The 69159-nt window shown below is 38.7% G+C and overlaps 3 protein-coding genes across 7 annotated transcripts; 1 reads left to right on the plus strand and 2 right to left on the minus strand.

Annotated features, from left to right (window-relative positions):
- The first annotated feature begins 32859 nt into the window (after positions 1-32859).
- Positions 32860-37816, plus strand: LOC104102827 (pentatricopeptide repeat-containing protein At1g05670, mitochondrial). 5 transcript variants are annotated; one of them, XM_070187413.1, is made up of 4 exons: positions 32860-32953; positions 33883-36823; positions 36975-37047; positions 37399-37816. In XM_070187413.1, exon 2 carries the CDS (start codon positions 33973-33975, stop codon positions 36229-36231), a length of 2259 nt encoding a protein of 752 aa, XP_070043514.1. In that variant the 5' UTR covers positions 32860-32953; positions 33883-33972; the 3' UTR covers positions 36232-36823; positions 36975-37047; positions 37399-37816. The 5 variants fall into 5 exon arrangements, with proteins under 5 accessions (XP_070043514.1, XP_009608961.1, XP_009608967.1 ...); XM_009610666.4 differs by having other exon boundaries at positions 33883-36712; XM_009610672.4 differs by having other exon boundaries at positions 33883-36424.
- A 369-nt stretch (positions 37817-38185) lies between these two features.
- Positions 38186-41509, minus strand: LOC104102818 (HIPL1 protein-like). Its single transcript, XM_009610656.4, has 7 exons — positions 41330-41509; positions 41066-41223; positions 39948-40721; positions 39350-39566; positions 39059-39237; positions 38729-38952; positions 38186-38641 (listed from the first exon to the last, which is right to left on the minus strand). Exons 1-7 carry the CDS (start codon positions 41424-41426, stop codon positions 38248-38250), a joined length of 2043 nt encoding a protein of 680 aa, XP_009608951.1. The 5' UTR covers positions 41427-41509; the 3' UTR covers positions 38186-38247.
- Positions 41510-51423: 9914 nt separating this feature from the next.
- On the minus strand, positions 51424-51921 carry LOC138900166 (uncharacterized). Its single transcript, XM_070186881.1, has one exon. The coding sequence runs from the start codon at positions 51919-51921 to the stop codon at positions 51424-51426; it is 498 nt and encodes a 165-aa protein (XP_070042982.1).
- Between the last annotated feature and the right edge of the window lie 17238 nt (positions 51922-69159).

Consider the following 69159-nt stretch of genomic DNA (forward strand, 5'->3'; position numbering starts at 1 on the left):
AGGGAGTATAAAATTGGTGTAAAAAGGGAAAGTAAACTTATTTAACTTTATTCCCTTGAAAGCTTTTATGTTCAGCGCTTCAGCCTTGGGCATATGGAACCTTCCAAAGTTTCCACACTTGAATATAATGGACAAAATTTTCAAACAACAAAAACTCAGTATAATTCCACTAGTGGGATCTGGGAAGGGTAGTGTGTACGCAGACCTTATCCCTATCCTGGAGTAGAGAGGTTATTTTCGATAGACCTCCGACTCCTTCCCTCCAAGAACTCTCCACCTTGCTCTTGGGGTGACTCGAACTCACAACCTCTTGGTTGAAGGTGTTCACCAATAGAGCAACCCACTCTTGTCAAAAACTTTCAAACAGTTTTACTTATTTGAATATTAATAAATAAAAAATGACATTTTCAAGATCTTTAAATCTCATAATAATTTGGTCAATATTGCCTTGTTGTGAAGGTGCAATGGCTGGCTAGTGGAGCATGTGCAAGCATGTATATTTATTAGATTACAGTACTTTTTAATTTGTCTCATTTTATAATCTTTTTCTTCTTCTAAGATCCCGTTCATATCATAATTTGTGCTTCCTTCTCTCATTCGTTCTCTTTTTCTCTAAATTCCACTTGTAAAATTATATTTGATATATTATTGTTCTTATTTCCTTTTTTTTTTTTGTCATAGTATCTTGAAAACACAGTGTGCTAAGTGCTTACATAAGCTTAATTGTCATAGCAGAGTGTACTATATTACTTAATATTTTTAAGCATCAAATGAAGTAGTAAACAAGCACATGAATGGTTTAACTGTTTAAGGTTGTATTTCAAAAGTAGAAGAAAGGACGAGCTTTAGACAGGGTCGGTACAAGGTTTATGGAACAAGCATATGAATCACATGGTCGCGTTAATTCAATTAATCTTCTTCTCCATCTAACCTTCTATTTAGCTGAGTCCAAGGAGAATAAGAACCAATTAAAGTATGGATACAGTAAAGTTTAATGTTGTTATAAACAAGAAAATGGTTTGAATCAGTAAAAGGGCGGATCATTTAAATGGTATGAGTCAATAAATGGGCAGATCATTTGAAATGGTGTAATTAACGAGCAGACCATTTGACCCGCCTAAATATTATTTGGCTTGAGATGAGTTAGGTTAAGATGAACTAAACAATGAGTCATAGTCTAACCCTGCCAACTATAACCAAATTTTAATTTCTTTGTTTGTTCAGTTACCAAATAAAACTATGTTTTCTGTATTGTCAAACGAAAAAAGTTTTCTGATGGATCAATTTAGGCTACATATCAATGGACTTTTAGATGTACTGACTTGAGTTGTACTCAAATTGACTCGACATAAAAATATGCAGCCTAACCCGCTCAAGTTTAGACGGATTGAAGGATCATATTTTTATGGGCTAATTTGTCACCCGATAGTAAGATGGAACGAGAGGGTGCTTTGGGTGGACTAACTTTAAGAAGAAGAAAAACTTACACCTAAGTGATGAACGTGAAGTTTGGAAAACTAGACTAGAATTACAATCCGTACATAGTTATAATGTTTTGGAATGGTAAAAAGAGAAAGACTAATGCTTTTGTATGTTGGAATTGTAGACTTCTTGACAAGGAGATTTGAATCGAGATACGCAACATGCGATGTTGGAATTTTTTTATGTTGGATTAAATTTGTGAATTATAAGAAAGGCAATCATAAAACTACGTGATTATAAATTGCTGTGTACTAACAAACAGTGTCTCTTGTCACTTGCCAAGTCAAGATCAAGGATTCAAACCCCCTTCTCCCACAACAAAATTACATTAAATAAAATGATATCATGTCTTTAATACTGTAATAGTATCCAAATGAGTGAATAAATAAATAATAAATAGACTTTATGGACATTAACAGGGAGGGTGTCACCTTATATGGAGGGGTGTCAAATGACAACCCTTCGCAGGAAAAATACACAGTGTAGGTAGGTAAAAAAATAAATTATATGTATATACACTATGTATTGACTCCCCTTAATTTTCTGATATGTTTACTTTTATATATTTTGATACCCCTTAATGAAAATTCTGACTCCGCCACTGACGGTAACATGTTAGAGTCAATCAAATTAGGTTGTAAATAATGTTTGTACAAGTTGTAAGCAAAACATAAATTCATAAATAAGGAAGTTACTATTCTAAAATTAATTTTTTAAAAAAATAGAAAAAAAAAAACCAATGGGCCTTTTTAGTAAGGGCTTGAGGTGAAAATAGCACGTCCTAACCAATTTTCGGATCGGTAATTGAAAAATAGCCAGCATTTGCAAAGTTATTGAAAAATAGTCATTATTTTGCTGCAACACGGAAAGTTTTAGCATAATATACTGGAGATTGGTGCACCTATATATGAACTTCCAACATATTATACTGGAACTCCAATACACGGAAAATTCTAGCATAATATACTGGAGATTGGAGCACCTGTGTATAAACTTCCACCATATTATGCTGGACTAGTATATTATGCTGGAAGTCCAGTATATTATGCTGGAAGTCCAGTATATTATGCTTGAGGTACAGTATATTATACTGGAATATTTTTCGGATTTTGAACATTTTTTTCATTCAAATTTATCTTTACATGAAAAGTGACTTAATTTCGATTACTTTTAAAACTGTGGCTATTTTTCAATTATCACTTATAAATCTACTTATAAATCTGGTTATTTTTAAATTTTACCCGGGATTGAGTGCTATATATTTCAATCTTAAAGACCTATTTATTCGCTTGCTAAGCCCCCATACACGTGTTTCGAAGGCCTAAGTGCATAGATAGCCGATATTTGGACCGCTATTTAAGCCATATCCTAAGTTCATAAAATTTTGCTAGTCTAACCATTTCGAAACAATTTTAGACATATGGGACTAAAATATTTGCATCCTAAGTTACAAATTTAGGCACATATAACTAAAGTTCATGTATTTTTGCAAAAAGGTCAGGCATAGATGACTAGGGGTGGCAAGTGGACTGGTCCAGACCCGGGACCGATTCGGGACCGCGGACCAAACGGTCTAATGGGCCTAAACGGGTCGTAATCGGTTAGAACCGGGACCGTGGGGTGGGTCGGTTCTTCAAAAAAATCTCGCGAGACCGGAACCGTTTGAGACCGGACGGGTCCTTGGCAGGCCTAAACGGTCCCAACGGTCATAATTTAAAAAATAAACTGGACTGTTGGCCTTTAAAAAATAGTCGTTGGCTATTTACAAAATACTCATTTAACCCTTCCCTCCCCTTCCCAAACTTTTTATAATTACACTTTTTTCCTATTTTCAACTATAAATACCCCCTCATTCTTTCATTTTTCTCACAAAATCATCAATCTCTCTCTAATTTTCTTCTATAATTGCTACTATTGCTTACTTTATTGTTACAATTTGTGAAAAACTTGTGAAGTTGATGAATTGAAATCTTCAAGTCTTCAACGATAATTAATTTTCAACAAGTTGTTCGTCAATTCGATAAACTCGTTCCAACTCTTAATTTTTAATATTATAGTTTTGTTTATTTTATTTATTTTCTATTATTTGATTAATTAAGATGACTTCCTTAAAAAAACTTTTTGGTAGATTTAAGGAAAAATCCAAGAGTGGCGAATCTAGTGGCCAATATGTTCCTCCTCCACTGCCCCCGGCTCCCCGACACAAACCTCATACCCCCCTACACCTGCTATTCTTGATAGCGATAATAGTTTATTATAATTTACTGAGAGTCAATTTTGCCATAATGTCGGAGCTGGTGAACAATTAGATCATGAATTAATGAATGCTCTTTATTCTAATCCAACTATTGATGAAAATGATGAGGAGGAAATAGATTTTGATGAAACTAAACCAGATGATGATACACCCACTAGTCCTGCTCCTGAAGTTAACCCAACTAATGATAATCCAAATGATGCTCCGTCTGATACTCTTGTTATTGCCTCTACTTTTTTTAGAGAACGTACCAAACAAACATAAGCATATATTATTTGGCCATTTTTTACTCAACTAATTCCATAAAATAAGGCTAAGTGTAAATATTTTGGAGCTCGGGGAAGGGGGGAGGGGGGAGGGGGAGGGGGAACTTTGGCTAGATACATATTGATACACTCTCAAGATAAAGTCAAATATTTTCGTATGAAAGCTTTGGCCGAGGGTACAAGTGTACCTACTCCTAGTCAGGCTGACCCTAATATCGGGTTCTCAAGGTTCTACTACTAGCTTGAGTTTATTTGTCACAGGGAATTGAGGAAGTGAATCCCGACGTCTCCTTTAATATTTTGGAATGGTGGAAGGACAAAGAAAAATACTTTTCGGTTCTTTCAAGGATGGCTTGAGACATTTTAACTATTCAAGTTTCAGCAGTGGCATCAGAGAGCGATTTTAGTCAAGCAAGACTTCAACTCGGTGACCTCAAGCAAGACTTCAACTCAGCAGTGGCATCAGAGTAATTTGTATTTGCACCTTCTTTTGTTAAACTTTAGGACCTCATGTCATTAACTTTATATGTGCAGTGTAAACGTTAAGGACATGGTGTCCTTAACTTCATGTGTGCAGTGTAAATGTTAAGAACATAGTGTCCTTAACTTTATGATTGTTGTGTAAATATTAAGGACATGGTATCCTTAACTTCATGAATGCTGTAAATATTAAGGACAAAGTGTCTTGAATTTATACCTTCTGTTGTTAAACTTTAGGATATCATGTCCTTAGTTTCATATGTGTAATGTAAATATTAAGGACATGTCGTCCTTAACTTCATGTGTGATGTGTAAATGTTAAGGACACCATGTCCTTAATATTTTCACAACACTCATGAAGAAAGGGTAAAAATATATTTTCGTATTAATTTTAATAGAGTAAAGACTATTTTTGCTCAGCATTAAAAATACTGGATAAAAACTAAATACCATATTAAAAAGTGGCTATCCCTCGCCATTTCTACTATGGCTGAAGCTTATTCATTTTTTATGAAGTTAGGCACATACGGCTAAAGTCCAACCGTATATGCATGAACTTGGCAAAATCTGGCAGCTTCAGTTTGTTTGCCTTCTTCCTTTAAGCTGCAGCTGAAATTTTGATCAAATTCACTCAAACTTTTACCAATCGATCCCATATTTAAGATATGATCTTCTTTAGATGTACCAAATTTATTGAAGCGATACTCCGTACAAACAAATAATAATTTCACGAAACCAAAATTTCAAGCTCTTTCAATTGAGATTCAATTGGTTCTCCACGTATTCAATTAACCAAATCAAAACAAGTTAGGTGAAGACCCCCAAAACAGCATCAACCAATAGATTTCAAGATTTTCTGGTTCAAAAATTGCAAGCTAACATGTTCTAAAAATTTCAAACTCGCTTTTATTAAGAAAATATTTTCATTTAATATTGGCTACCAGTTAAAAAAAATTGGAGACACTGGATATAGCTTAAATAGCGGGCAAAACTGGTTACAAGGTGAAATTTTTACAGTTTCTAGCCTTTTGGATATGGCCCTCTACATTTAAAAATGGAAGCCCAGAATTTTGCTTGCCCAAAAAGTTCGTGAAAATGGCACGGGCTAGCCAGTTTTCGGACTGATAACTGAAAAATAGTCGGTATTTGCAAAGTTATTGAAAAATAGTCATTGTTTTGCTGCAATACGGAAAGTTACAACATAATATACTGGAGATTGATGCACATGTGTTGAACTTCCAGCATATTATGCTGGAACTCCAACACACGGAAAGTTCTAGCATAATAAACTGGAGATTGGAGCACCTGTGTATGAACTTCCAGCATATTATGCTGGACCAATATATTATGTTGGAACTCCAGTATATTATGCTGGAAGTTCACATGTAAATAATTCGAACTCAAGTATATTATGCTGGAATATTTTTCGGATTTTGAACAGTGTTTAAATGAAAAGTGGCTAGATTTCGATTACTTTTGAACCTGTGACTATTTTTCAATTACCACTTGTAAATCTCGCTATTTTTAAATGGGATTTTTACCTTCCTATACACTATTTGAAACCTTATTACCCTCCATACTCAAGTTTCAATTTAATTACATGGTCATTTACCAATTATGTACAAATAAGTTTTAAATGAGTATCCCTTTATATTAGGAATTGAATAAGGAATATCAGTTATTTCCTTATGCACACTCTCTCTCCGTCTCTCTCTCTCTCTCTCTCTCTCTCTCTCTCTCTCTCTCTCTCTCTCTCTGTCTCACTACTCTCCTTCTCTGTTTTTCCCCCCAATATTTCTTCATTTGATGTTCTCTGTTTTTTATGCTTTCTTATTTTAAATAGTTTTAGTGGAATTTATCAATGGATTTCAATCGTTTTAACTTAACAATTTCCTTTCATGTTTCACAATTGGTGTTCAAATTAAAACCGTCAATCAATAAATTTTGAAGGTGTTTGACTCTCCATCATTGACGGCTATTAAAAAGCTTTGAAGCTTTAAAATCGAATTTGGGTTTTCAAAAATTATTATTTGTTTGGATTGAGTGTTGTTGCAAATTGTCACGACCCAAAATCCAACTAGCCGTGATGGCACCTAACCCAACTCGTTAGGTAAGCCAACTACCAACTATCCCATTCCAATAATAATTATTAAAGAAATTTAAGTAAATAAAGGTGTTAATCTTATACAATCCCCAAGAACTAGTAGTGCAAATCATGAGCTTCTAAGAATAGAGTATACAAAGCGGAAATGAAATAAATACATAGTCTGTTTGAATAATACATAAACAGAGTTTTTATAAATCTAAGGCTACCCAGAACAAGAGGCAGCTACAACAGGAACGCAGGTACATCTTCAAATCCGGAAACCATCGAATACAGTGATATGATGCGTCGACAATAAATAAGAGAGACTGAGGTATTATATGAAATGAATAAACATGACTGAGTGAAAAATTACAATTTGAACATATTATTCAACCGCAAAAATAACCCCAATGGGTACCAACAATAACAACATATGCCTAAGCATGATTTTTAATACGAGTCTCAGCTCAATTTCTTTAACTCATAAAACCGCATGGAAAATGCCAAGATCATTTAACTATAAAATTCTACAGAAATAATTATGTCACAATTCCTACGGTGCACGCCCACATGCCCGTCACCTAGCATGTGCGTCACCTCCAAACAATTCACATAATACGTATATTCAGGGTTCATACCCTCAGCTCCAAGATTAGAAGAGTTACTTACCTCGAACAAGCCAAATCCAATGTCGAGCAAGCTAAGCAATGCTCCAGAAATTCCATTATGCGCGTATCAACTTCCAAACGACTCGAATCTAGTCACAATTAATTTGATTCAGCTCACAAAAATTATAGGAATTAATTCCATATCAAAATACTAATATTTTCCAAAATTTTGAAATTACGCCCCAAAAATCACTCGTGGGGACCACATCTCGGAATCCAATAAAACTCACAAAATCCGAATTTTCATTCAACCACGAGTCCAACCATACCAAAATTACTTAAATCCGACCACAACTCGGCCTTCAAATCTTCAATTAAAGTCTTTGAAGATTTCTACCATTTTCAACCCAATATTTACCCATTTGAACTCAACAATTTTTCTATAAACCTTATTGATATGTATAAATAATACTATTACACCCAAAAATCATACTCTTAATCACCCATCTTTACCCAAACTCGAAATTGAAGACTAGGGGTTAGAACCTTACCTCTTGGGTGAAGATCTTGTGATATTTCCTTATTGGATTTCAAAGCTTGAACAAGATCTTGATGAACAAATCACTTGAGCTTCTTCCTCTCTCTAGAACACTCTCCCTTCTCTCTAAAAATATCAGATTTTTGCTCCAAAATGAGTCCCCAAGCCTATTTATCAAAATGGGGTTGGGTTATGAAAATAGAAAAATTAAGCCTCCGAAAGCAGGTCTGCGGTCGCATAATGGACCGCAGAATGGGTATGCGGGTCGCAAAATGCACCGCAAAATCGATGCCCAGAAATGGGCTTCACTAGATAGGTTTGCGACCATTTTGCAGTCGCATAACTACTTCTGCGATCGCATAATGGTTCTGCGATCGCAGAATTGGTTGCAAAATCGCATTTTTCCAACCTTTGGTAATTTGGTCATAACTTCTTGTAGGAATGTCCAAATGACGAACGGTTTGAAGCGTTAGAAACTAGACTCAATGATATTTCATTTGATAGGTAATACACCATATAACACTTCGTATCATGATAGGTATGCTCATTTGAAGTTGGGTCTTGTGCGAACTCACTTGAACTTTAGTCTATTATGAAATTTCCAACTTCTACATTCGATGCCGAAACCTATCGAATCAAGTCAGATTGACCTCAAATTTTGCACACAAGTAATAAATGATATAATGAAGCTATTCCAATTTCCATAATCAAATTCCGGCCTCGATATCAAAAAGTCAACCTCCCCGGTCAAACTTTCGAAAAATTCAACTTTCGACATTTCAAGCCTAATTCCACTACGGACCTCCAAATAATTTTTCGGACACGTTCCTTAGTCCAAAATTACCATACGGAGCTATTGGAATCATCAAAACTCTATTTTGGGGTCGTTTATATATAAGTCAATACTCTGTCACTATTTTAACTTAAGTTTTTAATTATGAGACTAAGTGTCTCATTTCACTCTGAAATCCTTCCGGACCCGAACCAACTAACTCGATAAGTCATAAATCAACTGTAAGGCATAAATTGAGCAGTAAATGGGAGAACGGGGTTGTGATACTCAAAGCGAGCGGTCTGGTCGTTACATTCTCTCCCACTTAAATATACGTTCGTCCTCGAACGTGCCAAGAGTTGTTCTTAACCTTCAATTCTCTATTCCACCTTACCGCGCATGTACCCGGGGGTGATATCACGTCACCTTATTATATATAGGCATGACCACACAATATAACTGAAAATTATTAATTCAACCTTAGCCCAAAATCCATGGAGCCAAATTTCTAACATCCAGAATTCTTTTCAAGACCTGAATCTCACATCTACACACTGTATAGGCCTGAACAAGTTGTATCCAGCCATAACCATAATCCCAGATATAATCACATAACATACTACACAACTCGCATACTCGTAGCACCATTTCTGATCACAGTAACTACTCAAAACCAACCAAGTACTAGTATAAAACCCTGCATTCAACGGAACCTCATTCAGAAACCTTCGTACACTACCAATGATGAAAGAAACAATCAAAAACTCATAACTACTCATCAGATAAACTAGCCATGGAGATCTCTCGCCCCAACCAGAACCATAATTATCTCCTAAGTCGACTTTCAATATTATCCTCCTGAATATACCATAATTAAGCCTCATAGTACCCATTCTAGGTCCAATGACCTTATATTATTAAACACCACTATACCACAGACATGACACATCAATATAACTCAAGCCACGACTGCGCAATCTGTGTACCCAAATATGGGAGATGTCTCAAGGAAGAGAACTGTATTGCAAGTTCAACAAGCACCACTACAATCGCAATGTTACAACCAACTCCTCTAATTTCGTGAAGAGGATAACCGTAGGTGCAAGTGCGCAATTGTAGAGGAAGGAAATTAATAGATCAGATAAATTATTATAGAAATAGAATTCCCACACACAGCACGAACAGCTCACGTGCCAATAATATGAATCGCCCGGCATGGTCACAGGCCTCCAGTCCCAGCATATCATACATGGGCAATTAAACAAGTACACTTGTATATATGATAATAAAATAAGATTCTCATGCTCCTAGACTAGTAAAAATAACACACCATAGTGTAAGCATGTGTAAAGTCTGCTATCACACTTCAAATCGGCGATTTAACGCAGAAATAGTAACTACCCCATTTATTCGGGGGAATTAGCCTTTTTGTAACCTCAAATGTAGCCCAGATAGTTTTCAAAAAAGGTACGAACATAAGAAACTTTATAAATTTACGCTTAACAGTCAACTCTAGGCATATCATAGTCTAAGCATTCTTTCAAGTAGGAATACTTGTCCCGATACCCACACATGGGCTCAACCTCACATATATGTGCACTCATGGCGTGTAGCTATCACAAATAATTAACGCAACTAGTGCCTCCACTGGTATTTAAATAAAATAGTCACCTCAAATAGGTCGCAACCCCGAAACAATATACTTCTGAGAACTCTCAGTCTCCAAATTCACCGAACACATAAATCACCGTAACTGATCCCAACTCCAGCACTAAAATGACTAACACATCTTCCATTCACGATAATCCCATGGGGAATATTTTCATAATTCTTCCGTACCACATAGAAATAATTTGAATATCATTAGTCTATCAACCAGGTGAGTACTGCAATACCGATGAACATTCGTAAGTCAAAACACAATGCGCCTTCTGAAATGCGAACCCTTCTCAAGAATTACCAAGCAGTTATAACACCCATCGAAATATCTGAAACTGACCACGCTGTCCAACATTCATTACCTTCTCTTCAAGACTGAACTGTCACCCTTTACATGTAAATCCTAATCCCTCACAACACACCACATCTATTATGCCATCATGTAAAAAATACAAGAATCCTATTATCAACTTTTAGTTTGAAACCACATCTATTACATACTCTATTAGTTTGAAACCGTTCTCTTGCTTCTTTCCAGGAGAAAATCATAATACACAACACGTTCTCCACACCGGTAGAAAAGTATTCGATTCAAACCATGGTAGAAATCATCATGAACATTTTGAAATCCATCTGCACATAACCAAGCTATTAGAAATAAATTTCTCAAACTCGACCAAATCATGTAGGCACCAAAACTCAAGAATATTGCCACTTATACGTTTTTGAATCCATTAGCACCTTCTCGAGTGTCACACCTCCTTTTTACCCCCGAAAAAGATAATGTGTGTTATGGATGGTGTCATATGGGTTGGGTTAAAGAGTTTTTCCAATTAAAGTGACAAACTTGAGTAGGGATTATTTTACTTACAAAGTCGCCACTTGGAATTGATTTTTTGGGTGTTCCAAGTCACCTTTTGTTTGAATCCCTAGTCAAAGGAAGATTTGACTCTTTTATTATTGGTCTGCGAAAATATAGTCCGGGTAAGGAATTCTGTTGACCGGGGAGAAGGTGTTAGGCATTCCTCGAGTCCCGTGGTTCTAGCACGGTCGCTTTTATTGACTAAAATTGGCTTGAATTAATTTTGAACAAACTGTGATTTATTGGTTTTTATATTTTATCTATGTCCGCTTTTATTATTAAAATATAAAATTATCTTTGACATGATGTGATTTATGAACATGGAATTTTTAGAAGACATGATGTGATTTAGTTAAAGCTATTGGACCAACAGACCATTTGTGCTTTTAAATATATAATTCTAATGTACTGCACATATGAGGAATTGAGAAATCTAATAGGAAAAGTGACTTTAAGAGCAAAAGAATTTGACCATTACCAAGACTTTTTCAATATATCTTTCTTTAAGGAAACAAGATGTGAAATACTCAAACTTCTGCTCACATTCCAATTAATATGCAACTTGAAATTTAAATTGAGAAGAACTAACTACAAACAAACTTTCAAAAAAAAATTCAGCAGTAAACAAACCAAAACGCAACAGCTTTCTGCCATGATACTACCACAAAATCTTCATTAAAATACCTTTAAAACAGCCATGAAATCCCTGCAAATCTAACATAAAAAAAAACAGCCCTTTAAACATCCCCTCTCAAGCCATGAATCGCCTCTAAAACTCTATCAAAAATCATCCATTAAAAGCAACCAAAACAACCTCTAGAACACCACCATTTCCGCTCAAAAAATCAGCAACCAATTCCACTACAACAAGAGCTTAATAGTGATCACAACGAATTTATTTTTGCACTCAGATTTGTGCATTAGTTCGATACATAAGAGTAATTCATAGCCAAGTCAGATCTACAAACAATCAATTAGAACATTTTCAAACACATGAATAAATAACCACTGTAAATTTATAATAGTATAGCATACCAAACAGTGATTACATAACTTGAAAGTCGGATTCATACCTTGACAGCAGTGCTAAGGTCTTAATAATAGCAAAATAAAAGGCTGAGAATCATCTACAACTACGGATTGAAGAAGCCGCAACAAACAATAGTAAATCAAAGCTAAATCCACTTTGAAAACCCAGAAATGCAAGAGAAACTATAGCTACAAAACAACTACAACTCTTGAATTGTTTTGGGTATAAGATCCACCCCGAATTTTACTGTTTTTCCTTCTCCTTTTCAGAGCTCTTTTATTTATTTTTTTGTTTTCTTCGATCTCAGAATATTCCTCTTTTAAACTTTTCTTCTCCGCTTTGTATGTGTGTGAGCCTCAGATTTGTGAACGAGTATCCATGAGATTGGGGTCAAAAGAGTGTATATGAATGAGAGAAAAAGAAAGAGGGGTCCCCTGCAGATGTCTCTCTTGCTGGAATTAATAGAGGGAAGAAGATGGTATATCTTGTCATCTTTTCCCCCCCTCACGTGGAGAAAGAAAATGGGGATATGTGGGGGGTTGTGTGGGGGGGACAAGCATGGGGGACAAAGCATGCGGGACAATGGAGAGTAGAGTAGGGAGCAAAGTGTGAGGGGGACAAGCATGGGAGACAAATGATAGTGGAGTGGGGACACGCCTAGGAAGATGGGAGCGGGAAATATTCAAGCACGGTAAAAAATTAGGTGCTCACAGCATGCCCCTCTTTGCTTGGAAACATTAAAAGTTTTCAGGCAAAGATAAAGTGAGCCGTGCGACTAAATTTTGACCATATCGTTACTCAAAAGAGGAAGAAAAATAAAAGAAAAGGGTGCAACCGAGTCCTGGTTTTGGACAGCCTACATATACTCGGGTTATAAGAGAATCAGGACGCGTGTAGTCCAAGGAAAGTGATGGAATGATGAGTTGGAGAGTCGAGTGAGGTTCCATCGAGGCTCTGGTCTGTGGTCTTGCTATTACATCAATATTGAAAGAAACTAAACGAGCCTATCAACTATGAGTTACAAGATTCCTATCTATAAGTCTTTTGAAGCTTGATCTTGAATCTTGACTGGTTGTTCATGCAAACTCTGATCTGAACCTTGATGCTTTCTAGTTGTAAGTGCTAGTTCATTCTTCTACGATTTCTTCTGAGCAAAACGGGAAATGTGAAGCTTGTAACTTCAGTTATGTCTTGAATAGTCCGTATCCTTTCCATCCGCTTCTGCATTTGGATTCACTTTCTTTTCTTTTTCTTTTCTTTATTTTGGATTGAGACTTTTTCTTTTGTTCATCTCGAACACTGTGCCTCGATGTAAAACCTGCTCAGACATCACAACAAACAAACGAACAAAATTTTCTGCCCCAGTTTTCACTAAGAAAATTTCGTGAGTTATTGTAACAAAATTCTAAACTACTTCTTTATTGAAAGCAAATAAAAAAAGTAATGGTGTACCCTAAAAAGGTCATGATGATTTTTATTTTTTTTTATTGTCCCAAAAGAATGTCTTAACTAAGGATTTGTGTACCTTATGTTAGAAAACTGTGGTAAGAGAATGGGATACCCTATATTGGCAATGATACCAAGGAGTGGTGTATCCTGCATTTAAAATCAAATCAACTAGGGAGTGGTGTACCCTATGTTGGAGAACACAACAAGGGATTAGTGTACCATATACTGGTAAGGAGATCAAGGATTGGTGTACCCTATACTGGTAAGGAAATGTAATCAGGGGATGGTGCCATGTATTACTGAAAAAGAAATATAACCAGGGGTTGGCGCCCTGTATTACTGAAAAGGAAAATGTAACCAGGGGTTGGCGCCCTGTATTACTGAAAAAGAAATATAACCAGGGGTTGGCGCCCTGTATTACTGAAAAGGAAAGGTAATCAGGGGTTGGTGCCTTGTATTACTGGAAAAAAAATGTTGAATCCCCTTAGCGAAAGAGTTCTACCTGGGTTAAACTATGAAAAACAAGACTGGACAAAGAGTACTTCTACCCGGATTAAACCAAATTAAGCAAACCTGGGCGAAGAGTACTTCTACCTGGAAATATGAGCTGGATCCCCCAGGCGAAAAAGTTCTACCTGGGTTAAGCTACGTAAAATATCCAGAGCGAAGAGTACTTCTACCCGAAACTATGAACTGGATCCCCCTAGGCGAAAAGGTTCTACCTGGGTTAAGCTACAAAAAGCAACCTGAGCGAAGAGTAACTTCTACCCGGAACTATAAGCTGGATCCCCCTAGGCGAAAATGTTCTACCTGGGTTAAGCTACGAAAGACAGCCTGGGCAAAAAGTACTTCTACCCGGAACTATGAGCTGGATCCCCCTAGGCGAAGAAGTTCTACCTGGGTTAAGCTACGAAAGACGGCCTGGGCGAAAAGTACTTCTACCCGGAACTATGAGCTGGATCCCCCTAGGCGAAAAAGTTCTATCTGGGTTAAGCTACGAAAGACAGCCTGGGCGAAGAGTGCTTCTACCCGAAACTATGAGCTGAATCCCCCTAGGCAAAAAGGTTCTACCTGGGTTAAGCTACGAAAATGAGAGGTATGGACAATAGTTATGCATGCTAAAAATAAAGGAAAGTTGAGATTGCGCGAAAACTTACCTTTGGTGACATTCGCCCTTTGAAAATCTCCATTCTGCACTGCTTTGATCCTGCTTCAAACAAAGAAAAATTTGTGAGTTTTTTAAAGTGGTGGTCGGTTTGTGGCCTTGATGCCCTTAGTAGTTTGAATTCACCCCTCCGCTGTCGAAGAACTAATTTTGTCAGTGTGATACCGAGGTTCCCGAATACTCTGTATCGCTTTCTAGAGACATTGTCTTTCTAACGTTGCCCCTGGCTGTTTCATACCTGGATGTCCATGGTACCGCTAATCCTTATCCCTAAGGCAAGGCAATTTTCCTTTAAAATCAAACTTAGTTGTCTTTCATCTAGAACCAAGGTTTGTCTGTAGTGCTTATCAACTTTTCCCATGAAGCAAGTCTTGCTTAAGCGACCTTTTCAGTTTCTTTGAGACACTTTGTCCGCCTTATCAAAAGAGATCACATATGGATTCCTGCCTTCGTCAATGTCGTATATGCTCCAAATTATGCTTGGTATTACGGGGAAACTGTAGCCATTTTTGCAGCCATTTTTGCTTTGCTTTTAATGCAAGATTAGACCGAAAGAGAATCTAAGAAAAATTATGGAAAAGAATAGAAGAGCAATTGGAAATGAAAAAGGAATTGTGTCTAAATAAAAGGTGTCCCTTTCGGGGAGAGAAATAAGGAGACTTATCTAGAGAAATGTGCCGACTTCGATGAATCATGACATGCATTTTGGACTGGACGCCTGATCTGTCTGAGCTGTCTAATTCTCAAAATTACGTCGCAAATGTTCAATCTTGAAATTGTCTTAGTTGTGCTCATGCTGGAGCATGGAAGACCCTCATCCAGCTTAGTAGCGCCCTTTACGGGTTTTCGCTAATTGACCTCTCTCATTTCTCTAATCACCTTCGCCTTACAGTGCCCATACGGGTTTTCACCGATAAAACTCTCTCATTTCTTTTTTCTTTTTTTTTTCTTTTCTAAGATACGACACGCGGAAGGTTGGCTGATGCCCCTGGCATGGGGACTTCAAGTATTCTCAAAGATCGATCAGAAGTTCTTAACATCAAAAGGCGAAAGGAAACTTGAACTGAATTACAACCTTTGGAACTGTTTCTACAGGAAAAACAGTAAGATAAAAACAAACTTCTTCCCCAGTTTTGGAATATTGGGAATATGGATTTTTGTTGCAATGGGACCGAACCCAGGGTAAGGCTGCCTACGTATCCTTTCGGAATCAGGTCGGACGTAGTTCAATGAACTCAGAAAATTTGTTCAATGACTCAGCATATTTTTTTTTTTTTGCAAGTACACATATTCCAAAAAGTGGAAAACAAGGAAGAAGAAAAATACAGCTTAAAAGGGGTAACAAAAGGGTGACACTTGCTTGGAATAGCGAGCAATGGTAGCCTTCGTCATCTCGATCTAAGAAAATCATGCGCGAAAGTTCCACAATGGGTATATATCAGACATAATATCTTTTGACTGCATCTGCATTAATAGTCATGTCTGGTACCCGTCCTTCTTCATCTACCAAGTGCAAGGCCCCTTTTGGTAACACTTTCTTGATGATGTAGGGTACTTTCCAGTTTGGGGCGAACTTTCCTTTAGCTTCTACTTGGTGTGGAAGAATGTGTTTCAGAACGAGTTGGCCTACCTCGAAGTACCTTGGACGCACTTTCTTGTTGTAAGCGCGTGCCATTCTTTGCTGGTATAACTGGCCAAAGCACACTACTGCTAGCCGTTTCTCATCAATCAACATTAGTTGTTCTAATCGGGTCTTTACCCATTCTGCATCTTCAATCTCCGACTCCACAATGATCCGAAGAGAGGGAATTTCGACTTCAGCCGGTATTACAGCTTCTGTCCCATATACCAACAGATAAGGAGTTGCACCAACAGATGTGCGAGCAGTCGTGCGGTATCCCAGAAGAGCAAAAGGCAACTTTTCATGCCATTGTCTCGACCCTTAGATCATTTTCCTAAGAATCTTTTTGATGTTCTTGTTCGCCGCTTCAATGGCTCCATTGGCTTTTGGCCGGTAAGGGGTAGAATGGCGATGCATAATTTTAAATTGCTCGCATACCTCCTTCATCAAATGACTATTGAGATTGGCTACATTGTCAGTGATAATGGTATTTGGGATACCAAAGCGGCAGATGATGATGGAATGAACAAAGTCTACCACTGCTTTCTTGGTGACTTCTTTGAAAGTGACGGCTTCCACCCACTTGGTGAAGTAATCAATTGCAACCAAAATGAATCTATGCCCATTTGAAGCCTTTGGCTCAATTGGCCCAATAACATCCATTCCCCAAGCAACGAAAGGCCAAGGAGAGGACATGGGATGCAACTCTGAAGGTGGCGAGTGAATCAGGTCACCATGAATCTGGCATTGGCGACACTTGCGAACAAAACTGAAGCAATCTCGCTCCATTGTAAGCCAATAATACCCTGCCTGCAGAATCTTCTTCGCCAAAACATATCCATTCATGTGAGGCCTGCATACCCTCGAATGCACTTCACTCATGATCCGCTCAGCTTCTGTTGCATCTACGCATCTCAACAAGTTCAAATCTGGGGTCCTTTTGTACAAAATTTCCCCATTCAGGAAGAAACCGCTGGCGAGCCTCCTTATAGTTCTTTTTTGATCTCCCTTGGCGTGCTCTGGGTATTCTCTCATTTTCAGGAATCGTTTTATGTCATGATACCATGGTTCACCATCTGGTTCTGTCTCAATTGTATTGCAGTAACCGTGTTGATTCCGAACTTGGATTTCTAGTGGATCAATATGGGTGTTTCCCGGATAAGGGAGCATCGAGGCTAAAGTAGCCAAAGCATCGGCTAGCTCGTTATGAAACCTGGGAATGTACCTGAACTCGATGGATTTGAATCTTTTGCTCAAATCTTGTACACATTGTCTGTATGGAATAAGCTTGATGTCTCGAGTCTCCCATTCACCTTGGGCTTGCCGGATAAGCAAGTCAGAATCTCCCATAACCAATAGTTCATGCACATCCAGATCGAGGGCCATTTTCAAACCCATGATACATGCTTCGTATTCTGCCATATTATTGGTACAGAAGAATCGAAGCCGGGCTGTTGCAAGGTAATACTGTCCAATAGGTAAGATTAGTATTGCCCCGATCCCAACTCCTTTGATATTGACAGCTCCATCAAAATACATTTTCCATAGAGGGTTGTCGTCTGGAACTACTTCCTCTATTGAGTTGACCTCTTCGTCTGGGAAGTATGTGGTAAGTGGCTTGTACTCATCATCAACTGGATTCTCTGCCAAATGATCGGCCAAAGCCTGTGCTTTCATCGCAGTGCGAGTGACATAGATGATGTCGAACTCTGTGAGCAGGATTTGCCATTTTGCGAGCCTGCCGGTGGGCATTGGCTTTTGGAAAATATACTTCAGAGGATCCATTCTGGATATGAGGTAAGTAGTATAGGCCAAAAGATAATGTCTCAACTTCTGAGCGACCCAAGTCAAAGCACAACATGTCCTTTCTAAAAGGGTGTACTTAACCTCATAATTTGTGAACTTCTTGCTCAAATAATATATTGCTTGTTCCTTTTTGCATGTCGCATCATGTTGCCCCAGAACGCATCCAAAAGAATTATCCATCACCGATAGATATAAAAACAAAGGCCTACCAGGTTCAGGTGGGACCAGTACATGGGGTTTTGATAGATAATCTTTGATCCTGTCAAAAGCATTTTGGCAATCGTCTGTCCACTTGATTGCAGCATCCTTTTTCAGCAACTTAAAGATGGGCTCGCACGTGGTTGTGAGCTGAGCAATGAACCTACTGATGTAGTTCAACCTTCCGAGCAAACTCATGACCTCCTTTTTGTTCTTCGGTGGTGGCAGATCTCAAATGGACTTTATCTTAGATGGATCCAATTCGATGCCTCTCCGACTGACTATAAAACCGAGGAGTTTCCCAGATGGAACCCCAAACACACATTTGGCTGGATTGAGCTTAAGGTCATACCTTCGAAGCCATTCGAAGAACTTTTTCAAATCATTCACGTGGTCAGCCTGTGTCTTTGATTTTATGATGACATCATCGACATATACTTCAATCTCTTTGTGCATCATGTCGTGAAAAATGGTGGTCATGGCCCTCATGTAAGTTGCCCCTGCATTCTTTAAACCAAATGGCATGACCCTGTAACAATAGGTACCCCACGGAGTGGTGAAAGCGGTCTTTTCTACATCACCCTCATCCATTAGAATCTGGTGGTACCCAGCATAGCAATCCATGAACGACTGTATCTCATGCTTTGCGCAATTATCTACAAGAATATGGATGTTCGGCAAAGGAATATTATCCTTCGGACTTGCTTTGTTTAGGTCTTTGTAGTCAACACAGACTCTAGTTTTTCCATCTTTCTTAGGCACGGGCATAACATTTGCCACCCAGGTGGTGTATCGTACGGTTCTGACAACATTGGCGCTCAATTGCTTCATTATTTCCTCTTTGATTTTATCACTCATGTCCGTTTTAAATTTTCGCTGATTCTGTTGAACTGGTGGAAAATCAGGATACGTGGGAAGCTTATGAACCACTAAATCGACGCTTAAACCAGGCATGTCATCATAAGACCAGGCAAACACATCTCTATACTCAAATAAAAGTTGAATCAAGGCATCTCTGGTTTTTTGTTCAGTGTGAATGCTTATCTTTGTTTCTCTGACTTCTTCATGACCTCCGATATTAATTGGCTCAGTTTCATTGAGGTTGGGCCTAGGCTTGTTTTCAAATTGTTCCAACTCTCTTTTTATTTCATCAAAAACCTTATCTTCATCGTATTCGACCTCTTGATGCATTATTTCAAAATTAGACAGCTTTCTGAGATCTGGGCGTGAATTCCGCATGCATGTCATGTTATTAAAGCCGGCATTAACAAAACTGAAATGGAAATAAAATGGCAGGAATTAGGAAAAGGAAAAGATAAAGTATGAAACTGAACTGCATTTCATTGAATTTGAAAGGATAGAAGGGTGAACGTCAAAATAAAACAATCATACTAAGATATTTGGATTACAACCCTGAAAGTAACCCAAAGTACAAAAGAAAGAAACTGCAAAAGTCAACTACCAAGACTCCTTCCTTGTGGGGAGAGGAGTTGCTTCCCAGTTATTGAGCATGGTTTCTAGGCTAATTAGTTGCATATCGGCACGACTAGTGCCTTCACCAGCCTGGATCATATTCACTTCAGAAAACATCTGGCTGAGGCCATGGCAAATTTCATCAATGTTTGCATGCGCCGAGGCATTTTGACCATGTTTGAATCGTGGCTTGACAAAAGTGCAGAAAATGTAAGGGATAGGTTGCTGCAAGACCCACCCATACTTTTTGCGGTGCTTGGCTTTGTCTTCATCTGCTTGTGTTGGCCTGAAACCTAAACCAAAAGTACCTCTGTTACTGAACGGAGAAATGGGTTCTGAAATTCCTTGCAATGATGCCCCCAAACCTTTTCCTGGCTCATAACCTTGTCTCATCATAAGTGCAGCCACCACTACAGATGTGGCGGAGAGACGCGGATGTAGAATGGGTTTTCCTTCCTCAACATGGTCCACAGCAACCACTTCGAAAGCCTGATAGACAATAGACTCACATCCTTCCTTGGCCTCAATACATGGGATTAACGGGTCTTTATAAATGGATGACTCGTCTTCTCCGTGAACAATAATTTCTTGCATGTTGTGCTCGAATTTGAGCATCTGATGCAAGGTGGATGGCACAGCTCGGGCCGTATGGATCCATGGCCTTCCAAGAATAAAATTATAAGAAGTTTCCATGTCCACTACTTGGAAGACAATTTCAAAATTAACAGGCCCAATCGTCATGGTGAGGTTGATCTCCCCAATGGTATCTCTCGCCGAGCCATCAAAAGCCCGGATGCGAACATTGCTGGGTCGGATCCTATCTGTATTGATCTTCATACTTTGCAAGGTAGAGAGGGGGCATACATCTACACTCGAGCCTCCATCAACCATGACTCACTTCACATAATGCCCCTCACATTTGACAATCAAGTGCAAAGCCCTATTGTGACCTGATCCCTCCTCAGGAAGTTTATCATCAGTAAAGGAAATTTTGTTCACCTCAAAAAATCTATTGGTCATCTTCTCTAAATGATTCATGGTGGTATTCTCTGAGATATGTGCCTCGTTCAGGAATTTGATTAGTACACGGGCATGCTCTCCTGAGTATATAAGCAGAGATAACGGAGAGATTTGGGCAGGAGTCTTTCTCAGCTGGTCAATGATTGAGTAATCCTGAACTTTCATCTTTTTCAAAAACTCCTCCGCCTCTTCTTCAGTGACCGGTTTCTTTATTGGCATTTGGCCTTCTCTGATTTGCTTAGCCTTCCTCAACTCTTCTGGAGAGTAACACCTCCCTGATCGAGTCAAACCTCCAGTTTCCCCCACTTCTTCTATGATTTCCTTACCTTTGTAGGTTACTACAGTTTTGTTGTAGTTCCAAGGGATGGTTTTCGTATTTGTTATACGGGGTTGTGTGGCAGGCTTGATTATGATCGGCTCTATTATACCCGTCGTACCGCCCTGATTCTCCTTTGTGATGGGGTGACCTCCAAGGACGTATAACTTTGGGCTTGGAGCATTGGAGCGAAACTCCAACCTCTAGATTTTTAGAACAAATAAAGTTGCCCTCTCTGAGCTCTGGGCACCTTTCACAACCAACGGTGCATCTAGGCTTGGACTTACTTCCAGTTTGGTTCCCTCTTGAATTGTTACCACTGTCATTTCTGCTCGACCAACCGACTTGTATACATGATCTCGTCCAATCATTCCCACAAAATGAACATCATTGTGTACTGGCAATGGGTTATTGGTCACATTAGGAGGGTCCTCGCCATTCGTGACTACAATTAATTTTTCAACAATGAGTCTTTCTATGGCTCTTTTCAGGGTCCAGCAGTCATCAGTGCTATGCCCCGGAGCACCTTAATGGTATTCACATCTAGTATTTGCTTGAAATCTGTGCGAATCAAGATGCATATGGTGGGGAGCGATGGGTCCAATCACGCCCATCTGCTTCAACTTCTGGAACAGACTAGAGTATGATTCAGCCAATGGAGTAAATTTTTCCACCGGCCTCTGCTCTCGACCATAATCCTGCCTAGGACGAGCATTGTAGGGAGCCCGAAAATTTTGCTGCTGAGGTCGGGGGAATCTTGGAGCTGGTGCCCGTACCTGTTGATTGGGAGGACTAGCATATGATTGAGCATTAAACATTGTATATTGTGGCGGTCCCACGGAGTACTGAGGAATTGGCGGGGGATAGTAATGTTGAGGGTAGCTGGATTGCCCCTGCTGAACTTGCACATAAGGGTGCGATGCCCCTCTTTGAACTTCCCTGGATCCCGAAGTCATCATGGACCCTTCATCTCTCTTCTTTCTATTTTCCAAACTTCCCGACCCATTTTGGATAGCCTGGGTGGTGGCTTTGAGAGCAGCTTGACTTACAATTCTGCCAGTCTTGAGGCCATTTTCGACCATTTCTCCTATTTTGATCGCTTCAGCAAAAGGCCTACCCATCGCGGACATCATGTTCTGAAAGTAATCAGGCTCTTGGGCCTCCAGAAAAACAGTGATGAACTCGTGGTTATCCATGGGTGGCTTAACTCTAGCTGCTTGCTCCCTCCACTTGATCGCATACTCCCTAAAGCTTTCAGTCGGCTTTTTCTTCATATTGGACAGAGAATTGCGATCCGGCGCAATATCTATGTTGTATTGAAATTGTTTGACGAAGGCTTGGGCCATGTCGTCCCAGACATGCCAGTGAGAGATATCTTGGTCAATGAACCATTCGGAGGCTACCCCCACCAGACTTTCTCTAAAATAAGCCATCAACAATTCTTCTTTTCCACTTGCACCCCTCAGCTGGTTGCAGTACCTTTTCAAATGGGCGATAGGGTCGCCGTGTCCATCATATTTCTCGAATTTTGGGGTCTTGAACCCTGGTGGCAAATGGATGTGAGGGAACATGCATAAATCACTGAACGAAACACTTTTGTGACCCCCTAGTCCCTATATGTTCTTTATGTTCTGTTCAAGACTTTTCATTTTCCTGGCCATCTCATCTGGCTCAACCGTCTTGGCAAGCTTTTCATTTTCCACTGGTGACTCGTACTGAGGAGTCTGATTATATGGAGCCGAGACCACGAAAGCCATATTTAGAGAGTAGTATTGGCCATCATAAGCATGAGATGTTGGCTAATTGATTGGCCTCATCACAGGAGGTGGAGGCGGGATTATGTATGCCGGTGCGCCAGACACGACTAGAGGAGTGTTCCTGACCGGTGCGGCTGGAGGTCACACATTAGAGGTACCAGGAGCAACGTAGAGGCTGTAGTTTGGCACATACCCTGGTGGTAGGATGTGGTCGCTCGTTGCATGGAGCGGTGGTTGAGTAGCCAGAGGTATAGTGGAAGTTCCCTCTGAGGGACCACGGGGTGGAGGCTGACCAGACACCCAAGCTTGATATACATCAGACAATTGCTGTCTCAATTTTCTTATTTCCTCTGACTCTTGTTCAACTGATTGACCCTGGGGGTCATCACTGATCAGCTCGATCTCATCATCGTTGGCCATTACTACTGCTCCCTTAGATCTAGTGAAGTAATGGTGTGTTGCCAGTTTCACCACAAACCAACCACCTTAAGCTTACTTGTAAGAGACAGCAAACGTGTTAGGGTTAAGCATTTTATAGATATGAAATCAACATAATGTGCCATGCTCCTATCATTGTCATTATTTCTAACATGCTTTTGGAGGCTTCATGTTTCATTCCGGATTATGAGGTTGCTTCTTATTGACGCTCTTATTTTCTTCTCATTTTTTTTTACTCACGCCTCATTTTGATCCCTCATCTTAGAATTATTGAAAAATATTTTGATCGAACCTTTTGTGGGTTGCCTACGTATCATGTCGCCGCATGAATCAGATCATTACGTAGTTCAGGGGGACATAATAAAAATTTTGATAATTTTTTTTTTTTTTCAAAATGACTCTAAAGACATAAATATGACTGAAAATGCGGGGGAAAAAATAATACGACAAATGCAAAATGAAACTAAAAACTAATTGACTGCACTAAAACTTTAATCTTCAATGGCATTCTTTCTTAAACTGATATCATCAATAGTCTGCATCCCTTGGCCTCCACTCTCCCCCAACATCTCATACAAATTCTGAAACACTCCCGACAATTGTGGAACGAGGGCACGTGCCTGTTGACCAACTTTCTCATTGTTTAGATGATGATGATCGTCATGAATATATGCTGCTTTCTCCGCCAATTGAAGTACTTGCTCTCTAGCATGCCCCATATTCACGTGACAATTCTACAACTATATCTGGGTAGTGTTGAGGGCGTTACACATCTCAGTCTCGCGTCCCTCGTATTCTTCAATACAACGGTTTAGCACAGCTCTCTCAATCATCCACTGACGCCGCTCTACCTCAAAATCTGCATGTTGATGACCTCCCTTATGCCTTTTTATTTCTTCCAATTGTGAAAGAAACTGACCCTTTGAGCGTATCCAATGGGCCCTTTCTCTATCAAACTGCTCTCTCTGCTGATCAAACTCCAATTGTTGCTGGTGTGCATCCTCTCAATGATACTCAAGTCTTCTTGCAGCTCGTGCATTTCAATATTGTTATTTGCCTCAACTCTTCTAACTAAACCAATAGTGCTTGCCAATTCTTCTTCTAAGCAGGCCGCCTTATTTTTAGCATGCTTTAGATCTTTATCCATGCCCCGTAAGGCTGATTGATAATCTTTCTCAATATTTAAACGAATCTGAGTGACTCCGGCTTGCAGTTGGGCTTGTTGTTTAGCTATGGTCATCCGGGAACGCTCCAATTCCTCTTTTAACTTTTCTATAGCTTTTTGATCATTTCTCCTCCTGTTGGATCCTTCAGGCATATCTCCAAGCAACGAAGGGTCATGAAACCAGGTAATATATTCAGGGATCACCTTTCCATGATCTCGGTCTTCTACCATATCATTCAACTCCGATACTTTACTTGCATACCAAATTTTAATAATTTCTTCTTCGTCATGAGGTTGATCTTTACCAAAATCATAACAGAACTTGCTCATATCTCGTGTTGGTGGCACCTCCTGTAGTCGTGCAAATTGGCGCATTACCCAAAGTGGAGCATAAAACTGAACACCATCCAATCCTATGAGTACCAAATAAGAGTGGTATGCAGACTCACAAATGACCTCTTTGGAGGAGAACCAATCGTAGTTCCAAGTGATTCGTTTGGCAGACAGAGTAAGAAGTAGTTCTTTCCAGGCGCCAATCCCCTCTGGTAAGTCACATTCGTCAATTCTTTTCTGGTGATCATAAGTATGATTGGGCCATAGCTCACTAAAATTAGTGATCATAGGATGACGATAGAAATGCTCCAAAAACCATATCTGTAACAAAATGTTGCAACCATCAAAGTTTCGCGCGCCCATTTTACATCTAGTTAAAGCACGGAAAATGCAAGAAAGAATCATAGGGACCAAAGTATAATCACCCCCTTCTGAGGTCAGAGCCTCAACTACACCTGCCAAGCGGATGTCAATGCGTCCCTCTCTTTCCGGGAAAACTACACGCCCCAAAAAAGTGACCATAAATGCAAACCTTCTATGTACCTTCCATGTTTTCTTATCTTCCTTTGATTTCAATTTTCCCACATTCCTTTCAAAATTGCATTCTAGGCCATACAACTGAAACAAAAAGCCCAACTTAACCCATTTACCTCCTAGACCTTCATATTGTCCGTAATTTACATTCAAAAGCTTCAGAAACCTACCCTCGTTCATATTTTTTGGTACTATTGGCCTTTGGCGGCGAAGATTGCGGCCCCACCCCTGAAAATGGGCGATTTCCTCCAAGGTCGGAGTCATTTCACAGTCGGTAAAACGGAACACATTATTTTTAGGATCCTAGTGCGGAATCAAAGCTTCAATCACATCCCTCCTGGGCTTTATCGTAATCATGTGAACCAAATGTCCCAAGTACTTCTTTATCTGGTTTCGCTCATATTCCTTAAAGTCTCTCCACCAATCCCACAACAACTGTGGAATCTGATCGACAATCAAAAAATCTGGTATCCCTTCTGATCTGGGCCTCTTTTCAGACTTACCTCTTTCCCCACTCATGGTATACCTGTCTAACCAGACACGGGGTTAGGTTTTGATCAAACATATTATTGACATAATAAAAATTTCGATTTCTTGGGTTTTGACTCTATAAAAGAATATAAATAAAAAAAGGCTTCGGAAAAGAAGAAAAAAATATTTTTGGATTTAGTTTTTTTTTTTTTAATTTTCTAAGAAAATCATTCTAAAGAGGGAATTAAGGAAGGGCAAAATATATTTGGATTTTTTTTTATTTTTTATTTTTTGAAAATCGGGGCCGAAACCGATGAGGTTTGCCTACGTATCTCACATCCGATGAGAATCAGACCCGCGTAGTTCGGTGAAAATTGACTATGTTCTTCTTCTTTTTTTATATAAAAATTAATCTTTAAAAACCATATGTACTAAACCAAATTATTTTTTCTCTCTTCGTTCAACCGATATATGCTAAAGTCGGTCGACATGCAAGCCTCCCAAATAATGCAACAAGTAGCACATAACATGACATAATGGTCTTAACAAGGTACCTGTCCTAAAACAGAACTCGGCCCATGAGTCGAGCGCTGCTAAGTCAAATGCACATGATGCAAATAAAGCGTAGCCTACTAGGGATATTCATTGCTTGTGGCTTGTTCTTCTAAGTTTGTAAATCCTAAAGGAGATGGTATCTAGACCTGGCTTACCCGGGCGGACAACCCGAGCCGAGGAGCGTCAAGCATTACCAGTAGTAGAACAGCACTGGCTAGCTAACGACTCTCCCGCCTAAACATGTGTGACTAAATCCTTCACCAGAAGCTGGTAGGCTAACTGGCTTTATCTCAAGACAGAAATTTTGTGATGCTGGTAGGCAAACACAACATAATTAATTATTAGAAAACTCAGTGGGATGCGAGAGAGGATACAATTTATATGTACAGTTCAACAATATCAAGACAGTAAAAAGTGGACAAGTAGCACATTAGTCCCAAATAAATCACAATATATACAAAAATTAATAAAGCCAAATAAAGTCAATGTACAAGCTCGAATTCTTGAAGTCCCCAGCAGAGTCGCCAGAGCTGTCACACTTTCTTTTTACCCCCCAAAAAGATAATGTGTGTTATGGATGGTGTCATATGGGTTGGGTTAAAGAGTTTTTTCAATTAAAGTGACAAACTTGAGTAAGGATTATTTTACTTACAGAGTCGCCACTTGAAATTAATTTTTTGGGTGTTCCAAGTCACCTTTTGTTTGAATCCCTAGTCAAAGGAAGATTTGACTCTTTTATTATTGGTCTGCGAAAACATAATCCGGGTAAGGAATTCTGTTGACCGGGGAAAAAGTGTTAGGCATTCCCCGAGTCCCGTGGTTCTAGCACGGTCGCTTTTATTGACTAAAATTGGCTTGAATTAATTTTGGACAAACTGTGATTTATTGATTTCCATGTTTTATCTATGTCCGCTTTTATTATTAAAATATAAAATTATCTTTGACATGATGTGATTTATGAACATGGAATTTTTAGAAGACATGATGTGATTTAGTTAAAGCTATTGGACCAACAGACCATTTGTGCTTTTAAATATATAATTCTAATGTACTGCACATATGAGGAATTGAGAAATCTAATAGGAAAAGTGACTTTAAGAGCAAAAGAATTTGACCATTACCAAGACTTTTTCAATCCATCTTTCTTTAAGGAAACAAGATGTGAAATACTCAAACTTCTGCTCACGTTCCAATTAATGTGCAACTTGAAATTTAAATTGAGAAGAACTAACTACAAACAAACTTTCAAAAAAAAATTCAGCAGTAAACAAACCAAAATGCAACAGCTTTCTGCCATGATACTACCACAAAATCTCCATTAAAATACCTCTAAAACAGCCATGAAATCCCTGCAAATCTAACATAAAAAAAAAACCAGCCCTTTAAACATCCCCTCTCAAGCCATGAATCGCCTCTAAAACTCTATCAAAAATCATCCATTAAAAGCAACCAAAACAACCTCCAGAACACCACCATTTCCGCTAAAAAATTTAGCAACCAATTCTACTACAACAAGAGCTTAATAGTGATCACAACGAATTTATATTTGCACTCAGATTTGTGCATTAGTTCGACACATAAGAGTAATTCATAGCCAAGTCAGATCTACAAACAATCATTGGAGAACATTTTCAAATACATGAATAAATAACCACTGTAAATTTATAACAGTATAGCATACCAAACAGTGATTACATGACTTGAAAGTCGGATTCATACCTTGACAACAGTGCTAAGGTCTTAATAATAGCAAAATAAAAGGCTGAGAATCATCTACAGCTACGGATTGAAGAAGCCGCAACAAACAACAGTAAATCAAAGCTAAATCCACTTTGAAAACCCAGAAATGCAAGAGAAACTGTAGTTACAAAACAACTACAACTCTTGAATTGTTTTGGGTATAAGATCCACCCCGAATTTTACTGTTTTTCCTTCTCCTTTTCAGAGCTCTTTTATTTATTTTTTTGTTTTCTTCGATCTCAGAATATTCCTTTTTTAAACTTTTCTTCTCCGCTTTGTATGTGTGTGAGCCTCAGATTTGTGAACGAGTATCCGTGAGAGTGGGGTCAAAAGAGTGTATATGAATGAGAGAAAAAGAAAGAGGGGTCCCCTGCAGATGTCTCTCTTGCTGGAATTAATAGAGGGAAGAAGATGGTATATCTTTTCATCTTTTTCCCCCCTCACGTGGAGAAAGAAAATGGGGATATGTGGGGGGTTGTGTGGGGGGGGGACAAGCATGGGGGACAAAGCATGAGGGACAATGGAGAGTAGAGTAGGAAGCAAAGTGTGAGGGGGACAAGCATGGGAGACAAATGATAGTGGAGTGGGGACACGCCTAGGAAGATGGGAGCGGGAAATATTCAAGCACGGTAAAAAATTAGGTGCTCACATCGAGAGTCACCCATTTTGCTCAAATCTGAAAATTACACCGCCCAAACTTGCTGAAAGACACGTGCCTCATTAGCACAATAACACTGAAAGAAGTAACTCTACTTTAATACCACTTATCAAATTCATACTCCGTGTGCACTACATCATTCACAAATAACAACTCATTGATCCCACGATTTTCATATACTCATAAGTGCAATATAACCCGTATCCAAGAATTTCCTTACTAGAGTCATTCTCGAACTCCACCTATGCAAGTCATCACTGATTCCCAAGTAAACCTCAGACCAAAACAAAATTTTGACACATAGCCATAAATTAAATTGCCGATAGCAGAATCCCCCACTTAGATCAAAGCCATAAATCAAAACATTCGATAACTCCTAATAACCATACTCTCTTACTGCCATAATGCTGCAGTCAGTTCAATGGAAATTCTTCTCAAGCTCATGCAATACCAACCATAAAATACCTCGATCATCCTCTAAGCTCGCAATCATTCTCTTGTCACTTAAGTCAAGTTTCTCAATTAGATTCAATTTCAAATCTCCACACATACACCCTGCTGGCAGAAAAGAAACTCTCCACTCCTATATAAGGAACATTACCGAACATATGAATCCAAAAGTACTATTTACAACTGAAGCTACCGAGCTTAAGCTGCGATCTAAACCTGGCCTCAAGTCCTCCAGACTGGCCCATCACCAAAACACATAATACACATCTCGAACCTTGTTCATAGAATCACAAGCCGGCGATGCACAACTGATACCGAGCGCTCATATGCGCATACGAATACATGGAAGCAATTCAAAGAGTTATGTCTCAAGCTGAATCAATCTCGCACGATAAGGAAAGAAAGATGGGAAATATATATCCTAAATACCCTGTAGCCTCTCAAAGATAAGTATGGACGTCATCATACCGATCCGCAAGACTCTACTAGACACTTGCTCATGACTTGTAGAACCTATAAACCTAGAGCTCTGATACCACCTTGTCACGCCCCAAAATCCAACTAGTCATGATGGCACCTAACGCAACCCGTCAGGTAAGTCAATTACCAACTATCCAATTCCAATAATAATTATTAAAGCAATTTAAGTAAATAAAGGTGTTAATCTTATACAATCCCCAAGAACTAGTAGTACAAATCATGAGCTTCTAAGAATAGAGTATACAAAGCGGAAATGAAATAAATACATAGTCTGTTTGAATAATACATAAACAGAGCTTTTATAAATCTAAGGCTACCCTGAACAAGAGTAAGCTACAATAGGAACACATATACATCTTCAAATCCGGAAACCATCGAATACAGCCACAACAACAGCCAATATCTGCACGCAATGTGCAGAAGTACAGTATCCGTACAACCGACCCCATGTACTGAGTAAGTAACAAACCTAGCCTTAGGTTGAAAACTAGACTCAATGATATTTCATTTGATAGGTAATACACCATTTAACACTTCGTATCATGAGAGGTATGCTCATTTGAAGTTGGGTCTTGTGCGAACTCACTTGAACTTTAGTCTATTATGAAATTTCCAACTTCTACATTTGATGCAGAAACCTATCGAATCAAGTCCGATTGACCTCAAATTTTGCACACAAGTCATAAATGACATAATGAAGCTATTCCAATTTCCATAATAGGATTCCGACCTCGATATCAAAAAGTCAACCCCTCGGTCAAACTTTCCAAAAATTCAACTTTCAGCATTTCAAGCCTAATTCCACTACGGGCCTCCAATAATTTTCCGGACACGCTCCTAAGTCCAAAATAATCATACGGAGCTGTGAAAATCATCAAAACTCTATTCCGGGCTCATTTATACATAAGTCGACACCTGGTCACTATTTTAACTTAAGTTTTCAATTATGAGACTAAGTGTCTCATTTCACTCCGAAATCCTTCCGAACCCGAACCAACTAACTCGATAAGTCATAAATCAATTGTAAGGCATAAATTGAGCAGTAAATGGGGGAATGTGATTGTAATACTCAAAATAACCGGTCGGGTCGTTACACAAATAATTTAGAATATTGTTTGGAATTTATATCTCAATTTTGAGAGTGTTTTGGTGAAGATTAGATTTGATTTTGGCTGAATTTCAGATTGATACTCAAAGAAGAAGAAGAAGAAGAAGAAGAAGAAGAAGAAGAAGAAGAAAGAAGACATGACATACAATATACTTACGAAATTGTAGTAAAGTTGTAGTAAACTTGTAGGTAAATTGTATTCTGTTGTAGTTATATATAATTTTTTATTTGAATATTTTATGAAAGTTGAAAAATAGTTGTATGATGATAAAATCTAGTTGCCTCCCCATGTATAAGTTGAGAAACTAGTGATATTTGACATAACAACACCTCTTGGCATTTAACTCTAATATTCACACAATTAAGCATCACAAAAATCTTCTTTAGCAAATGTCTTTTAACGAATAATATTTATCTGATTATGATATCACGTTAACGCAATTGATTTCATTAAACATGCATTACTTTTCGTAATGCAGAGGAAATCAAAACTACATCAATAGCACCGAAAGCCTGCAGGTCTATCACGTAACCAACTTGAAAATAGGGCTCCTTATTAACGATTCATACATTATACAGCTATTTTTTAACTTTCATACAATATTTAAATAAATAAAAAATATATAACTACAACAGAATACAATTTACCTACAACTTTAATTTACTATAATTTCGTAAGTATATTGTATTACTACAATTTCGTAAGTATATTGTATGTCATATCTTCTTCTTCTTCGAGTTTCAATCTGAAATTCAACCAAAATCAAGTCTAATCTTCACCAAAATACCCTCAAAATTGAGATATAAACTCCAAACAATATTTTCAATTGTTTGCAACAACACCCAATCTAAACAAATAATGATTTTTAAAAACCCAAATTCGAATTCAAAGCGTTATGATAGATTAGTGTTCGAATCTTCAATTCCTACGATCTGGAGGTTACTTCAATAGGTTGATTGGCAGAAGACAACTTTTAGGCTTACTTATTGAGAGAGAAAGATGAAGAAAGAAAGAAAAAATGATGAGAGATGCGGTAGTGAGGAAAAAGGAGAGGAGAGAAAAAAGAAAAAAGATGTAACTAAATCCCCTAATTCAAGACACTAATAATGAATTGTATATAATTTGTAAATACATCTTGTTTAGGGTAGGCAATATACAAAAATAGGACAATTTTGGTAAATAAGTTTCAAATATTGTATAGAAAGGTAAAAATCCTTTTTTAAATTGGAAAACTACCAGCTCTGTCCATTTATAAGTAGCTCATTATAAAAATTGGCCAATTCATAAAATATTACTAATATTAGCCAAATATTACTAATATTAGCCAATTAGTTATTTGTAGCAAAAAAGGTCAAAATTTTGCTATCTTTTGAGTGGGTGTTATTAGAATAGATTGGGTACATCTTAAGGAGCTTGAATCTCAGTTTTGGGATAATTTGGTGAAGTTTTGAGGTGGTTTTAATTGAAATTTCGAAGTAAAAACTGAACATGAAAAAAATGATATGTGTATCACATATGTATCATATTTGTATCAATTGTGTATCACATGTATACATGTGTGTGAGATACATGCGTGATACATGTTTGATATATGTGTCACAAAAGATTTTTTTAAACTCGATTTAATTACGAATTTTGATACAAAACCAGTCCAAATTACCTCAAATCTTCCTCAAATTTTGTACATTAACTTATCTATATGTTTTCAATGAATTTCAACTATACCCATTGAAAAAATTCCTTATTTTGCTTAGATTTTTGGAACATTATATATATTTTTTTGTATTTCATCACCTTATTTACTACCTCATGCATGAAATTTCCTTTCCGTCTTGCATCTAATGCTGTTAATCACGCTTTAAAATATGGAAGGTGATTTTTGTATGTGATTCTTTGAGAGAAAGAATCTTATTTATTTAGCTTTTTAATTTTTATACGTGATTGACTAGTTTTAATAAGTCTATGATTAATGGCTAGAGGTTGGTAAGTTAAGACTTATTTGGGACATTTGTGTAAGTTTCCCTTTAAAATTTCACCCAAAAAGTTCTTATCTTCAACATATGTCTGGCCCATCAGGTTTGAAATGGATTTTGAGAGGCCCAGAGTCCATTACAACACAACAATTCAACGACCCAACAGTGTAACTTGCTTCCTTCTCCGGCGAAAAATCGGGTGGTATGTTCCTCTCTGCTCTCTATCTCCACTATTTTTTACTTTGCCCTAATAAAGTAAGCTTGGAATTTGATTTTTCATTACTTAATTTTATATGTTTTCAAGTTAATTTTTATTTTTATTTGCTTCCCGTTTGATTATAGCCAAAGTTCTGTTAGTTTACCATATAAATATAACAATTAATAGTATCGATTTCCATTGCCTAGCTTTTGTCCCTTATAAAAAAATAAAATAATAGTATCAATTATCTAAGTATTTCTCTTGAAAGTAGGCTCTAAGTTCAGACAAGATGAAAACTTTATATATTTTTTTGCTGTGTATTTGCACTAACTTTTGGGGATCATTTTGTAAATACTAGTTATGCAAGGATTATAATACATGATTGTTTTGTTGTGAATGATGATAAGTGGCTTTTTATGGGATGGAATATAATACAGAGATTGTTATGCAGAGGTTGCGATACCAAAATAAGAATTAGCTTTATCTTGGTATGGTGAATACACATATTCTTATTCCGCATTTTACCATGAATAAGTAACAAATATAATCTCGTATAAGTTATGGAGGTATTGTTGTGCAAAGTTTTTTTTAACCTAAAGGCTAAAACGAAATGCTGTATTAGTAATGCAATGTTTCGTACCTGAAAACAAATGTAGTAGTATTAATGCCGAGTATTATATTTTCTTCTAAAAGAAGAGAACTTACATCTTCTACATCAGTTCGGTGTGACAGAATGGTGACTTGAATGTTTAACTTTGCTGTTTTATTTCTGGATATTATTGGTGACGCGTTAACAGCATTATCAGATAGGTTAATTTTTTGTCTTTATTCAGTTCCCTTCTTCTCCAGATATTGTTTTTGCCAGAAATTGCGTTTTAAGTAAAAATATTACATGATCAATATCTTATGTGATTACCCTGTTTGTTTTGCAGGTGACAAAGAGATGGAGTTTCTCTGAATTGGTCTTATACATGGAGGAGAGCCATGGCATTTGCAAGCTTTAATGGCTCTCTTTGAAAGAGATGAGGAGGTGTTCTCTTTTTGTTTTTTCGTACCATTGTCAACTCTTATCTTATCATCGATACTTGGGTTCTGTGATAAAACACACCTCATTCTTTTGCTCTTCAACTAATTGCGCGGTTGAAAAGCTTTCTTTCCTTCCTTTAACTGCTGCGAGACCCTTTCCAGATTATTCGCCTAAAAAAGCCTCCATTAGAGACTCTGAACTTGTGCATCACGTAGCAACTTCTGTTAAGCAGCGTTACTCTGAGCACATTCGCCGTGTTTTAAAGCCCTTTGAATCAAAAATCAGACCTGACCACATCATTTGGGTTCTCATGACTGTGAAGCATGATTACAAACTAGTTCTGGATTTCTTTGACTGGTGGTGTCAACGGAGGGACCCATCAATTGAAGTCCGTTGTATTGTCGTGCATATTGCCGCTGCTCAAAAAGATGCAAGGACAGCACATAGGCTTATTCATGATTTTTGCACAAGACCCTGTGTAGATGTGACAGTTTCCTTCTCACAGTTTCTTGAAAAATTAATATACACTTATAAGGATTGGGGTTCTAATCCATATGTTTTTGATATTTTCTTCCAAGTGCTTGTTGAGTTGGGAATTCTAGATTATGCAAGAAAACTTTTTGATAAGATGTTGCACTATGGCTTGGTTTTATCTGTCTCTTCATGTAACTTATTTCTTTCTCGTCTCTCGCATGATATTGAGGGGCACAAAATGATGCTTAAGGTATTTAATGAATTTTCGGAAGTGGGTGTTTGCTGGGATAATGAATCTCTTAATATAATGATCCATTCTCTTTGTCGGATAGGAAAAGTTAAAGAAGCTCATAACTTACTCCTGCAAATGGAGCTGAGGGGCTGTATGCCTGATATTGTAAGTTACAGCACTGTGATTAATGGATACTGTGTAACTGGACAGCTTGAACAAGTCTTGAAGATCATCAAAGAAATGCAAGTAAAAGGATTGAAGCCAAATGCTTTTACTTTTAACAGTATAATTCTTCTTTTGTCTAAGACTGGCAAAGTGCTTGACGCCGAGAAAATCCTGAGGGAGATGACTTCCCAGGGAGTTGCTCCAGATAATGTCGTTTACACAACTCTTATAGATGGCTTCTGCAAAACTGGGAACATAAGTGCTGCATACAGACTGTTCAATGAGATGCAGTGTTTTAACATTACTCCTGATTTAGTAACATATACTGCCCTTATTTCTGGTCTGTGTCAAACTGGAAAAATTGGTGAAGCAAATACGCTCTTGAATGATATGGTTTGCCGGGGATTAGAACCTGATGAATTCATTTATACTGCGCTTATTGATGGTTATTGCAAGGCAGGGGAGATAAGGGCAGCCTTTTCTCTTCACAACAAAATGGTTCAGATGCAGTTGGTGCCAAATATTGTGACTTACACTGCACTGGTAGATGGGCTTTGTAAACTAGGGGAACTTGATACAGCACACGAACTTCTCCATGAGATGTCTGGAAAGGGTCTTGAACTGAATATCTACACATACAACTCACTTGTTAATGGTCTTTGTAAAGCTGGAGATGTAGAAAAAGCAGTTAAGTTAATGAAAGATATGGAAGCTGCAGGGATCCATCCTGATACTTTTACTTATACTACTCTAATGGATGCATATTGCAAATCTGGAGAGATGGACAAGGCTCATGGACTACTACGTCAGATGTTGCTCAGAGGACTTCATCCAACAATAGTTACATTCAATGTTCTGATGAATGGTTTTTGTATGTCAGGGATGCTAGAAGAAGGTGATAAACTGTTGAAGTGGATGTTGGAGAAGGGCATAATACCAAATGCTACCACCTACAATTCTCTTCTGAAGCAGTACTGCGTTCGAAATAATATGTGTATGACGTCAGAAATTTATAAGGGGATGCTGGGCCAAGGAGTTGTACCAGATGCCAATACCTTTAACATATTGATACGAGGACATTGCAAAGCTAGAAATATGAAAGAGGCTTGGTTTTTGCACAAGGAAATGATCAAGAAGGGATTTACTCCCACAGTAGATACTTATCATGCACTCATCAAAGGTTTTTTAAAGAGGAAAAAGTATTCTGAGGCCAAAGAAATGTTTGAAGAAATGAGAAGGAATGGTCTGTTGGCAGATAAAGAACTTTACTCCATCTTTGCAGATATGAACTATGAACAAGGGAACTTTGATTTGGCGCTTGAGCTTTGTGATGAAGCATTAGAAAAGTGTGTTGCAGACAAGACTGATAACAGGAATTCATGATAGTTCTCTGTGATATAATTTTTCTGATAAAAGAGTTTCAGCTGTATTTGTGCTGCTACAGAAGGCAGGAACATGACATGCTCAAGAACAGAGTCCTTGGACGGCCAGAGGGATCTTGCTTATAGCTGCTTCAAAGGTTTTGTTTATTGTCAGAATTGTGTCAATTCGGAGGAAGAAAACATAGCGGCTGCAGGTTTTGAAAATTTCCTGGAGTTTTCTGTTATTATTAGACCATGCTACATTAAATCTCGTACGTTTGATCTCCTTTGCTAGTAGATTCACCGGTGTCAAAGCTTCATGATAAGCTAAGCACTCTCTGACTTTTTCACTTGAGGAACCTGAGAGCCTGAGAGAAATGTGGCTTTATAAGTCTGGATTAGCATTTTGAGCATTTTCAGAAGCAAAATGCTCTGAGACATGTTTCTGCATGGTGTTAGTGGTGATCTTGTAGCTGATTTTGAAACTAGCCATAATAAACCAGGTGCCTTGCTCCTCATGATGCATAGTCTTTTTGTGCTGTCAAGCCAATTCAAGCTGTTACTCTTTTAAATCATCAGATGATTATTTGAAACAGCTGAGTTTGTTATACTTGGTAATTGCGTATTGTTAGTCACTTCTACTTCTTCAAGGAACTAAAGCTGAACACATATTTTTTGGATGCATGCTGCAATTTAGCGCTGTAGTGCACTTTTTTTTTCTTCTTTTTTTTTCCCCTTCACTTAGATCTGTAGCATGCGATGCAGGAAGGTGAAAGGAGGACTGACGATCAGCTTTAAGAAATTCCAGCCTGGATAGGAAAAGAAGCATGAAAGCTAGGTAAAAGTTGCAAATTGAATTGACTATCAGTTTCCTCCGGTAGTTTAGCATGGAAAACAGATAACTCTAAAAGGGACGTTCTTTTTCAGTTTCCTCCGGTGGTTTGAAGTGGAAAACGGATCACTTTGGAATGAACTACTTTTATAAGGATACCAAAGTTAGAGTGGACTTGTACATGGCTGTGGTATTTTTTTTTTTTTGGGTGGGAGTGGTTAAGTACTGGGGGTTCTTGGGTGTTGAGGATGTAAAGTCAGAAGTTCCAAGGGGCAGCATTATTTAACCTATATTCGATTTCTATAGCTGCAGAAGTGGTAGTGAGTGATCTAACGTTCATCTTTCTTCGTGAATCAGGTGATGTGGGCCTGGAGTTCTACTGCAATGAAGTAAACTACAGCATACCATCAAAGATTGCCGTCCATCTGTGTATTGAATAAGTATCCCAGTAGATTGTGTTTTCTAAGCTTGGAATAGGTGTAAAAAAAGCACCGGAAGACTAGGATAAGATTCTGGAGAGCTATTGTTTCGATAGATGGAAGTAGTGGTTCAAGGAATGCATGATTGTTTAACCTGGTTAAAACTGTTGGAGGAGGTTATATGATCTTCAATGGCTTTCTTGATATGTATGAAATTCGTAATTGACTCACGGTTTGCTAGCTATCCCATAGACTCGTGGCATACAGTTTCAGGATAGGTGTATTGGTACATCACGCATCAATGCAAACTTCGAATTTAAACCCAAAGCAGTATTAATCAAGTACCTGTTCCGTTCTTTTTTTCGTATGTCACACTTCCGCCGAAGCTAAGGTAGCTTTGCTCTTATATTCTTTTTCTTAATGTTTGTATTTAATTAAAATCGTGTAGATCATGGGTTCAAGCTGTGGAAACAGGCTCTTGCAAAAAATAAGGTAAAACAACATATAATAAACCTATTGTGGTTCAGCCTTTCCCTTAGCGGGAGTTTAATGCACTGGACTGCCTTTTCTTAGACCTTGTATTATTGTCTACATTATTTGATATGCCGTGTCTTCTGTGGTTGAAGTGTTTGGTACTTAAGAGAGGACGATCATAATGCTTTTAGGGTTGGTCATGGTTTTAATCTTACAGTTGATTTCTCTTCTGCAACAAGATATACAGTTGCTCCGACACAAACTATAGCTTGTGTATTAGTATATAACTGATGTCATAATCACAGTAAAATTTCTACAAGATAAAGCTAGTCAAATGCAGCAGGCAGTAAAGAACAAGGACCAAGCAGAAATCTGGTTTAGCAATGTGACCATCTGAAGGTGCAGAGTGACCTGGCCTCTCAGCAGCCCTCACTGTCTCCTTCGAGCAAGTGTAGTTGCAGCGACTTGGACGAACCACTCTGTATACGCCGGTGCTTGTTAAAACATAGGTATCCTTTCTGTTATCCTGTCCAAATGAGAATATGTAACCTAAAGCAGGCAATGGACTATTGGGTACTGAGCTGCAGTTGAGAGGGGAATCATGAGCACAACTAAATGGTATGCCTCTTGTTGTGAAGTTCCCACTATTGTATGGATTTTCTTGGGCTGCCCAGAAATTCTTAGCATACAAATCTCCATATAGGTAACTGCAAATTTAACCATCCTCTGTTAAGTTTGGTTTGCAAAATTTGAAGTTGCTTCAATTATATATCTAAATGGGTGTTCATATTTACCTTCCATATATGCAGGGATCAGTCTTGGAGCGATAAACATAGCCACCTGAGATAGCTGCAGATCCAACCTCTTTATTTATATCAGAATGGTTGTATCCTAATACTGGGAAGATGGGATCCATAGAATCATCAGCTGAAGCATTTTTAAAGCGGAAAGGACCTTCGTACATGCTCCATCCATAGTTTCCCCCTCTTGTGATGATGTCAACTTCTTCATATTGATCCTGCACGATTCAAATGATTGTCAGAAAGTCATCATCAAGTTACAAGTCAGCATGGTGCAGAGGTCTGTAGAAATGAATTTTAACAAAAGTGAGACTATCATTTTACCTGGCCAACATCCGCACAGATGAAGTAAGAAGGCCTTTCTGAATCGAAGCTACAGCGCCAAGGATCTCTCAATCCTAGAGCCCAAATTTCAGGCTGCAAATCCTTGTCTTGTGAATAAGGATTATCTCGAGGAACTGAATAGTTACCCCAATGTCCAAGGTCTGATATTTCTTCTTGACCTGATGAAGAAAAATCACCAAGTATCTCATGACATAACTCAAGAAAGTTCAAGGCAGGCCAATTAGGCTTTTAGTTTTAGTGTCAATTTTTGTAATAAATCGAAATGCTCACTTGGTATGTTATCGATATCAACCCTCATAATTTTTCCTAGCAAGGACTTCTTATTTTGAGCAAAATTGTAAGAATCACCCTTGCTTCCACCATCTCCCATCATAATGTAGAGATATCCATCTTCAGGGCCAAAGAGTATTTGTCCTCCATGATTAGCTGTAAATGGGAGCCCCATTGTAAATATTCTTCTCACTTCTGATGGTTTTGCCTTCTCCGCCTACAGAATGTATGAAATGTCAATTAACATAGTCAAAACACAGTGCCTAGAGACACAGCAAAGAAACCTTTGAAATGGAATTGGAGAAAATTCTATTTCAAGGTAGAATTGTAATGTTGAGTTTAATTTCTATTAACTGATCGAGTAAAGAATTTTTACACCATTGCAGAAGCGGATCCAGAAGTTACATTTGATAGGTTCAACTTTTAAGTTCTTCCTATTGAATCCAATATACTGATAGTATAAAAATTCTTTATGTCGGTGTATAGAAGCTCAGCTGTATAATATTTAACTCCCCTAGGAATTTAAAGGTTGAGCAGAATTCCATCATTTGATACAGCTGCTGTTTGAAAAACATGTTAAGGAGAGTGAAAAACTTACCTTGGATGGATTTGGTGCAGTCCCATTAACACTGAACTCTGCAACAACATTATGATATTGACATGGCTGCTTATTATCATCTGAGTTTATCTTTGAAGGGTCACAACCAACATCTGAATTACAAGCACATCTTCCAGCACATCTAGGAGACTTAGCTTTGTCACAGTTAAATGATGCAAAAAACCTGCCATTCTTGGCAAAGTTTGGATGAAAAGCCATTCCCATCATCCCAAATCTTGCATCTAAGTAAACCTCATCTGTTAAATCAGCAAATGGACTTGATTCATCAAGTTCCATTGCTTCTCCTGAGTCTTGTTCTGGTATAGTTGCTAACCAAATTTTTCCAGGCTGATTGGAGAAAAATACGCTGTTCGATCCATCAGGATGAGGAACCATATTGATGTAAGCTCCATCAGCAATCTTCTCTAAACACATGCCATTGGGAGGTTGTAATGTTTCATTTTTCTTGAGTAAAACCTGTTCTCCACTGAAACATAATGAATCTTTATCAAAGTTTCCACCAAATGCTTCACAGAAATCGGATTTCGATTGCCATAAGTCTGTTAACAAGGAGGAGTTTGAGTTTTGGCTCTCTCCTGCTTTGGTTTTCAAGGATGGTGCAAAAGGAGAATTTGTTATTGGTATGTTTTGGCAAGTATCCCAAACAGATGAACAAAAGCTTTTCTCTGATGTAGCAGTTGAATTGCAAAGAATAGGAACGGGTCTTGGCCCTGATTTCACCTTAAACAACTCTGCTGAGAACTGATCACATGTCTGCAAATATTGGAATTTTTTTTTATTAGCTTTAAAGCAAAGTTTATTCATTAGATGTTGAAACTATTCTTATGTAAGTTCTCAAAATTCATATTCTTTCTTCAAGAATTTGGCAAAAAAAGCAAATTAGCTAACCAACAACAACAACAATAAAAAACCCGTATAATGACACTAGTGGGATTCGGGAAAGGTAGTGTGAAGGGAGAGAGAGGTTGTTTCCGATTAATCTCGGCTCAAAAAAAGCAAATTTAGCTAACCCCATCAAGAAAAATTAAGGAAGAAGTTTGAAAAACTGCAACTTCAATATCCATTAAAATGTATAAGAATGAAATTAGGAAACTTACTGAGCAGAGTATTGACTTCACAGCAGAACTACATGCAGTGTCAGTTATATTCATACCCTCAAAAAGCTTCTGCAATTGCAGATCTTTAGAAGAGTCACAGCAGACTCTTCCATTATATGGACAAAAAGCCAAAGGCTTCTTTGGAGTTACAGGTGCTCCTACATATATACAATGAATAATCAGCAAAAGAAAACAAAAATTTGTGTAAAAATGACAGTTTGATAGTGATTGAACTGCCCCCATAAAAATCTTGAAAAAACTTACTCAAGTCTGTGCATAAAGGGAGTGAAGAAGATGGGTTGATGAAGCTATACAGAAGGAGATAAATGAATGAGAACAGCAGATTGAAGTGGTTATTCATTTCTGGAAAGATGAAGCAGAGAGGACAAGAACAAACATGCAGCAGCAAATCTGGTATTACTCCCTTCTTATTCTTATCATGATGGAGATATAAGTAACAACATATATAAAAAGGGAAAAATAACTTTGTTACAAAAGATGTCATTATTCAAAGAAATTTCTTTTCTTTTTTTTTGGAAAATAAGGTGTTTGGTTGGTGAGCCAAAAAAAAATTTCAGAAAGAATATTGCATATACTAAAGATCAACAATAATATTAGCAAATCAGAATTTGTTCTGGTGAATTTCGGAGTATTACTAGTATAATTATTAGTTAGAATAAATAATATGTAGTTAAAAGTTAAAATTGTTATAAGAAAAACGATTTATGTCTATAAGTAAGGGAAATTATTTTTATCTTTTGGTGAAAATAGTTTTCTCCCTTGTAAAACATTTTGTACTAACTAGAAGGGAAATATTTTTCTAAAATGACTTTCATCTTACCAAATATTTCTGCAGGAAAAAGTTTCGATTTATAAAATATAAATGATTTTTCAAAAGGAGGGTCACCGCAATCTCTACTTTCACATAATAGGAATAATATTTGCGTACCTATTACCAAATATATGGGTAAATAATATCTGCACATATAGGACTATACTAAATATGTTATTGTTGTTTTAAGGAGTTAAAAAAAATTTCAAGCTCTTTTAACTTTAAGGTTTGATGAATTATCTGTACCAGAAAGGTATCAAGTTGGTAAACTGAGTGCTGGAAATTGGTACCCACGTTTGAGCAATAATTCAAGACTTTAGCTTGACTATTAGACATTTAGACTCTATACAAAAAAATCTCAGTGGATAGGTAGTGGTTGAAAAGGGCAGTAATGATATAGGACAAAAATAGATATTTTATTGTTACCCAAAAAAAGGTTAGATTTTTCTAAAAGTTGGATTAAATGTTCATTGTCATCGATATTATTACCTTACTGGTGTGTACTTTTATTGCTTTATTTGCTATTGATTGGTTATACTTTTATGGTGTAAATTCAAATTAATCAAAATTTAATACAATTATCGAATATCGAGCGAAAAGCTAAAGAAAAAAACATACTACTTGTACTTGCCTACAATTTAAAAAGTGGTATAGTGGGTTCACATTTCAGCCACTACAAATTTAAATTTCTATTTTCATCTTGGTGAAACTTTTCGTGTATTTGGGCTATTATAAAAAAAAAATGGTTGAAAATGATCATTTCTTGTAAACAATTTATCACTGTTCGTACCAATGTACATTTCTTTTATTATTATCTTATTTTATTATTTTTGGTTATATAGTCGTTGAATGTGATAAATTTTCTGACTCTATAAACAAAAGTGAAGTTTTAAGAACAATTACACTTTATAAATGGAGTAGAAAACTCTGGTCTTCCTATTAGAATGTACCAAGGAATTGTGAGAAAAGGAAAATAATTTTTTAAATTTTCAAGTTAACTAATCAATGGAAATTTGGATACAAGTATATATACAACTCTTTCTAGTTTGCCTCTTAGCAATGGGAATAACTGGTTTTAACAATTCTAATCTTTTGACCATGCAGTAAAATGTTTAATACATAATTTTTACCTTGAAAGTTTTTCTGTTTGATTATTGACTGTATTTTGTTTAAGCATAAAGGTACTTTACAGTTATAGAAGAGGTAGGAGGTAAGATATGGGGTCGCATTTGGTAAGGAAACGCTTTACCCTTGTTTACCCGAAAAACGGATAGAATTAAATTTGTACGTAGTTCTAAGAATATGTGGTATACCTTAATACAAACCGTAAGGATAAATAAAAATATCAGATATGGATTGCAAAGAGTACAAAGTAAACAAGGTAGTACAGAAGATGATTTTTATGACTGAACATGCTGAATCAATTTATGAAACTTAAAAGAACAACTCTTCACTGTAGGAGAATATGATGCTTGAATTATAATGTAAGCAAAAAACTTGGTCCTTACAGAAATAATAACCACCTCCTTTTATAGTAGAAGGATCTTACTTTAGATATAATTAAAAATACATAGTGGGAGACCCATGATAAATCAGCTTTTCCATAATTTCTGCCGGGATTCTCTCCTCTAGTGGGATTGCAACAGCTCTTGTCTATGAGTTCGATATTGACTCGAGTTTTCGGTCTTGACTCAAGCTCTCGATCTTGACTTGAGCTCGATTCTAACTCGGATCTTTGTATTGATTCGGGGTCAGTGTTGGTCGGTCTCTGAATCATAAGCTCGATAACTTTACTTTGCATCATAGTTTGATTTGGATTCGAGCTTGATAATGATATCAAGCTCGACATTGATCGGTCCCTCGGGCTCGAAGCTTGTTTGCATCATCTTCGGAACCCATCTTGAAGTCTTACTCCGATCTATTACGTTTTGACCTTGATCGATCGTACGAAGGCCAAAATCTATTTCGACTGTATACAAATAGTCCCCTCGTTTCTCGGGAAGGATGTGGTGAAAAACGATATGATTTTTCAACGGCTCGATCGGATTATAAGCTGACGTTTACATTAGGCTCGATCATGACGTACATGATAGCTGTCCCGTCGATTTAATCTTTCACGGCATTTAATGCATGTCAGACGGTGGTCGGCCACCGCTGATACTGAACCGCCATTGCTTTAATCTATAAATAGCCCTTCCTTTTATCATATACCACTTTTACATCTTCAATCTTCCAAATTTTCCAAGTTCTTTTTCGTACTCTCTAAGTTTATTCGCAAATCTGTGATTCTTCTTTGCAAGGTTCTTCTTCTAAACCACCAATTCTTTGTTACCTTTTTTAAATCCAAAATGATGAAGACATCAAAAACCGTCCCTCCAAAAGAAAAAGCTTCTTCTTCCCAATCCGTCGCCGACAAAACACCGGTGGATCCACGACCTGAGGAGTGCATTCCGGCGGCTTATGTTCTTACCTCCGATTTTAAACTCGATAAAGGTTCGTCGGTTCCTGGCCGATATGAGCCCGTATCAAGATATATTTATTCGATAACCCGGGAGCATATCGAGCGGATAAAAAAAGATTGTAACTGGGAGAACAAAGAAGTGGTAGTGCCGTCTCCCGAAGAGGATATTACTACTCATGTGAGGGATTTTTTAAGCGTGTATACTTACCCTTTCACGTTAGGTCCCCTCGACCCCGTTATCATAGATTTTTGTCGCAAATACCTAATAACCCTAGGCCAGATACATCCTTCCTTTTGGCGGATCGTTATTTTGATCCGATACTTTGTGAGTAAAATCGAGGGGATGCCTTTCACCCTCGATCATCTTGTCCGATTATACTGTCCTCGCCTTTTTCGAGTAGGGTCAATAAAACTTCAACGTCGAGCTACCAAGGCTCTGTTCTCGAGTATAGACGAGGATAAGGATCGAAGCTGGATGGCAGATTCGTTCGAGTAAGGACTTCGGACCTGATTCCGACCGAAAAGATGCTTTTTTCCGAGGAGTGGAACATGAAGCGTAAGTGTAATTATGATGTTATCTCCTACTATTTTATCCTTTCATTTCCTTCGCCAATATTCCCCTTTTGTGATGCAGTGGTTCCCTGGATGCCCGGCGCAGTGCCCGATCTCAAGAACTGGGTACGTGATCTGGTTTGGACCTCCTCCTACGCCGAGCGCTCATGGTGCGACTTATTGAAGGGCCGATGCGAGGCCAAAAATCACGGTAAGTACCTTTCTCGTATCTTTTGATAATTTGAATAAGATGATTTTTACACACTTTAATAAAATTTTCCGTGTGTAGGTGTGGACAAGGATGCAGTTTTGAGGCCCTCATCAGTCGAGAAAGAGGCTTCGGCCTCTGTCCCAAAGCCGGTGAAAAGAAATAAGAGGAAAAGAGCCCCCGTCCTCGAAGATCAAAAATCAAAGAAGAGGACGGCTCGTAAGCCGAACAAGAATATCATCCCTTTGACCGTAGAATCAGTTCTGCGTCTGAGGGATGAAGAAGAAAAAGAAGAAGAAGAAAACGATGGGTCTGCGCTGGCGGCCCGAACGAAGAAGACCACCGACATTCCACATGCAACTAGATCGATGGTGGTTCATAAGGCTCCGCCTCAATCTGAGGATATATCAAAGAAAGATTCGAGAAGAGTCCCCGAGTTGTTGGATATCGAAGACGCTTCCCATTGAAGCCAACGGATGGGGGATATGTCTGAAAGGACTCTTCTGGAATCTTTTTGAATCAAAGAAAATGCCCCAGGTGATTCACTTGGGGCAGCAGCAATCGAAGACTCGCCCACCTTCCCTGCGTTTTTCGCATGGGCAATTCGGGAGGCCCAAGCTTTGTGGGCTCTCAAATTAGATAGGCCTCATGATGGAGAGGATCCTTTTTGTGATCTATTTATCGGTGTCGAGGACACTACCGGTACAAGTGACGCACCGGATCTTTTTCACGGAGTGTAGCAGGCTTTGAATCAGGTAAGCCTTAAATTATATGGCATTACCTTTAAGTTTGCTTTTCTTTTCTAACTTCGTTTCTTCTTTCTTTGCAGGCCACGGCAGTTCATCGAGAATCATGTTCTCGGTCCCGAACCGAGCTGCGTCGATACGCGGTCGAGCTTTAATGGGCTACGGAGGAGAGGAACTCCCTAAAACTCCTCTTAGGCCAAAGGGGGGAAGAAATAAAAACCTCCGAGCTGAGTTGGCCAAGGCTCACCAAGATCAGAACGATCTGTCCGAGCAGGTAATAATACTTTTAAAAGACTATGGGCTCGATACCGGAACGATGGCTAATTTTTCGGTCTCATAGCTGCAGCAGAAAATTGAGATGATCGGAAAACTCCGTGAAGAGGTCGATGTGATAAAAGCGGAGTCTTTGAAGTGGAAAGAAGGAATGGACCACTTTGCTGCAGAGAAAGAAACTGCTCGAGCCCAATTGTCATCGACCGAAAACCAACTTCAAAAAATGAAGGAGAAAGGCTCGGTCCAAGCGAGAAGAATAGAGGAGCTCGAGGCTCGGTTGGCCTCTGAACTTGCCAAGGCCGAATCTGACGCCGAAAAGGCAAAGGCCGATGCGGATGCACTCATGGTCGTCTATCGGGTCGATGCTGAAGTTGCCCAGGTCAAAGCAAGAGAGGCAGCCAAGACTGCCGATACTCGAGCACATTGGGTCGCTGAACTTGCTAAGTGTCGATCTCGGAGGGAGACCCTCGATGAGATCCATGCTCGAGGTTTCGACCTCGCTGAAGTGATTAAAATAGCCAAAGAACTCGAAGCCGATGCTGAAGCCTTGGTTTTCGATGACAACGATGATGATAATGATGATGATGGGAGTAAGAGCGGGTCCGAGAACTGGGGGGGGGGCCCGATAGAGAAGAGACCTCTCCTGGGGATAACCAAGAAGCTTAGTCCTCAATTTTTATGTTGTAATCAATTATGTAAACAATCTTGTATATAAAAATATCCCTTTTTGCCAACTTGCTTCTGTTTTGTTTCCTATCTTGTGAAGATTTTATTCACGTCTTATGAATATTTTCACAAGGATTTAGGCAACTTGATCGAATTTGGACTTCGTAGCCTTTATAACTGAGTGAGCGCTTACTCAAACTTGAAGTAATGTAGCCCTTAGGCTTAGTAGTCGAGTGAATGATTCGAACTCATTGTGATGTAGCCCGTAGGCGTAATGATCGAGTGAGTGCTCGTTTGAACTTAAAATAAAAATAGCCCGTAGGCTTAGTAGTCAAGTGAATGATTCGAACTCGAAGTAATGTAGCCCGTGGGCGTAATGGTCGAGTGAGTGCTTGCTCGAACTAGAAATAAAAGTAGCCCGTAGGCTTAATGGTCTAGTGAATGATTCGAACTCGAGGTAATGTAGCCCGTGGGCATAATGGTCGAGTGAGTGCTTGCTTGAACTCAAAATAAAAATAGCCCATAGGCTTAGTAGTCGAGTGAATGATTCGAACTCGAAGTAATATAACCCGTGGGCGTAATGGTCGAGTGAGTGCTTGCTCAAACTCAAAATAAAAGTAGCCTGTAGGCTTAATGGTTGAGTGAATGATTCGAATTCGAAATAAAAGTAGCCCGTAGGCTTAATGGTCGAGTGAATGATTCGAACTCGAAGTAATGTAGCCCGTGGGTGTAATGGTCGAGTGAGTGCTTGCTCGAATTCGAAATAAAAGTAGCCCGTAGGCTTAATGGTCGAGTGAATGATTCGAACTCGAAGTAATGTAGCCCGTGGGCGTAATGGTCGAGTGCGTGCCTGCTCGAACTCGAAATAAAAGTAGCCCGTAGGCTTAATGGTCGAGTGAATGATTCGAACTCGAAGTAATGTAGCCCGTGGACGTAATGGTCGAGTGAGTGCTTGCTCGAACTCGAAATAAAAGTAGCCAAAGCTCGAACTCGAAATAAAAGTAGCCCGTAGGCTAAATGGTTGAGTGAATGATTCGAACTCAAAATAAAAGTAGCCAGTAGGCTTAATGGTCGAGTGAATGATTCGAACTCGAAGTAATGTAGCCCGTGGGCATAATGGTCGAGTGAGTGCTTGCTCGAATTCGAAATAAAAGTAGCCAGTAGGCTTAATGGTCGAGTGAATGATTCGAACTCGAAGTAATGTAGCCCGTGGGCATAATGGTCGAGTGAGTGCTTGCTCGAACTCGAAATAAAAGTAGCCCGAAGGCTTAATGGTCGAGTGAATGATTCGAACTCGAAGTAATGTAGCCTATGGGCATAATGGTCGAGTGAGTTCTTGCTCGAACTCGAAATAAAAGTAACCCGTAGGCTTAATGGTCGAGTGGATGATTCAAACTCGATCCTGTTTGCATAATAAATCTCGAAATAGAGGAATTTTTCTTGGATATAAGATATCGGTATAGAAGAGAACTTTTCTTTGCAATTCATTATACATGTGTTCATGTTTTGCGTCAGGGCTCGGGCCAACTACATGAGCATGGTTCGTTTTGACCATTTGGCTCTTACAACTTTTCCTATTGGAACCCTGTTGTTATGAAATAACTTTCTTGCATCAAAACTCGATATATTTGAGGGCTAATGCCCCCCAGTATTCGAGGTTGATTATGAAGAAGCCTTAGATACTGTTGAATTGCCCTCAGGTAGCACATGGTTGTTGCCTCATTAAAAACCTCTCCGGGAAAACCCATTTGGGATAAAAGTCGATCTAAGGGGGAAAAGAGTGCAACGCGTACTTTAAAACCTGAGGTCTCGACGTCTTTGATCGAACTCCTGCAATGGGTTAGCTTCGAATATGTATATATGGGCAAAACGAAAGAGAGAATCATACCTTAACAATAATATCATTTGAGGAATGATATGTTCCAGTTGTTCGATAATGGTTTGTCATCCATCGTTCCGAGTTTATAAGATCCCTTTCCGACTATGTCGAGGACCTGACAGGGTCCTTCCCAATTTGGGCCGAGCTTCCCTTCATTAGGATCTCGAGTATTGATGGTGATCTTCCTTAGGGCTAAGTTTCCGATCCTGAAGTGGTGGAGGTTGGTTCTTCTATTGTAGTACCTTTCGATTCGTTATTTTTGTGCAGTCATTCAAACGAGTGTCGTTTCTCGTTTTTCATCTAATAATTCGAGGCTAGTATTCATTGCCTCATGGTTTGATTCCACCGATGTATGTCGAAACCTTGCGTTGGGTTCTCTGACTCGACTGGAATTAAGGCTTCGGAGCCATACACTAAGGAAAACGGATTTGCTCCTGTACTGGACTTCGATGTTGTTCGATATGCCCATAGAACTTCGGGCAGAATTTCTCTCCATTTCCCTTTGGCTTCGTTCAACTTTTTCTTCAAGTTTTGGATGATAGTCTTGTTTGTTGATTCGGCTTATCCGTTCCCACTGGGGTGATACAGTGTCGATAATATCCTTTTTATTTTATGATCTTCGAGAAATTTTGTTACGTTACTGCCGATAAATTACTTACCATTATCGTATGTTATTTCTGCGGGTATCCCAAATCGACACACGATGTGATCCTAGATGAAATCTATGACCTCTTTTTCTCTTACTTTCTCGAACGCCTGTGCTTCAACCCATTTAGAGAAATAGTCAGTCATAAATAAAATAAATTTAGCTTTACCTGGGGCCGATGGTAGGGGGCCGACGATATCCATCCCCCATTTCATAAATGGCCATGGGGATAGGACTGAATGAAGTTGTTCCCCGGGTTGATGGATCATCGGTGCAAATCTTTGACATTTATCACATCTTCGAACAAATTCCTTAGTGTCACTTTCCATGTTATCCCAGTACCTGCTCTGATGATTTTATAAATCAGTGATTCGGCGCTGGAGTGGTTCCCACAAGTGCCTCCATGGACCTCTCGTAAAATATAATCGGTGTCTCCCGGTCCCAAGCATACTGCCAATGGTCCATCGAACGTCCTTCTGTACAATGTTCCATCTTCAACCAACATGACTCGAGCAGCTTTGGTTCGTAAGGCCCTTAACTCTTTAGGGTTCGATGGGAGTTTTCCGTTTCCCAAATATTCAATATACTTATTTCTCCAATCCCAGGTTAAGCTTGTGGAGTTTATCTCGGCGTGCCCCTCCTCGATTACGGACCTCGAGAGTTGAACGACGATCCCCGAATCGATCTCATCTTCCTCGACTGATGACCCCAAATTTGCGAGTGCATCGGCCTCACCATTTTGTTCTCGAGGCACATGTTGTAGAGTCCATTTCTTAAAACGGTGCAAAGTTATCTGTAATTTGTCCAAATACCTCTGTATTCTACCTTCTCCAATCTCAAAGGTTTTGTTTACTTGGTTTACTACCAGCAAAGAGTCACATTTAGCTTCAATCATTTCAGCTCCCAGGCTTTTGGCCAGCTCGAGACCTGCAATCATGGCCTCAAACTCGGCCTCATTGTTAGTTAACCTAGAAGTTTTGATAGACTGCCTAATGATGCTACCCGTGGGGGGTTTCAACACGATGCCAAGCCTGGACCCCTTCACATTCGTAGCACCATCTGTGAAGAGGGTCCAAACCCCCATCCAATGATGTACCCGATTTTAACAAGAGTATTTTTTCAACTTCGGGTATGAAGGCTGGCATGATATGAGCTCTGATACCCATTATTACAGGGTCAATGTTTCGTAATTAACTCTGCACGGCAGCAGCCTAACACTCAAGCTACTCAGCCTTACTTTTCCCACACTTAGAATTATTTTAGACTTTATGAAACGAAGGCAACACACACAATTTCGGGTAAAAACACCCAACATTTTATTATTCTCGCAGAATATACAAAGGACTCTCTATTGAAAAGGCTCACAACTGACTTGATGCCTTAACCAACGAACTACAACACCTATAAATAGGAGCTGCCACTGGCAGAATACAAGGGGCAATTTATAAAGGGGAAAATTCATTATAGTGTCTGTCACTATTAAGCACTATCAGCAAACACTTAGTCATATAATGGACCACTTCCACGAAATGGTCCCTCTTCTGCACTAAGCCATATTGGTTGGAGCACTAAGCCATGTTTTTTGGAGCACTTGCCATATAATGGAGTACTTCCCACGAAATGGCCCCTCCATTAGAACCTTTGGCCCACTACAACATGTCTTGCTCACAGATTTGCCCACCTTTTGTATTTTCCTTGCCTTGCCTTGTCATTTGATCATTCCTCGCACATTGTCTTATGATAATATCTTCGTCACAGCCTTGTCGTCTCACTGATCCATTCGCATGCCTGGACAAAACGTCATGCGTCTGCCATCGTCGTCGCACATACCCAAGGTTGCCTTGCCATCACTCATGGAATCTTACCTATGACCTGCCCAAGTCCGTGCACCCGACTTAAGCACACTCTCAGCTTTGTACATTGTTTATCAATCCCACACGAACCCATGTCAAGGAGCAATGTACAAACCTTTGACATTGGTTCCATCCGTCATCCGTCACGTCTCAATATTAGGGGCTAACAAACCACCCCTACTAGTTGAACTCGACGTCCTCGTCGAGGCTGACTTCAAGTAGTCCTCTACTTGATGTTCATATTACCATAATGAAGCACCCTTTTCCCAAGTCGCATCTGCCTCGGGCTTTCCTTTCCATTGAATCAGAAATTTCGTCCGCCTATTTTTCTTATGCATCCCAAGAACCCGATGGTCAAGCACCTTCTTAATTTCTTCCTCATACTGAGTGCGCATCTCAGGAGGAGCTCTCTTAGTTTTGTGTCTGTCCGGATTTTCAAGATCTTCCAAATAAGGCTTAAGAAAACTCACATGGAAAGTAGGATGTATCTTCATTCTTTCAGGCAACAACAGTCGGTAATCAACTTCCCCAACTTTTGCAGCAACTTCAAAATGACCATCATACCTTGAAACCAAGGCTCGATACCTGACTCGGCTGTCAATATTTTTCCAAATATGTGGAGTAAGTTTTAACAGCACCTTATCACCCACTTTGAACTCCAAAGGGCGCCTGTTTTTGTCGGCATATTTCTTCATTCTTCGCTGAGCCTTTGATAAGCTATTTGTCGCTTCTTTGATCATAGCTTGTCTATCCAAACCATAACGGTAAGCGGGGAATAAGCAAAATCGTTCTTCTTTTTGAGTAGAGAGAAAAATTTATGACTTCGATCTGACGATCTCGAAATAAATCGGCCTAAGGCTGCAATCCGTCCTGTTAGCCTCTGTACGACTTTCACACCGTCCACGATGGTGATGTCTTCGATGGCCTTGATTTTATTGGGGTTAATCTCGATCCCCCGATTTGACACCATGAATTCGAGGAACTTGCCCGAACCGACCCCGAAAGCACATTTCTCGGGGTTGAGCTTCATGTTGTATTTCCTTAAAATCTCAAACGTTTCCTGCAAATGGGTCAAATCGTCCTCTGCGCGCAGGGACTTAACTAGCATGTCATCAATATAAACTTTCATTGATTTACCTATTTGTTCTTCGAATATTTTATTCACTAGGCGCTGGTAAGTAGCTCCTGCATTTTTAGCCCGAAGGGCATCACATTATAACAATATGTTCCATATTTGGTGACAAATGAAGTCTTTTCCTGATCTTCCGGGTTCATCTGGATTTGATTATACCCGGAATAGGCATCGAGAAAAGTAAGGATCACGTGGCCGACCTGGCATCGATCATGTGATCGATGTTGGGCAGCAGAAAGGAATCTTTGGGGCATGCTTTGTTCAAATCCTTATAATCTACACACATTCTAAGTTTGTTCCATTTTTTAAGCACTACAACCACATTGGCTAACCATTCGGGATATTTCACCTCCCGAATGGACCCTATCTTGAGAAGTTTGATTACCTCGTCCTTTATGAATGTGTGCTTTACCTCATACTGGGGTCTTCTTTTTTGCTTCACCGGTCTGAACCTAGGGTCCAAGCTTAGTCGATGCGTCGTTATGTCCGGCGAGATCCCTGTTATATCTAAATGGGAGCAGAAAAAGCAATCAATATTATCAATAAGAAATTGAATAAGTTTTTTCCTGAGTTCGGGGGTCAATCCCGTTCCCAGGTATACCTTCCGTTCGGGCCAGTGCTCGATTAGTGTGACTTGCTCCAATTTCTCAATCGTTGATTTGGTAGCGTCGAAAACATCGGGAATCACGAAGGATCGAGGGATCCTTTGATCATCATCTTAGTCGATCTTCTAATTATCTGGTCGGGTTAAGGCCGATGTCTGTGATTGCTATTTGGTATCTCGTTCCCCTTTTGAGCCCGATCCCTTTACTGGCGAAGGCGAGGATATTGGATTTGCTTCCTCGACGACAAACATTTATCTTGAGGTCGGTTGTTCTTCGTACACTGTTTTGACTCCTCTCAATGTTGGGAATTTAAGGACCTGGTGTAGGGTCGAAGGTACAACTCTCATGTTGTGGATCCATGGCCTTCCAAAAAGGGAGTTGTACCTCATGTTGCCTTCGATTATGTGGAACTTCATTTCTTAGATGGTCCCGACCACGTTTGTTGATAGAACTATCTTGCCTTTGGTGGTTTCACATGCCATATTGAATCCATTTAGAACCAGGGTTGCAGGTACGACCCAGCCCCCATAAACCGAGTTGTTCTACGACCTTCAATCTAATGATGTTGGCCAAGCTACCTGGATCAATTAACACATGCTTAACTTTAGTTTTATTCATAAGTACGGATATTACCAGTGCATCGTTATAAGGTTGTATGACTCCTTCTGCATCTTCATCATTGAAAGAAAAAGTTCCTATAGGTGCGTAATCCTGAGTTTGAGATCGCTTTTCTTTCACAATCGACGTCTTAGTGTGTTTAAGCACCGGCCCTTGAGGGGTATCGACACCGCTGATGATCATGTGAATGACGTGCTGTGGTTCTTCTTATTCGTTCTTCTTGCCAAAATCCCTGTTTTTGAAATGGTTCTTCGCCCTGCCGCTTAAAAATTCTCGAAGGTGCCTTTGTTGAATAACCGGGCTACCTCCTCTCATAGTTGCCTACAATCTTCCATTCTGTGGCCATGGGTGCCATGATATTTGCACATTTCATTGGAATTCCTCTAGGCAAGATCGGTCTGCATAGGTCGAGGCCATTTAGTGTCTTTGATGTGTCCGATAGCCGACATGATGGCGGATGCATCGATGTTGAAGTTATACTCTGATAACCGAGGCACTTCCCTAGATCCGGCAGGCCTGTCGAACCTACTTATGTTCATCAGCCCCCGGGACCCTTGATCTCGATCATTTCTTTTGTTATTTCGTCCGAGGTTATGTCTCAATTCACTGATTCTGCGGTTTCCATTATACGGTCGATATTGATCCCCGATCGGACCTTGTTCTCGATTAATATCCCTTTGAGCAACGGGTTCAGACCCCAATTGATCATCTTCGACCCTAATTTTTGATTGGTACCGATTGTGCACATCGGCCCACGTGATGGCTGGGTATTCGATGAGGTTATGCTTTAACCGTCGTGAAGCCGTCGAACTTCGTTCGTTCAAACCTTGAGTGAAAGCCTGGACAACCCAATCGTATGTGTCTGGTGGCAGATATATTCGTTCCATTTGAAAACGAGATACGAACTCCCTCAGCATCTCGTTATCCTTTTGCCTTACCTTAAAAAGGTATGATTTCCTTGTTGCGACTTTTATGGCGCCAGCGTGTGCTTTTACAAAAGAATCTGCTAACATGGCAAATGAGTCGATGGAATTTGGTGGTAGGTTGTGATACCAAATCATTGCTCCCTTCGAGAGGGTCTCTCTGAATTTCTTTAACAACACAGATTCGATTTCATCGTCTTCCAAATTATTGCCCTTGATGGCACACGTGTAAGAAGTGACGTGCTCGTTAGGGTCGGTCGTTCCGTTGTATTTGGAAATTTCGGGCATACGGAATTTTTTGGGGATTGGTTTTGGGGCTGCACTCGAAGGAAAAGGCTTTTGTACGAATTCCTTGGAATCCAACCCTTTTATCATGGGAGGAGCCCCGGGGATTTGATCGACCCTGGAATTATATTTTTCTACTTTCTTATCGTTGGCTTCGATTCGCTTTGTGAGCTCCTCAAGTATTTTAGCAATTTCGGGAGTAGTCCCCGATTCTTGCTCGTTTGACCTTACTATGGCTGGCTCCGTTCGGTGGGAAATTTCTAGAGGTGGACTGGGCTCCGGTCTGCTTGGTAGCTAGGTTTGGCTCTGCAACTGAGCTACGTACAAATTCAACTCTTTCCGTTTTTCGGATAAACAGAAGAAAATGCCGTCTTTTGGAGTTTGGATAAACTGTGCGCTATGCAACTGTACGAACGTTGTAGGGGGAGTAAATATTTCAATTTTGTTGATCGTTACATCTAGATACCATGCCTATAAGACCTCAATTGGATTAATACAAAATTGTTGTTTTTGCTATTCTTATCATACTGCTCGCCTAGACAACATGCCCATAGGGATAAATAAAACAAGTATGCGTTCTCAATTACTTTGTTGCCCAGATGTGAACTATTAAGAGATCATGCCTATACGATATTACTACTCACCTAGAAAGCATGTCTATAAGGCCAAAGATGAATACTTTTGTGCCTTCAATGGTCTCACAACCTGTTGGGCTTGCAACATTTCAAAGATCATACGCAAGCTGACTCCGTTCTCCTCCACGTTATGGGAGTTTCGAGCTGCAGATTGAGTACCGCCATGAATGCTATTTTCAGGCTCGGAACGTTGGTTTGCCTCAAAGGCCTCATGCGAGTTGACATCTAGCGGTACTTCGGCTCGAGCTTCAGGTACTTCGACTCGAGCTTCAATGACATCGATAAGCGACCTTCTGGCCCTGGGCATCAAGTTATTGGTTTCGTCTTGAAGGCCGGTTTCGTTGTCGGTAGGTAAAGCCACTAATCGAGGGTTTTTCATTGCTAATTCGAAATTAGAGACACCCTCAAAAGACGAGCGTAAGCTGGTGTGTGTTGCAGATTTGTATCAAACAAACACTGTTATCCTTAGCCCCACAGTGGACGCCAAACTATTTACCCGAAGGACGGATAGAGTTAAATTTGTACCTAGTTCTAAGGATATATGATATAGCTTAATACAAACCGTAAGGATAAATAAAAATATTAGATATGGATTGCAAAGAGCACAAAGTAAACAAGATTGTACAGAAAATGAATTTTAGGACTGAACAGGTTGAATCAATTTATAAAACTTAAAAGAACAACTCTTCACTATAGGAGAATATGATGTTTGAATTACAATGTAAGCAAAAAACTTGGTCCTTACAGAAATAATAACCATCCCCTTTTATAGTAGAAGGACCTTACTTTAGATATAATTAAAAATACATAGTGGGAGACCCATGATAAATCAGCTTTTCCATAATTTCTGCCGGGATTCTCTCCTCTAGTGGGATTGCAACAGCTCTTGTCTATGAGTTCGATATTGACTCGAGTTTTCGGTCTTGACTCGAGCTCTCGATCTTGACTTGAGCTCGATTCTGACTCGGATCCTTGTATTGATTCGGGGTCAGTGTTGGTCGGTCTCTGAATCATAAGCTCGATAACTTTACTTTGCATCATAGTTTGATTTGGATTCGAGCTTGATAATGATATCGAGCTCGACATTGATCGGTCCCTCGGGCTCGAAGCTTGTTTGAACCATCTTCGGAACCCATCTCGAAGTCTTACTCCGATCTATTATGTTTTGACCTTGATCGATCGTACGAAGGCCGAAATCTATTTCGACAGTATACAACCCTCTAGGGAAAAAAAAAATTGCGCGAATTCAAGTTAGTCGAATTCCAAAGCTGAGTATCGAATATGAGATGAGAAACAAAGAAAAGTTAGGAGATAGGATAAGTTGGATGACGTTTCGAATTATCACTTTGAGCAGTAACATTTAACAACAATATTTTGGATGTTGATTGATATTTTAAATTAATTGTATAGGAAAAAAACTTCGCTTATCAATGGCATCATAATTATATATATGTAAGTGATTTTTTCAGTCACTGGTGAGTGGTTTTCTTCCATGTAGTGTGCATCTTCACTGAAATAAATAATTTCAGAAATTTAAGATAACCAAGCACTACACAGTAATTTTTCCAAGAAAATATCATCAAAAAATATTTACGACAATACCAAACACAACTAACGATTCTATTATTATTACTACTACTACTTATATTAGCATAGATCACGTTTCTTGGGTTATTATATGTGAAATATTGATGCACCTCCTCTCCAACCGGACAAAGCAAACTTAAATTAAAATGATGGTCACTTTGTCACACGATCATATTCTTGCCAAATACTAATGATATCATCATCTCAAACGTTTAAACAAATAATGCAAAATAACAAAGAGATCTCTGGTTATATTTTGTAAAAGAATGACACAAACAAACGTTTAATACACGTTTTCAAACTGGAGTAAAAATCACGTAGATTTTAATATCCAACAAAACGCCACGAAGGCTTAACTCTCCAAAACGGGAGTACACAAACCACAAAGGTTTTAGTTTGCAGAATAATAAGAATAACACAAGTACAGAAATAAATATTAAATTCCTTAAGATTGTTATTCCCGGTCAATATTGCTGTATTTGTAAATATTAATTCTGCAAAATATAAGTTAACGTAATGAAACAATAATAATAAATTCGAGCCCACTGAATTCACAGTGTTTCCTTAAGGAATTTAATCCCCTCCTAGTACCCAAGGTAATGGATTATTTCCTCCCAGGATAGAACGAATAACACACTGGTGTAGCGGTACTTCAAACCCCAGTGTTTCGGCGAACACAAAGTTCGGTAGCAAATCACACTTACAGTTGCTTTGTTTGAAGTTAAAAACAATGCAGAACGAAGGAGTATATACTCAGAAAAACGTATGGAAGTTCTGAGAGGAAGGAATGCAATGTATAGCCAATTTGTTGAGCGAATTGTATGTTGAGTTTTTTTTTTTGGTATCTTTCTTCAACATTTTGGTTGAGTATTTTTCTTCAACATTTGCTGCTCATATATATAGCAGCCAAGAAGGAGTGCAAGACCAAACGTCCACCCTTCATGGTGGAGCAAGCATTACATGTTTGTGGAGCAAGCACTTCATGTTTGTGGAGCAAGCACTTCATGGTGGGAAGACCATTATCCGGCTGCCAAATTATCAATACACGGATTGGAAAATATCCGTTTACAAATACGGATAATCTTACGTTAATATTTACTATTAACAAATAAATTTGGTCCAAAAAATTAATCAATCAATCGATCATTTGACCAAATCCAAATCCAAATCCGAATCCGAATCCGAAGCCGAAGCCGAAGCCGAAGCCGAAGCCGTAGCCGTAGCCGAAGCCGAGCCGAGCGAGCGACGACGACGACGGCGCGAGGCTTGCTTTCTTCTTAACTCTTTAAGAGCTACAAGAAGAGCAATTATATATATACCCACCAAAAATGTCTTCCACTTCCAATATGGGACAATGTCTCATTGTTAAGAGGGGGAAACTTAAAATTTTACTCAAAATTTCATTTTCCCTCCATTTCCCATTCACCCTCATTTTAAGAATATTACATCTTAAAATAAAACCTCAACAATCCCCCACATGAATGGGGAATGGCTATATCACGGAAGTATGCATGAAAAACTGTGTGATTTACAAGCAAGGATTAATTGCATCTGGATAAGTAGGTTTCCCTTTGAACTTTCCGTAGTAAACTTATGTCGGATATACTCGGTCAATCGGTAGATTTGATATCTTTGAACCGTCGATCTTTGGTGTATACCTAGACAACCATAAGTCACACAATCAACCCTTAACCGTCTTTGGTTCTCATTGTTGTGTTCGTTTCAGCCATGAACACCGCCTGGTTTCATAAGTGCGTAGAGAACTGGCCTTACAAAGTTCTCCTTGAAGCGGCTCACACTTCACACTTAAATAGGTGATTCCTAAACGTGTCATCCTGTAGATACACTATTTGATATACCCCGTATCAAATTTAGAAATCATTAAAAAGCCTTAATGCTTTATCCTTGGTACTGAACATTGTCTCATCACGAGAATGGACTAAAATTTTATTTGACAATGTTGAACCGTCATTAATGACTTTGTTTGATCTCTTTGAACCTAGATCTTGGGATCTCCAGTCTTCTAGGTAGAGTTACCGCCACAATGACTTGTTCTCGGCCATAGCCCCATTCCCCTTGATGATTTCTCAACTACCTCTCTAGTTAGGCCTTTTGTAAGTGGATCCGACACATTATCACTTGACTTTACATAGTCAATTGTGATAATTCCTCTAGAGAGTAATTGCCTAACGGTTTTATGTCTTCGTCGTATATGACGAGATTTACCGTTATACATGACGCTCCCAGCCCTTCCAATTGCCGCTTGACTATCACAATGTATGCATATTGGTGCCAACGGTTTGGGCCAAAATGGAATGTCTTCCAAGAAATTCCGGAGCCATTCAGCTTCTTCACCGGCTTTATCTAAGGCTATGAATTCAGCCTCCATTGTAGAGCGGACAATACATGTTTGTTTGGACGACTTCCAAGATACCGCTCCTCCACCAATAGTGAATACATATCCACTCGTGGACTTAGAATCAGTTGAACCGGTGATCCAATTTGCATCACAGTATCCCTCAATCACCGCAGGGAAATTACTGTAGTGCAATTCAAAGTTCTGGGTATGTTCTAAATATCCCAAAACTCGTTTCATTGCCATCCAATGAGATTGGCCTGGATTGCTCGTATATCGACTCAGTTTACTTATAGCACAAGCTATGTCTGGTCGTGTACAATTCATGATATACATTAAGCATCCCAATACACGAGCATAATTCAATTGTGATATGCTTTGGCCTTTGTTCTTTGCTAATGCAAGATTCACGTCAATTGGAGTCTTTGCAACTTTAAAGCCCAAGTGCTTGAATTTTTCAAGTACTGTCTTAATATAATGAGATTGTGACAATGCCAGACCTTGAGGAGTCTTATTGATCTTAATTCCCAGAATTAAATCAGCAACTCCCAAGTCTTTCATATCAAACTTGCTATTGAGCATACGCTTAGTAGCATTTATGTTGGCAATGTCATTACTCATTATCAACATATCATCCACATATAGGCAAACAATGACTATGTGATTTGGAACATTTTTAATGTACACGCATTTATCACATTCATTTATCTTAAAACCATTTGACAACATTGTTTGGTCAAATTTCGCATGCCATTGTTTGGGTGCTTGTTTTAGTCCGTAAAGAGACTTAACAAGTCTACATACCTTCTTTTCTTTACCTGGAACCACAAACCCTTCAGGTTGTTCCATGTAAATTTCTTCCTCCAACTCTCCATTTAAGAAGGCCGTCTTAACATCCATTTGATGAATTTCAAGACCATACACTGCAGCTAATGCTACTAACATCCGTATGGACATAATTCTTGTAACTGGAGAGTATGTATCAAAGTAGTCTAGACCTTCTCGTTGTCTATACCCTTTGACTACGAGCCTTGCCTTGAATTTATCAATAGTGCCATCATCTTTGATTTTTCTCTTAAAAATCCATTTAGAACCCAAAGGTTTATTTTCAGGAGGAAGATCAACCAATTCCCATGTATGGTTGTTCAATATGGATTCTATTTCACTATTGACTGCCTCTTTCCAAAATAATGATTCCGAAGAAGTCATAGCTTCTTTAAATATTTGAGGCTCATTCTCCAATAAGAAAGTCACAAAATCTGGTCCAAATGAAGTAGACGTTCTTTGACGTTTACTACGACTTGGATTCTCCTGATTACATGTACTTTCTTTTGTTTCTTCCCGAGGTCGTTTAGATCCTTCACCAAACGACTCACATTTCTTTTTATACGGATATATATTTTCAAAAAACTCAGCATTATCTGATTCTATAACCGTATTATTATGAATGTCGAGATTTTCTGATTTATGAACCAGAAATCGATATGCTTTACTATTTGTCGCATATCCTATGAAAACACAATCAACGGTTTTCGGTCCTATCTTTACCCTTTTGGGTTTAGGAACTTGCACTTTTGCCAAACACCCCCACACTTTAAAATAATTCAAGTTGGGCTTCCTTCCTTTCCATTGTTCATAAGGAATGGATTGTGTTTTGCTATGGGGCACTCGATTTAATATTCGATTAGCCGTAAGAATGGCTTCCCCCACAAGTTCTGTGGCAAACCAGAACTTATCAACAACGCATTCATCATCTCCTTTAATGTGCGATTCTTTCTTTCCGCAATCCCATTAGATTGGGGCGTGTAAGGGGCTGTTGTTTGATGAATAATTCCATATTCTAAACATATTTCTTCAAAAGGAGATTCATATTCACCACCCCTATCACTTCTTATCATTTTTACTTTCTTGTTAAGTTGCGTTTCAACTTCATTTTTGTATTGCCTGAATGCGTCTATTGCTTCATCTTTACTATTCAGTAAGTAAACATAGCAATATCGAGTACCATCGTCAATAAAAGTTATGAAATACTTCTTTCCACCGCGAGATGGTATTGACTTCATGTCACAAATATCTGTGTGAATTAAGTCTAAAGGATTTGAATTCCTTTCAACTGACTTATAAGGATGTTTAACATACTTAGATTCCACACATGTTTGACATTTTGATTTTTCGCATTCAAACTTGGGCAGTACTTCCAAGTTAATCATTTTCCGCAAGGTTTTATAATTGACATGACCCAAACGTACATGCCATAAATCATTTGACTCAAGTAAGTAAGAAGAAGCTGAAATATTATTATTATTTTCAACAACCATTACATTTAGGTTGAAAAGGCCCTCGGTGAGGTAACCTTTTCCCACAAATATTTCATTCTTACTAATTACAACCTTGTTGGATACAAAAACGCACTTAAAACCGTGCTTAACAAGAAGTCCAGTAGAGACTAAATTCTTTCTCATTTCGGGAACATGAAGGACATTGTTCAAAGTCATGACCTTGCCAGAAGTCATTTTTAGAAATACCTTCCCATATCCTTCAACTTTTGCTGTTGAAGCATTTCCCATATAAACTGTCTCTCCGGGTTCAGCAAGAGCATAGGTAGCAAAAGCCTCTCTAACTGCACAAACATGGCGAGTGGCTCCTGAATCAAACCACCACAGTTTAGGATTTCCCACCAAGTTACATTCAGAGAGCATGGCACACAAGTTATCAACATCATCATGGTTTACTACCATGTTTGCTTGACCCCTTTTCTTGTCTTTCTTCGGAGCACGACACTCCGTAGATTTGTGTCCGGTTTTCCCACAGTTGTAGCAGTTTCCACTGAACCGCTTCTTACTTGGGTTGTATTTCGGACCAGAAGCCTTCTTCCTCTTTTTGTTAGCTTCAACAATATTTGCTCCCATTATTGTTGAATTTCCACGGCCTCTCCTTTCAGCAGCTTTATTGTCCTCTTCGATTCTCAACCGAACAATGAGATCTTCAAGGGACATTTCCTTTCGTTTGTGTTTCAAATAATTTTTGAAGTCCTTCCACAACGGAGGCAACTTCTCAATCATTGCTGCTACTTGGAATGCTTCGTTGATTACAAGACCTTCAGCAAGTAGATCATGAATAATCACTTGCAATTCCTGGACTTGAGTAATAACAGACTTGCTATCTATCATTTTGTAGTCCAGAAATTTTGCGGCAACGAATTTCTTCATCCCGGCATCTTCAGTCTTATATTTCTTTTCAAGCGCATTCCACAATTCTTTGGATGTCTCCATGCTACTGTATACATTATACAGATTATCATCCAGTCCGCTAAGAATATAATTCTTGCATAAAAAATCAGAATGCTTCCACGCTTCAATCACGAGAAAGCGTTCATTATCTGGAGTTTTATCCGGCAGATCAGGAACATCTTCCTTGATGAACTTCTGTAGACATAACGTAGTTAAGTAGAAGAACATCTTCTGCTGCCAGCGTTTGAAATCAATCCCGGAAAATTTTCCGGGTTTTTCTGCGGGTGCCAACGCCGGTGTTCGGCTTGTCGTTGCGTTGGCAGTCGCCATCGGAACAGCTTGGTTTTCATTTTCAGTCATCATCTTTTTCAGAAAAGAATGACACAAACAAACGTTTAATACACGTTTTCAAACTGGAGTAAAAATCACGTAGATTTTAATATCCAACAAAATGCCACGAAGGCTTAACTCTCCAAAACGGGAGTACACAAACCACAAAGGTTTTAGTTTGCAGAATAATAAGAATAACACAAGTACAGAAATAAATATTAAATTCCTTAAGATTGTTATTCCCGGTCAATATTCCTGTATTTGTAAATATTAATTCTGCAAAATATAAGTTAACGTAATGAAACAATAATAATAAATTCGAGCCCACTGAATTCACAGTGTTTCCTTAAGGAATTTAATCCCCTCCTAGTACCCAAGGTAATGGATTATTTCCTCCCAGGATAGAACGAATAACACACTGGTGTAGCGGTACTTCAAACCCCAGTGTTTCGGCGAACACAAAGTTCGGTAGCAAATCACACTTACAGTTGCTTTGTTTGAAGTTAAAAACAATGCAGAACGAAGGAGTATATACTCAGAAAAACGTATGGAAGTTCTGAGAGGAAGGAATGCAATGTATAGCCAATTTGTTGAGCGAATTGTATGTTGAGTTTTTTTTTTTGGTATCTTTTATGTTGAGTTGAGTATTTTTCTTCAACATTTGCTGCTCATATATATAGCAGCCAAGAAGGAGTGCAAGACCAACCGTCCACCCTTCATGGTGGAGCAAGCATTACATGTTTGTGGAGCAAGCACTTCATGTTTGTGGAGCAAGCACTTCATGGTGGGAAGACCATTATCCGGCTGCCAAATTATCAATACACGGATTGGAAAATATCCGTTTACAAATACGGATAATCTTACGTTAATATTTACTATTAACAAATAAATTTGGTCCAAAAAATTAATCAATCAATCGATCATTTGACCAAATCCAAATCCAAATCCAAATCCAAATCCGAATCCGAATCCGAATCCGAAGCCGAAGCCGAAGCCGAAGCCGTAGCCGAAGCCGAGCCGAGCGAGCGACGACGACGACGGCGCGAGGCTTGCTTTCTTCTTAACTCTTTAAGAGCTACAAGAAGAGCAATTATATATATACCCACCAAAAATGTCTTCCACTTCCAATATGGGACAATGTCTCATTGTTAAGAGGGGAAACTTAAAATTTTACTCAAAATTTCATTTTCCCTCCATTTCCCATTCACCCTCATTTTAAGAATATTACATCTTAAAATAAAACCTCAACAATCCCTTCACTGTTGCCCAAGGTTATTGGATTATTCCCTCCCGGGATAGAACAGAACAACTATTCTGTATTACCGGTAATGAAAATTATAGAATTTCGTCGAACTCAATAAACGGCAGTAAACCATACTAAAGCTTACGTTTTTGCTTTGGAAAAATAGTGCAGAAATGCAAAAGAGAGAGGGGAGTGTATGTAGATTTTCGGTGCTCAAAATTGAGGCCAAATCTCTGAATTTATAGCCAAACAGGCTGGATTGAATAGGTGCGAAGGTACCTGTTCATATGAGGTACCATTTCGGCAGAAGTCTGGTCGTGAATTTTAAACTCGAAACGACCATTGGGAATCGCAAATTTTAAATTAAAATTCCGTGAAAAAATATTAGAAAAAAATTGTAAAACGGAAAACAGGAAATAAATTTGGTCCAAATCAATCAATTGACCGAAGCCAAAGTTGAGCCTAGCGAGCGACGACGACAACGGCGCGTGGCACCACTTTTTCTTAACTCTTTAAGAGCTACAAGATGCACTTCTCTATATAAGCACAAAGATTTTCTTTCCTTTTTCCGATGAGGGACAAAGTGCATTAGTAAAGGAAACAACTTCAAACTTTTCGTTTCCCTCCAAATCTTTTTCCTCCATTTTCCATTCACACCTCTTATCTAATTAGATAAAACCCAACAATCCCCCACATGAAAGGAAAATGGCTATCTAAAAATATGCATGCATAAAAAACTGCGTGATTTACAAGCAAGGATTAATCGCACCTGGATAAGTAGGTTCCCCTTTGAACTTTTCATAGTGAACTTATATCGGATATACTTGATCAATCGGTTGATTTGATATCTTTGAACCGTCGAACTTTGGTGTATACCTAGACAACCATAAGTCACATAATTAATCCTTTAACCGCCTTTGGTTCTTATTGTTGTGTATGAACACCGCCTGGTTCATAAGTGCGTTGAGAACTGGCCTTACAGAATTCTTTTTGAAGCGGCTTACACTTCACACTTATATAGGTGATTCCTAAACGTGTTATCCCATAGATACAATATTTGATATACTCAATATAAAACTTACAAACCATTAAAAAGACTTAATGCTTTATCCTTGGTACTGAACATTGTCTCATCACGAGAATAGACCAAAATTTTATTTGACAATGTTAAACCGTCACTAATGACTTGTTTGATCTCTTTGAACCTAGATCTTGGGATCTCGAGTCTTCTAGGTAGAGTTACCGCCACAGTAACTTGTCCTCGGCCATAGTCCCATTCCCTTCGATGATTTATCAACTGCCTCTATCTAGGCCTTTTGTAAGTGGATCAGACACATTATCTTTTGATTTTATGTAGTCAATTGTGATAATTCCACTAGAGAGTAGTTGTCTAACTGTATTATGTCTTCGTCGTATGTGACGAGATTTTTCGTTATACATAACGCTTATAGCCCTTTTTATTGACGCTTGACTATCGCAATGTATGCATATAGGAGCCACTGGTTTGGGCCAAAATAGAATATCTTCCAAGAAATTTCGGAGCCATTCTGCTTCTTCTCTAGCCTTATCTAAAGCTATAAACTCAGACTCCATTGTAGAGCGAGCGATGCATGTCTGTTTGATTGATTTCCAAGACACTACTCCTCCACCAATAGTAAACGCGTATCCACTTGTGGGCTTTGTTTCTGATAACCCTGTGATCCAATTTGCTTCACTATATCCTTCAATTACCGCAGGATATTTATTGGTGCAAAGCATAATCTTGGGTATGTTTTAGATACCCCAAAACTCATTTCATTGCCATCCAATGAGTTTGGTCGGGATTATTTGTGTAACGACTCAGTTTACTTAATGCACAAGCTATATCAGATCGTGTACAATTCATGATATACATAAAACTTTCCAACACTCGAGCATAATCCAGTTGAGATTTGCTCTTACCTAGATTCTTTATAAGAGCAATATTTACATCAATCGGGGTCTTTGCGACTTTGAAATCTAAATACTTGAATTTTTCAAGTAGCATTTTAGTGTAATGATATTGAGACAATGCTAGTCCTTGAGGAGTCCTATGGATTTTAATTCCTAGAATTAAATCAGCAACTCCTAAGTCTTTCACATCAAACTTGCTAGCAAGCATACGCTTAGTAGTATTTATTTCCGCAATGTCTTTGCTCATTATTAACATATCATCAACATATAAACATATAATGACTATATGATTTAGAGTGTTTTTAATATAAACAGATTTATCACACTCATTAATCTTAAATCCATTTGCCAATATTGTTTGGTCAAACTTTGCATGGCATTATTTAGGTGCTTGTTTCAATCCGTAAAGAGATTTAACAAGTCGGCACACTTTCTTTTCTTTTTCTGGAACTACAAACCCTTCAGGTTGTTCCATATAAATTTATTCCTCCAAATCTCCATTTAAGAAGGTTGTTTTCACATCCATCTGATGAATTTCAAGACCATACACGGCGGCTAATGCTATTAACATCCGAATGAATATAATCCTCGTTACCGATGAGTATGTATCAAAGTAATCAAGACCTTCTCGTTGTCTAAACCCTTTGGCAACTAATCTTGCCTTATATTTGTCAATAGTACTATCGGCTTTCATTTTCCTTTTGAAAATGCACTTAAAGCCCAAAGGTTTATTTCCTGGAGGAAAATCAACCAATTCCAAAGTATGATTACTTAATATGGATTCTATCTCATTATTGAATGCCTCTTTCCAATATTGTGCTTCCGAGAAAAGCATTGCTTCTTTAAACGTTTGAGGCTCATTTTCCAACAAAAATGTCAGAAAGTCTAGTCCAAAGGAAGTAGTTGTCCTTTGACGTTTACTACGTCTTGAATTTTCCTCATTAAACGTACTTTCCTTTGCTTCTTCTCGAGGTCACTTAGAATTTTCACTAGACGATTCATATTCATTTTTATATGGATAAATATTCTTAAAGAATTCAGCATTATCGGATTTGATTACCGTATTAATATGTATGTCAGAATTTTCTGATTTATGAACCAGAAAACGATATGCCTTACTATTTCTTGCATATCCTATGAAAACACAATCAACTATTTTTGGTCCAATCTTCACCCTTTTAGGTGTAGAAACTTGCACTTTAACCAAACACCCCCACACTTCAAGATATTTTAAGTTGGTTTTCCTACCTTTCCATTTTTCGTATGAATTGGATTGTGTTTTGCTATGGGGAATTCGATTGAGTATTTGATTAGCTGTAAGAATAGCTTCCCCCCATAATTTATGGGGTAAACCCGAACTTATCAACAAGGCATTCGTCATATCCTTTAACATTCTATTCTTTCTTTACGCAATTTCATTATATTGCGGTGAGTAAGGGACAATTGTTTAGTGAATAATGCCATATTCCAAACATATTTTTTCAAAAGGAGTTTCTATTCGCTACCCCTATCACTTCTTATCATTTTGATCTTTTGTTTAGTTGCGTTTCAACTTCATTTTTTTATTGCTTGAATACCTTAATTGCTTCGTCTTTACTATTAAGTAAGTAAATAGCAATATCTAGTACTGTCGTCAATAAAAATTATGAATACGTTTTTTCACCGCGAGATGGTATTGACTTCATGTCGTAAATATCTGTGTGAATTAAGTCTAAAGGATTTGAATTCCTTTCAACCTACTTATAAGGATTTTATCATACTTAGATTCCACACATATTTGACACTTCAAATAATCGCATTCAAATTTAGGCAATACTTCCAAGTTAACCATTTTTCGTATAGTTTGAAGTTGACGTGACCTAAACGTGAATGCCATATATTATTTGACTCAAGTAAGCAAGAGGAAGCTTGAACTTTATTGATATCAATAGCTATTACATTCAAATTGAAAAGGCCCTCAGTTAGGTAATCTTTTCCTACATACATATCATTCTTACTTATTATAACTTTTTCAAAAACAACACACTTAAAACCATTCTTGATAAGAAGTCCAGCAGAGACCAAATTCTTGCGAATTTCAGGAACATGGAAAATATTTTTTAGAGTCACAACTTTGCCCGAAGTCATCTTCAAAGATATATTTCCAAATCCTTCAGTATTTGTTGTTGCAGAGTTTCCCATAAAGATAGTCTCGTCGGGTCATGCGGGAACATAAGAGGTGTGAGCACCTAATTTTTGATCATGCTTGAATTTTTTTTCACTCATCTCAGCAATATCTCACTTCCCACTCTATCATTCCCGCTCCCATTTTCCCCACGTGTGTCCCTACTCTACTTTCCCACTCATTCTCTACTCATGTCCCCCACTCCTTGTCCCTCACTCATGTCCCCCACTCCTTGTCCCCACCGCATGTCCTCCACTTACAACCTTCCTAATTCCCTAAATATGAACGGACAGACCCTCCCCAGTAAAAGGGACCGGAGCCGCCTCCCTTTTTTTTAGGACTCTCACTCCACCATTAACGAGAAGCTCCAAAAACTAGCTACAAATCTCGACCTCCTCAACCCAAAAAATGCAACTGAAAATAGCCATGAAAATATCCACCACCTCCAGCCCGTTTCAGCCATGAAAAGTTGTCACTTTCAGCTCTGAAAACGAGCAACCAAAAAGCTTCAAAGACAGTTCATAAATCTCCCTTAAACCATCTGAAAATAGAGCTGAAAACAGCAAAACTCGCCTCAAAGCTGTTGCAAAATAACCCTTCAAACCACCTGAAACCGTCCCTATCTTCACTGTAAACAACCATCCATTCCGGCGAAAACTAGTCGAGCAACCAAACTCCGTCGAAGATCCGGTGAGGCTTCTATGTCGAGGTTCTGGTTCGCAACTTCAGCGTTCTAGTCTGACGGTTGTTGCTCTGTTTGTTCTGATTAAGTTGTAAATTTTCAACTTTGTTCATCAATATAAAGGTCAATCTCTAACCTTTCTTTTAATTAATATTGGTTATTATCCCTTTTTAGCTTGAATAAATGTTAAGCATGTATGGATGTTGTTTAATCTTTGAGTTAGCTTTGTATTGATATTGGCGGCGTCTGCTTGTGG

The sequence above is a fragment of the Nicotiana tomentosiformis genome, chromosome 10 (genome assembly GCF_000390325.3).
Source record: "Nicotiana tomentosiformis chromosome 10, ASM39032v3, whole genome shotgun sequence".
Classification (NCBI taxonomy): domain Eukaryota; kingdom Viridiplantae; phylum Streptophyta; class Magnoliopsida; order Solanales; family Solanaceae; genus Nicotiana; species Nicotiana tomentosiformis.

Bases quoted from the DNA above. Each gene is read 5' to 3' on its own strand.
- LOC104102827 (XM_070187413.1), top strand. From the start codon at position 33,973: ATGAGGAGGTGTTCTCTTTTTGTTTTTTCGTACCATTGTCAACTCTTA.
- LOC104102818 (XM_009610656.4), bottom strand. From the start codon at position 41,426: ATGAATAACCACTTCAATCTGCTGTTCTCATTCATTTATCTCCTTCTG. The intron at 41,224-41,329 runs GTAAGTTTTTTC...GTATATATGTAG, and splicing joins CCCTTTATGCACAGACTTGA to GAGCACCTGTAACTCCAAAG. The intron at 39,238-39,349 runs GTGAGCATTTCG...TTTCTTCATCAG, and splicing joins TGATATCGATAACATACCAA to GTCAAGAAGAAATATCAGAC.
- LOC138900166 (XM_070186881.1), bottom strand. From the start codon at position 51,921: ATGATCAAAGAAGCGACAAATAGCTTATCAAAGGCTCAGCGAAGAATG.